Raw genomic sequence first — 72,089 nt, forward strand, 5'->3', positions numbered from 1 at the left:
ATGTGCCTGGGTTGTTTTCCCTCCAGTTTGTCTCATGTATTGGAATAGTAGTGGAAGAGGCCGTGGAGGAAGCAACGGCGTGTTTTGCTGCTTAAGCTCTTAAAAAATGGAACCACAGATCATTTGGATTTAAAAGCCCCTCTGGTTAGTTGAACTGATTATCCGATGTGGTAGGTGGGGAAAGAAGAGGGAAAGGCTCCCTAAATTTTTTTCCCCTAAATTTTCTTAAGTGCAGCCTTGAATGTGGTTAATTCTTACAGAGTAAACCCCCCTGAAATATTTGTTTATATGGACTTTGCAGTGGGGTAGACTGAGTTGAAAAGCCTGAACTGTGATGAAAAAACTTTAATTTTTTTAAGGTTTTTTTCCCAAGGTTTTAGAGTCAATTCTTACAGGTGTAGGGGTGGTATCTTATTGTGGTTTTAATTTTCATTTCCTTAATAAGTGATGACCATCTTTTAATGTGCCCAAATAGCTTCTATTTTGCAGAAGAGCATTTTTTTCTAGACCAGTGTTTCTCAACCTTCTTTCTTCCTGCCCTCTAACCCCCCCCCATCTATCCTAGAGATTAACCCCCTCAAGTCATCTGTACTCCCTGCCCAATTTTTAAAAATTTCACCTTCAGCCCGTTGGAATACCCTACGGCAGGGGTCTCAAACTCGCGGCCCGCAGGCCATTTGCGGCCCTCCATACAACATTTTGTGGCCCGCGGCCGGCCTTCAAATATCGCCGTATTGGCAATTATTCGTTAACCGAATAATCGCAATAAAAATCGCATTAGTAAGAAAAAAATCGCAGTAAACATTCGCATACCCCGAGCAGTTCCGTTCGGGGTATGCAAATGTTTAATGCGATTTTTTATTGCGAATATTCGGTAAGCGAAATCCCTTATGCGGCCCTGCCTCACCCCAACTTTGCCTCCTGCGGCCCCCAGGTAAATTGAGTTTGAGACCCCTGCCCTACGGGCACATGGGTGCTATATAGCCCTGGTTGAGAAACAGTGCTCTGAACAACCATATTTTGGTATGAAGAGTGCTTTTTGCATACATACTGCATCAACACAGGTTATTAAAAGACATACATTCAAGGGTCAGATTTTATTAACAATTTTACCTTTTTCCTCAGGATATTTAAAAGTGAGACCGGCATCTTTTAAAATGCAAAAAAGTACATTAACTACCAGTAGTACATTTGTCAGTGCCTTTATATGTGCCATGATGCTTGATTGATTAGGGCAGTGTTAGCCACCCAAGCTTTTTTTTACTGTCAATACAGAGGTTAATATAGAAAAAAGGCAAATGTCTTAATACTAGTATAAAGACAGAATTTTGTATTTTTATTTCTGCCCTCCTCGAGAACTTGGCTACTGTGGATTGCTTTTATAGGAGGGCTGTGATCTCTGTATGTTGATGAACAGATGATTGTCAAAGAAATCTAAAACACGGTTAAGATGTGAAGGGGAGATAATGCAGAAGTGGTGGGATTGTATCTCACCAAGGCCACTTATTTCAGGTTTTCTGTGCTAGAAAGTAAAGATGTAAATGGGAGGTAAGGCGTTTGCTCTTGCATGCAGAAGGTCGGTAGTTCGAATCCCAGCATCCCATATGGTCCCCCGAGCCTGCCAGGAGCAATTTCTGAGCATAGAAACAGGAGTAACCCCTGAGCGCTGCCTGGTGTGACCCCAAAACAACAACAACAAATTCAACAAATTGCTTTTTGGAAACCCAATTTGTAAGTTTCCAAAATGAAGTAATATTTTCTACAGAATCAGGTTATTTCATTCAAGTCTTAAGACAGTGTATAATTAGGATCATTGACTATCCTGGTTATTAGATTTACTAAAATCTATTTGTAGTAAGAATAGATTTAAAGCTATAATTTTACAACTGTAGTGATTCTGTAGTTCTTCATTATGATCTGTCTGAGGGCAAGGAACTGTCTGATTCATGCTATGCTCTTGTAACTATTTAACCCATAATAAATAATAATACCCTCAACAAGTTTAGGTCACCTCTATTTTTTTTTTTTTTTTTGCTATGACATTCCTTATAGATACAAGATTTTTTTTAGATATAAAGTATTGTATAATAGTTGAAAACTGTAAAAGAGAATACAATACTAAATATATGGTGTTAATAAAAATCACCATTTAGGGGCCAGAGAGATAGCATGGAGGTAGGGCATTTGCCTTGCATGCAGAAGGACTGTGGTTTGAATCCTGGCATCCCATATGGTTCCCCAAGCCTGCCAGGAGTGATTTCTGAGTGTAGAGCCAGGAGTAACCCCTGAGTGCTGCTGGGTGTGTCCCAAAAATAAAAACAAAAAAAGAAAAAATATCATCTTTTATTTTCCAATCCTCTTATAGACCGTATCAACATAAAAACACTTGTGAATATTAAAATATCAATTTCTTTACTCTATCATTTAAATTAGGATTGTGTTTGTTGTGTATATATTCTCCAAATGTGATTTTAATGTACATGGTGGGGTGGAATCAGTTGAACTAGCATTTACTGAATAATAGTTCAGTAACAAATCAAATTTGGAAACAAATCAAATTGGCCCTTTACATTTATTTTATAGCAACTAAAATCTCTAAGAAAAAAAAGAAAACCCCCTTCCACATTTATTCCGATGATATCCTTGCTGTTCATGGGAGGTTGTCACTACAGCAGACAACTATCTTTGCAACTTGATATTGACCTTTCCCCTCTCTCTTAGTCATTGCGTGTGTTGTTGAACCTTTTGAATTATTTGCTTTCTGGAGTGTGAGAATTTTCCCAGGTAGTTTTTTTTTTTTTTTAAGTTTGAATTTATTTTAATGCATATAGTAAGGATTCGGAAAAGTCTCAATAAAACAGCCTGTGTTTTAAAGATGAATAGTCGAAGCCAGACTCCAGTGGTCTGGTAGGGTAATGTAATTAGGCAAATCAGAACATTCAATTACACAAGACAAATTTAGAGTTTCATTATTACAAGCTGTCTCTACGTAATGGCACCAGTCCACATTTTAGGAGGCAGCAGCTAAATTTTTCTGGCCTGGAGTTTCTATGCTTAGGTTGGACTGGTTCATCTGGGTCCCCTAGAAGGGGATTTGTAGTCACTCATGTTGCTCTCAAATTTGGGTCCTTCGCATCTATTCTTAAAGCCAAGCTAATGAGGAGGCCATAGTTTGATCCCCACCCCAAGCCAGTTTCCACCTAGCACCACCAGAAACTCTTCCTCGTACCTTCCCGTTTCCTTTCCGGGTCGCGCCGCCGATTTCCGGTCTTGCGCACTAGACTCAGGGGCGGGCTTTCTGCTCCGTTACCAAGGCACCGGGCACTTCCGGCTGTCAAAATTGGCCTCGTTCCGTTTCGAGGCCGGGCTGTGAGCAACTATGCTGATAGGACTACAATATGGGTTTTAACGTTGGCGACTGCCCGAAGAAGGGCGGCTGGCGGGGGTGGGAGGCGGAAATCTTGGTTTCGAACCCCGAGACTTCACAGGATCCTATGGGGGGGCGGGGGAGTAGGCGGTGCCGAGGCTTTTCGGGGACCTGACTTGGAGGCAGCGGAGGAATGGCGGGAACTTGTGCTGACCGTGACTTTGACAGCGCTCAGTATTAGGACGACCGAGAGCTGTCGGATTCTGAAGTTCTGGGGAGCCTCGCATCCCCGCTAGGACAACTTGCTGGCTGGTCTGGCAGTCTCCAGAACCAAAAAGGGTCTTTGGCAAGGATTCCTAACTTAAAATGTAGGTTTAACAAAATAACAAAATAACTTCTGAACCCAAGAATTTGGTGGTCCTTAAGAGAAATGGTAAAGGGAGAGTGGGGCAATTTGATAACTGTGAATGGCACTAGAATTATTCCTGCCTGATGGTATAGGCACAGCTGTGCTCCCAAATCGTAAGTGTTTGAAAGAGGGCAAATCAATAAAAAAAATTAAAGTATACACTTATTGTGGGAATGCATTATCTAGCATGAATATGCACATGTCTAAATGTTTTAATGTTTTCTTTTTTCATGCCTATGGAGAAATAGAAGACTGCAAATGGAGCTGTATGAAACCCTTGGAAAAGTGGGAGAGGGAAGCTATGGAACAGTCATGAAGTGTAGACACAAGGACACTGGCAAGATAGTAGCCATTAAGATATTTTGTGAGAATCCAGATAAATCTGTCAACAAAATTGCAACAAGAGAAATTAAGTTTCTTAAGGTTAGCTTCTTTTCCTTTAATTGCTCTAAGGTATAAAATATAAGGGATCAAAAAGTGATATAAGAAATGTTTCATATAAATGAAAATACATTTTGTAATATGTATGCCATTAAAAACTTTGAAACTTGTATCAGAGAAATAAGCATGATAACTATTTTATTGTCTCACAATTTTATGGTGATGGAATGTATCACTTATGTATTGTATCATGTAATAAAATTGTGTTAGATACTACAAAATAAGTTAGAAATATTTAGAACACAAAAATGAGAGGCCAGATAGAACAACGGATAGAGTGCTTGCCTGCATTCATGCTTTCCTAGCATCTTATGGACTCCATGTTTACCAGGAATGATCTCTGAGCACTGTAGGGTGTGGCCCCCAAACAATAAAAGAAAGGTTTGCTTTGTGCAAAGCATTAGACTAGATGCTGAGACTAAAAGGAGATGAAAGGGGCCAGAGTGTTAGCATAGCGGTAGGGCTTTTGCTTTGTTTTTTTGTTTTGTTTTGTTTTTGGGCCACACCAGGCGTTGCTCAGGGCTTACTCCTGGCTGTCTGCTCAGAAATAGCTCCTGGCAGGCATGGGGGACCATATGGGACACTGGGATTCGAACCAAAGGGCTTTTGCTTTGTATGCTGCCAACACAGGACAGACCTGGGTTCTGTCCCAGGCAATCCATGTGGTCCCCCAAGCCTGCCAGGAGTAACCCCTGAGGGCTGCCGGTGTGGACCAAAAATAAACAAACAAACAAACAAAATAAATAAATAAATAAATAAGATGAAAGTAAATGCATCCTCTTCAGGACTAGAATTAATCAGAAAAACAAAAATGAAAATAATGAGTAAAAAGTAACTTATAATACATTCCAAATGGCTCACACAAATTTCTATTGGGGAGAGAAGTTTATTAGAGGAAATGGAACAAGAATTTTGCTTTAGGACTGAAGAGAGAGCACAGCATTAGGGCATTTGCCTTGCAAGCAGCTGATCCAGGACCTATGATGATTTGAATCCTGGCATCCCATATGGTCCCCAGAGCCTGCCAGAAGAGATTTCTGAGTGCAGAGCCAGAAGTAACCCCAGAGCACTGCCGGGTGTGACCCAAAACCAAAAAAATAATAATAATTTTGCTTTAGATAATATATAGACTATAGGTAAAGGGAAGACATTTATATCCCATGTCAGGAGAATTGAGTCAACAGTACAGAGATAATGGAGAATTTATAGAATTTCCCATACAGAAATGGAAAAAGGTACAGTTAGAAAAGTGGTTTAGAGGTGAGTTTTTAGGTCTTGTCTTTAGGCTAAGGAGTCAAATCTGTTTTTATACAAGGTGGTAAGTTTTGAATTCAGTGTTTTTTGTTTTTGGTCCACACCTGATGGTGCTCAGGACCTACTCTTGACTTTGTGTTCAGGGATCACTCTTGGTTCTGGGGATTGGCCAGGAGTTTACCACATACAAGACAAGCACCTTATGCCTGTACTGTTTCTTTGTTCTACTCCCATGTCCTAAAACATAATGTTAGGTAATTGATGTATACTATAAGTTAAAATCTGGTTAGAATTCTCCCTAGGCAATAATATTCTTTGATTCTTCCTTCAATTTTATTATCAGTTGATTTTTTTCACTACTTAATTATTTTGTAAAAATAACAATGACAATAATATTTGGGATCCAAGGAGGCAATGAACACATGATTTACTTTCTGGAGTTCCAGAGCCCCAGGCTCTGCATTGACTGATCCCAGAAGCAACAAGCAAGATGTATGAATGAGCACCACCTTGTGTGACCCCAAAACATAATAAAAACAAAAAAGTACATAAAAACAACAGCAATATCCAATACATGGTAACAATACAGAGGTGAGTTGTGAATTTAAAGTTTATGTTATAAGCTAGAGAGACAGTACTTGTCTAAAGTGCAGACCCTGGTTTCTTTGCTGACACCATAATGTCCCCTGAGCACCATCAGTAGTAAGCCCTAATGACATGCAAAAAATGGCTTCTAACACCCCCCAAAAAGTCAAAAGTGTATATTAATAGCTATTAAATTATATAGGGACCTGAGAGATAGTATGAGGTATAGCCATTTTCTTGTATGTGGCCAACCCTAGTTCAATCACTGGCACCATATCTGGTACCCTAAGCACAGAGCCAGGAGTAAGCCCTGATTGAGTTTGGTCCAAATACATACACATCGGGGCTGGAGTGATCGCAGCGGTAGAGCATCTGCCTTGAAAGCAGCTGATCCAGGACGGACCTAGGTTCCATCCCCCAGTGTCCCATATGGTTCCCCCAAGCCAGGAGCGATTTCTGAGTGCAGAGCCAGGAGTAACCTCTGAGCATCACTGGGTGTAGTCCAAAAAACCAAAGATAAACAAAAAAATTAAATACATATGTATGTACTTACAGACATATCATATTTATATATAACCAATATAATTTATTTTGAAACTATCTGCTCTGTCTTTTTATTTTATTTTTTTTTTTTTTTTTTTTTTTTTTTTTCTTTTTTTTTGGTTTTTGGGCCACACCCGGTAACGCTCAGGGGTTACTCCTGGCTATGCGCTCAGAAGTCGCTCCTGGCTTGGGGGACCATATGGGACGCCGGGGGATCGAACCGCGGTCCGTCTCCTTAGGCTAGCGCAGGTAAGGCAGGCACCTTACCTCCAGCGCCACCGCCCGGCCCCTTTATTTTATTTTTATTCTTTCTTCTTGCTCTCCTTCTTTTCTTTCCTTCCCTTTTCCTTTATTTATTAATTTTATTTTATTTTATTTTTTTGGTTTTTGGGCCACACCATGGTGACACTCAAGGGTTACTTCTGGCTATGCACTCAGAAATCGCTCCTGGCTCAGGGAACCACATGGGATGCCTGGGGATCAAACCAAGGTCTGTCTTGGGTCAGCTGCATGCAAGGGAAACACCTTACCGCTGTGCTATCGCTCCAGCCCCTCAGTTTATTTCTTATAGAATTTTCAGTTTGGGACTGGAGAATTAGTATGGGCTTTAGTGGTATCCTGTGCACTTTTTTTTTTTTTTTTGCCATACCCGGGGTCTCTCAGGGCTTACTCCCAGTTCTGTTCTCAGAAATCACTCCTGCCAGGCTCTGTAGACTATATGGGAAGCTAGGTATCGAACCTGGGTCTGTCCCTAGTCATCCATGTGCAAGGCAAATTCTCTACCGTTGTACAACTCTGGCCCCTACCCTGTACACTTTCAAGAATGATCCCTGTGACAGAGCCAGGAATGGTTTCTGAGCACTTCCATATGGAGCTCCCTACCCCTCAGAAATCCACAAAGGAAATAAAACAGAATATTCGGTTTTGGTTTATCTAATTACCCTAAATTAATTCAATTAGATAATACTTCTATTGTAAAAAAAATATCATGTGGCCAACCCAGGCTCAATCCCTGGCACCCCAAACCTCAAGACTCCTCAGGAGGGGCCGGGAAGGTGGCGCTAGAGATAAGGTGTCTGCCTTGTAAGCGCTAGCCAAGGAACGGACCGCGGTTCGATCCCCCGGCGTCCCATATGGTTCCCCCAAGCCAGGGGCAATTTCTGAGCGCTTAGCCAGGAGTATCCCCTGAGCGTCAAACGGGTGTGGCCCAAAAAAACCAAAAAAAAAAAAAAAAAAAAAGGGGCCGGAGAGATAGCATGGAGGTAGGGCGTTTGCCTTTCATGCAGGAGGTCATCGGTTCGAATCCCGGCGCCCCATATGGTCCCCTGTGCCTGCCAGGAGCAATTTCTGAGCCTGGAGCCAGGAATAACCCCTGAGCACTGCCGGGTGTGACCCAAAAACCACAAAAAAAAAAAAAAAAAAAAAAAAAAAAAACAAAGACTCCTCAGGAGTGATTCCTGAGTTCAGAGCCAGGAGTGAGCCCTGAGCACAGCTGTGTGTGAGCAAAAACCAAAAAGAACATAAAAAAGTCTTGTAATGAAAGAAAGCAAAAGCAAATAACTTGGAAAGAATAATTTCAACGTTCTGGACGAGGGGATTATCAGAGTTTACTTGAGATAGTAATTCTGATTATTTGCCCATGGGTGATGTTCCCTTATGTTTATTGACTCACATTAAATACTATTTTTGCCATTAAAAATAAATTTGAGCGGTCGTAGAGATAGCACAGTGGTAGGGCTTTTGCCTTGCAAGCTGCCGACCAGGACCTATGTTGGTTCGAATCCCTGCATCCCATATGATCCCCCGTGCCTGCCAGTAGCAATTTCTGAGCACAGAGCCAGGAGTACCCCCTGAGCACCGCTGGGTGTGGCCCAAAAATGAAAAAATTAAAAAAAAAAAGAAATAAATAAAATTGAGGGAACGGAGCAATAGCACAGCGGTAAGGCATTTGCCTTGCATGCAGCCAATACAGGACAGACTTTGGTTTGAATCCCGGCATCCCTTATGGTCCCCCTGAACCTGCCAGGAGCGATTTCTAAGCAGAGAGCCAGGAGTAACTCATGAGCACTGCCGGGTGTGACCCAGAAACCAAAATAAATAAATAAATAAATAAATAAATAAATAAATAAATAAAATTGAGATAGAAATCCAGTAGTTTTTCCTAGTTGAAGATTAATATGGAAGTATTTCAACAGTCCATTTTTGAAGGCCTTCTTTTGGACTTTTGGGTCACACCTATCAATGTTCTGGGACTACTACCTTGTTGGAGTTTGCAGGGTTCACTCTTGGCAGTGTTTGGGGAATCAGGTACCAGGAATTGAGCCCTGGTCTCTTATATGCAATGCAAAGCATGTACTCTAGCCCATTGAACTGTATCTCAAGCCCCCAAAGCAGTCCATTCTTTTTCCTCCTGCAATCATGTTGCTGTAGCATTATAGATCTAGCCAAACAGGGAAATTGGTAGCAAAACTAGGAATGGATTTAGTCTTCTATTTTGGCAAGTTTTTCTTTGTTTTAAGGATTTTAGTTTCTCTATTTCAGGTAAGTAAAAAATTGATAACTGGGCCATTGGGATAAAGGCAAAGTTTATTCATACAGGCATATGGTTTTCTTTTTCTTTTTTTTTCTTTTTTCTTTTTTTTTTTTTGTTTTTGGGCCACACCCGGCAGTGCTCAGGGGTTACTCCTGGCTGTCTGCTCAGAAATAGCTCCTGGCAGGCACGGGGGATCATATGGGACGCTGGGATTTGAACCAACCACCTTTGGTCCTGGATCGGCTGCTTGCAAGGCAAATGTCGCTGTGCTATCTCTCCGGGCCCAGGCATATGGTTTTCTAATTAATATTGAAAATGTCCCCCCAAGTATTGGGGCATGCAGATAATTTTTTTATAATTTAGAAAAGTTAAATATTTGAAACTTAAGTTATTGTATTAAAATATTCATTTGCATAACTTATTAAGCCTTTTTTATTTTCTAATTAAAGATAGCCATTTTGGACAATTTGAAGTTATTTGAGGAGTGAGGTTATTAGTCATAAAGGGTATTTTATTACCTAATAGAATATTATAGAGTCTAACAAAAGAGTACCAATAATCATATATGTGAATTTTTGTGGATATAAATGAATATTTCTTCTGAAATTTTTCTAGATATTTTTATTTATTTTTTGTTATGATAAATTTGTTAATGCAAATATGAGTCTTGCCTTTTATAATAAGAATTTGGTTCAGTATCTCCTGAGCACTGCTAGATGTGGTTTGAAAAACAGAAAGAAAAGAAGGGCATAGGGGGAAAGAGTCTCAAAATACTTCAAAATTATATGTGTTAAATATGCTAATCATTGCACAAAAATAATTTACTTGAAATTTTGTTTCTTTTGTCAATAGCAATTTCGTCATGAAAACCTGGTCAATCTGATTGAAGTTTTTAAACAGAAAAGGAAAATTCATTTAGTGTTTGAATTTATTGACCATACAGTATTAGATGAGTTACAACATTATTGTCATGGACTAGAGAGTAAACGACTTAGAAAATACCTCTTCCAGATCCTTCGAGCAATTGAATATCTTCACAATAATAATGTAAGTGCTCAGAGTAAGTCAAACTCTAGGATATTGTGAATAATAGGTGCTCTTAAAAATTGTTCTATTTTTATCAGTGTTCTAAAAATTATTTTCTGCATAACATTAATTTATATTCTGAAATGTAGAGGGAGAAGGTCACTAATTTAGTTGCAGAACCAAAAAGCATTTGACATACTTAGCTATTATGCATATAATGCACCTTTCATTAGATTTTTATGGAGATATTTTATTCTCAACATGAACTCCAGGGAAATCAGATTTGAACATAGGAAATTATTCTAAATGCCTCCAAAAAAAGGTTCTGTGTATATAACTAATATAGACACAATATCTGTTTATCTGAGACTTCTTCAGAGATTATGATTTCTAATTTTTTTCTTACTAACCGTGCATCTCATTTTGCAACTTTGAAAAATATGCTAGTGATTGCAACTGAAATTTTTATTATAATTACTTGCCAGTGAGATCCATGGGAAGGAATATAATAGAATAATTACAACATAATCTTTTGAATTGGGTATCAAATTATCTTTTTTAGGGGTGGAGATTGAGTCATACTTGGCTATCTAGGGAGCTTCTTGTAGCTCTGTAGTTCTGTGCTCAGGACTCAAAGTGCTTGGGGGTTCAGTATGTGTCATATCAAGCAGTACTTTGAGGACCTCCTGGGAATCAAAGCAGGATTCGAACATGTAAGCACCTTATCCCCTATACTGTTTCTCTGGCCTGTGGAATCAGATTTCTTGGGTTTTCAACCAACATCTCATTTGCAATTCTCAACTTGCACAAAAGTGCCAACCATATTTCAGCCCAGGAAAGTTATCTAACCTCTTGGAGCCTCATTTTCTTTCTTTCTTTTTTCTTTTTTTTTTTTTTTGTTTTTGGGTCACACCTGGCGGTGCTCAGGGGTTACTCCTAGCTGTCTAGCAAGGCAAACGCCGCTGTGCCCAGGAGCCTCATTTTCATTATCTGTAAAATGATGTGATGGTATTTGGAATGTTATTTTTTTTATAAAGATTAAATTAAGGGTCCAGAGAGATAGCACAGAGGCATTTGCCTTACAAGCAGCCGATCCAGGACCAAAGGTGGTTGGTTCGAATCCCGGTGTCCCATATGGTCCCCCGTGCCTGCCAGGAGCTATTTCTGAGCAGACAGCCAGGAGTAACCCCTGAGCACTGCCGGGTGTGGCCCAAAAACAAAAAAACAAACAAACAAAAAAAAAGATTAAATTAGGTATAAAAGCATTTAGCACTATGATAGGCACATTTTAAGTGTGCATGTAATATGTTCTGGTAGGGAGTCAGGAATAATTATGTTATTTGTATCTCTATTTATTTATTTTTGGTTTTTGGGTCACACCTGGCAGTACTCAGGGGTTACTCCTGGCTCTATGCTCAGAAATAGCTCCTGGCAGGCTCAGGGGACCATATGGGATGCTGGGATTTGAACCACCAACCATCTGCATGCAAGGCATACGCCTTACCTCCAGGCTATCTCTCTGGCCCCTGTATTTCTTATTTATAATAGACTTTTAAAAGTTAATTGTTCCTGGAACAGGAGAGAGTACAGAAGGCAAGGCTCTTGCTTTGCATGAGGGCCCCACAGGTTCAATCCCTGGCATCCAGTTTGAGCACCACTAGGAATGACTCTTGAGTGCAGAGCCTGAAGTAACCTTGAGCATCACCAGGTGTGGCCCCCAAACAAAGAAAATCTGTTGTTCCTTGAATAAAGGAAAATGCCCAGATGAGCTAGATTGAGAGTAGAAGTCTTCAATGAGGAGATAAAAGTAAAGACTTTTGGGAATTAGCTATAATTTCATTATAATAGAAAATTAAATTCAGATAGAGTACCACTATGAGACTAGAGATAGATCTGAGAGAGGATTTTAGAAAGTAATGATTTGTAAGTGTACAGAGATCAGGTAAAGGAAGGTAAGATTACACTGGTAACCTGTAGTTTTTCAGAGCCCTGAAATTCATTGACTTCAGATTCTTCTTGAGGATACTGGGAAACTGAAAGATTTTGAGCATTTCTTCAAAAAGATTGAAAATAAAACACCCTAATATTAGCAAAAGTAGTGTAAGGACAGAGACTCAGAGATCATGTGAAATGCATTTTGACAATCCAGATATGAAGTGAGAAAAGTTTGTGGTAAGAAAAGAAAGAACAGTGGTGGCAGAGGGAGAAAAGACTTTAGCAGGGAACTGTCAGGATTTGGGACCTAATTACTTAATAAAAGAGGAGCCAGATGAATTAATGCAGAAGACTGAGCACATAATTCATATGCACAAGACCTTGAGTTCAGTTTCAGTACAGCATGCCCTACTATGGCACTTCTGGGTGCTCATCTGGTGATCCTTGACTATTATTGAATTGACCTTGGTGTCCCGGCAGCTCTGGCTCTGAGCAGCACTGTCCCATCAGCCTGAGCAGTGCTACATAATCATTCCCAGCTATTTATCAGGTCCTCATAGTCTGGTGAAGATTACTGCAAGTGGTATCCTGATAAATTGTTGGCAGCCCTTCTCCCTACCAATTTGAAAGATAAAACAAATAGAGAAATCAAAGATTATGGGGCCGGAGGGATAGCACTGTGGTAGTGTGTTTGCCTCCTAGGTGGTTGACCTGGGACGGACCTGAGTTTGATCCCCAACATCCCATATGGTCCCCGAGCCTGACAGGAGTGATTTCTGAGAACGGAGCCAGGAGTAACTCCTGAGTGCCACCAGGTGTAGCACAAATACAAAAAAAAAAAAAAAAAAAAAAGTAAAGAGATTATGATAAGATTCACAGTGGCTCCTTTATTTCTTTTTTCTTTTTGGTTTTTGGGTCACACCTGACAACACTCAGAGGTTACTATTGCCTCTATGCTCAGAAATCGCTCCTGGCAGGCTCAGGGGACCATATGGGATGCTGGTATTCAAACTAATGTCCTCCTGCATGCAAAGCAAATGCCTTACCTCTCCTTTCTTTGGAGACTCGTGGACCCCTCCCAGCAAGGTGTCTTCAGGGCTCCATCCAGAGATACTTGAGAGGTCTTTTGATGCTGAGGATCAATCTGGGGTCAGTTACATACAGGAACATGTACCTTAACCCCTATACTCCTATAAGATCTATATGTGTATATATCTATAGGGTAATATAACTTCCCTGTAAGATTTTTTTTTTTTTCTGGTGCCTGTGTGAGGCAGTTTCAGATACGCTCAGCTTTATTCAGGGTTTGCCACATAGAATCCCTAGTAGTCACTCCTGAGCACAGAATTAGGAATAGCACCTGAGCACAACAGTATGAATTCAAAAAAAAGATATTATGAAATAATATACATCTTAGTATCAGAAAAAAATTTTATTGTTTCAGGGTCCAGAGATATATTACAGAATTAAAGCTCTTTTTTTTTTTTTTTTTTTTTTTTTTTGTTTTTGGGCCACACCCTGTGACGCTCAGGGGTTACTCCTGGCTATGCGCTCAGAAGTTGCTCCTGGCTTCTTGGGGGACCATATGGGACGCCGGGGGATCGAACCGCGGTCCGTCCAAGGCTAGCGAAGGCAAGGCAGGCACCTTACCTCCAGCGCCACCGCCCGGCCCCAGAATTAAAGCTCTTACCTTGCACATAGCCAACCCAAATTCAATCACTGACTCCAAACCTCCAAACTCCAGGATCCAATAGTGATTCCTGAGTGCAGAGCCAGTAAACACTGAAAACCATGAAGTGTGACTCCAAAACTGAAAAAAGACTTGTTTGTGTTTTGGGGTATGGGAATTTCTTAGCAGTGCTGAGGCCCTTGGGGCTATACCTGGCTGTACTTGGGGGAGGTCATGTTGACATTGAACTTGGGGCCTTTTATATGCAGGTATGTGTTCTCCAACCCTTTGGACCATCTCCCTGGCCCCAGAAAAACAAAACAAAACGAAACAGAAAAAACTTTTTTTTTAAATCTCCTTTTTAATGTGGCTTCTAGACAATGCAAATAAAAATGTAATGTTCACTTGCAGTAGCTAATTATAGCAGTTCAGTTTATCTTTCTCATTCTGGGTTTTTTAATAATTAAAATTATTTGAACTGGTTGTTATAAGCTTCTTCACAATCATTTTGCAAGCTGTCAGTGTAATGCAAATATTTTATCACTTATGATAAGAAATGGTTATTTTTTTCTTATTGATTCAACAATATCTAGAAAAAGTATAGATTGCATTTCTGCTAAGAATTTAGCCTTGAATAAAAAAAAAAAGTGGGGCCCGGAGAGATAGCACAGCGGCGTTTGCCTTGCAAGCAGCCGATCCAGGACCAAAGGTGGTTGGTTCGAATCCCGGTGTCCCATATGGTCCCCTGTGCCTGCCGGGAGCTATTTCTGAGCAGACTGCCAGGAGTAACTCCTGAGCAATGCCGGGTGTGGCCCAAAAACCAAAAAAAAAAAAAAAAAAAAAAAGTGGTTCCTAACTTTACAGAGCTCACTAAATTATATCCCATCAAAAATTATAATCCCATCAAAAAATGGGGAGAAGAAATGAACAGACACTTTGACAAAGAAGAAATACAAATGGCCAAAAGACACATGAAGAAATGCTCCACATCACTAATCATCAGAGAGATGCAAATCAAAACAACAATGAGATACCACCTCACACCACAGAGAATGGCACACATCACAAAGAATGAGAACAAACAGTGCTGGTGGGGATGTGGATGAGAACAAACAGTGCTGGTGGGGATGTGGAGAGAAAGGAACCCTTATCCACTGCTGGTGGGAATGCCGTCTAGTTCAACCTTTATGGAAAGCAATATGGAGATTCCTCCAAAAACTGGAAATCGAGCTCCCATACGATCCAGCTATACCACTCCTAGGAATATACCCTAAGAACACAAAAATACAATACAAAAATCCCTTTCTTACACCTATATTCATTGCAGCACTATTTACCATAGCAAAACTCTGGAAACAACCAAGATGCCCTTCAACAGACGAATGGCTAAAGAAACTGTGGTACATATACACAATGGAATATTATGCAGCTGTCAGGAGGGATGAAGTCATGAAATTTTCCTATACATGGATGTACACAGAATCTATTATGCTGAGTGAAATAAGTCAGAGAGAGAGAGAAAAACGCAGAATGGTCTCACTCATCTATGGGTTTTAAGAAAAATGAAAGACATTCTTGCAAAAATAAATTTCAGACACAAAAGAGAAAAGAGCTGGAAATTCCAGCTCACCTCAGGAAGCTCACCACAAAGAGTGATGAGTTTAGTTAGAGAAATAACTACATTTTGAACTGTCCTAATATTGAGAATGTATGAGGGAAATGTAGAGCCTGTTTAGGGTACAGGCGGGGGTTGGGTGGGGAGGAGGGAGATTTGGGACTTGGGTGATGGGAATGTTGCACTGGTGATGGGTGGTGTTCCTTTTATGACTGAAACCCAAACACAATCATGTATGTAATCAAGGTGTTTAAATAAAAAAAAAAAGTGGTTCCTAACTTTACAGAGCTCACTAAATTATATCCATATTTGTAAATTTTATTAATTTAAAATTAATTTAATTTTTAAAATTATTTAAAATTAAAATTATTAATTTAAAATTAATTAATTGTGAATATTTTATTAATGCCTAAAGATAATAATTTTTCCTTAGTCTTTCTTCCACCCACTTTCTTATATTTTGTATACTTTATTAAGTTTGCTTTTGGATTTTATTTTATTTTTAGGTTTTCTTTTTCTTTGTTTTGCCACACCTAGTGGTACTCAGGGCTTATTTTTGGCTCTGCACTCAGGGATCACTCCAGTGGGAATCAGGTAATCATATGAGATGCCTGGGACTGAACCTTGGTCAGCCATATGCAAGACAAGTCCACTACTGGCTGTACTATCTCTCCACCCCCTTGGATTTATTTTTGGTTTTGGGCCACACCTTAACTCTATGTTTAGGCATCACTTCTGATAGGCTTGGGTGACTATGGGGCTACTGGGGTTCGAACCCTAGGTTAGCCAGGTGCAGAGCAACCACCTTACTGTACTATCTCTGGCTATATTTTCTTTTATTTTATAATTTTGGCCCTACTTAGTGGTGCTCAGGAGTTTAGGGAACCACAAGGTGTTGGGAATCTAACCAGGGCCTCCTACATAGAAAGCATTTTTGTCTATTTCATTATCTCTCTGATTCTTTCTTTGGAATTTAAACTCAATTTTCCAAATAGGGAAATAAGGGATTATTATTATTAACAGTTGTTAAATGTCTTGCTCTATGTGCTTCTTCTATTTTGTTACTGGCATATTTGAGATTTTAAATTATTGCTGTGTTTTTCATATCAAACAAGTAATGTGCCATATAAAACAAAGTTTTAGGGAGGCATATTTTCTACAATGGTGTGAACATTTGGTCATGAAACTATGATCCATAAAGGATCTGAAATATTTGAATATACCTCAGTATTTTCAATAAATATGTTTATTATATATTTCAAACAAATAGAATATATAGGCAGTCTGATGGTATCTGCGATACTTGACTAAATCACTTTCTAAAAACAGTTTTTGGAGCCAAAGATAGTACATGGAAGGTAAGGTGCTCGTCTCATATGCAGCACATCTTGTATGTCTCCTAGAGCACTGCCAGAAAAAATCTCAGAGCACAGAGCTGGGAATAAGCCCTGAGTATTTCTAGGTCTGGCTCCCAAAACAAACAAAAGCAAAAACTAAATCCAGTCAAGAATTGAAAATAATTTTTTTTGTTTGGTTTTTGGATTTTGGATCACAACTGGCAGTGCTCTGGGGTTACTCCTGGCTCTGTGCTGAGAAATTGCTCCTGGCAGGCATGGAGGACCATATGGGATGCCGGGACTCAAACCACTGTCTGTCCTGGATTGGCTGTGTGCAAGGTAAATGCCCTACCCAGCGCTATGCTCTCTCTGGCTCCTAATTTGAAATTTTTTTCTTTCCTTTTTTTGTTTTTTGTTTTTGGGTCACACCCGACAGCGCTCAGGGGTTATTCCTGGTTCTTCACTCAGAAATTCTCCAACAGGCTCAGGGGACCATATTGGATGCCAGGAATTGAACTGGGATCCATCCTGTATTGGCCACATGCAGGGCAAATACCCTACCACTGTGCCATAGCTCTGGCCCCAGATTAATAGTTTTATTATATTATTATTAAAGAATATATTAACATCTGGGTTCGAACCAGATGTTGGAGAATATTTAGATTTGAACTCTTTTTATTTTATTTTATTTTATTTTTTGGTTTTTCAGACCACACCCGTTTGCTGCTCAGGGGTTACTCCTGGCTAAGTGCTCAGAAATTGCCCCTGGCTTGGGTGGACCATGTGGGACTCGGGGGGATAGAACCGTGGTCCTTCCTTGGCTAGCGCTTGCAAGGCAGACACTTTACCTCTGGCGCCACCTCACCAGCCCCTGAACTCTTTTTAAATGGATCTTAAAATTCAAGCCATAGGATTATATAGAACCAAAGGTATTATAACATTAATTATAATTGTAACTTGGAGATTTATGAAGTTCTGGAGCATTCCATTACAAAGTAAGGAATTGTCATTTATTTTGAATTATAGGTTGCATTATACATAAAAATTAAGTGCATCAAAGACCTTTTGTAGGGGCCGGAGAGATAGCATGGAGGTAGAACGTTTGCCTTGCATTGCAGAAAGGCGGTGGTTTGAATCCTGGCATCCCTTATGGTCCCCCGAGCCTGCCAGGAGCGATTTCTGAGCAGAGAGCCAGGAGTAATTCCTGAGTGCTGCTGGATGTGACCCCCCCAATAAAAAAAGACCTTTTGTAAATAATAAGTCAAAACTATTTTTGTTGTAGATTTTGAGCCACATTTGGCTGTGCTCCTAGCTCTGTGTTCAGGAATTACTGTTTGTGAGCCTGGAGATCACATGGGGTGCCAGGGATCAAACCCAGGTCAGCCACATGCAAGGCAAGTGTCCTACCTGCTGTACAATCGCTCTGGCCCCTCAAAAACTACTTTTTAAAAGGTCTTTTTTTTTTTTTTTTTTGGTTTTTGGGCCACACCCGGTGGTGCTCAGGGATTATTCCTGGCTGTCTGCTCAGAAATAGCTCCTGGCAGGCAACAGGGACCATATGGGACACCAGGATTCGAACCAACCACCTTAGGTCCTGGATCTGCTGCTTGCAAGGCAAACGCCGCTGTGCTATCTCTCCGGGCCCTTTAAAAGGGTTTTAAAGAAAATAGGTGATGGTACAGAGTCATAATATAGTGGGTAGGGCACTTGTCTTGCACTCGACCAACCCAAGTTTGATCCTGAGTATCTCACATGATTCCCTCAGCCCTCCAAGAATGACTCTTGAGTGTAGAACCAAGAGTAACCTGAATACTGTTAGGTGTGGCTCAAACACTCCTCCAAAGAAAGAAAAGCTTATGTGCCCATGAGTTAGGCAATAGTTTTAGATATGACACAAAAAGCAATATAAATCAAAGGAAAAAATAGAAAAATTACCTTTCTTAAATTTTATTGGGTGGTGCTCAGAGATTACTTCTGACTCTGAGCATAGGGATCACTCTTGATGGGCTTTTGGGGCTAATGCAAGGTACTGGGGATCAAACCTGGGTCTTCTGTGTGCCAGGCAAGTACCCTTTCTACTGTACTGTCACCCAGCCCTGAAACATTACATTTATTTTAAATTGAATGTACCATTAACTGTAGGAGAGAGAGAGGCCAGGTCACTTCCAGTGGTACTTGGAGACCACAAAAGCTGTATCTAGTGATGATGAAATGGGAGTGTGGTGACTCAAACTGAACATTTGACTTTATACATTTAATACCACTCAAGCTTCATCTCGTACATCAAAACTAGTGCATTCAGAAGATATCATCAATGCCTAGGGAGATGTCTTAAAGGGATTGGAGTACATGCAGGATTGCTAGCTTGGATCCCAATGCCACTTGGTTCCCTGAGCAACACCAGCATTGTTTCCAAACAAAACAAGCAAAAAAAAATACCATTAGGAAAATAAAAGTACAATTTAGAGTATGGAAAAATACTTGCAAATCATATCTCTGATAAATGTCTGATGAAAGTATCCAAGATAGAAACCAGTATATAAATACAACCCAGTTTCAAATGGGCAAATGACTTGAATAGACATTTCTCTAAGGAAGATATACAGATGGCTGATAGCATAATAATACCCAGCATCATTAGTCATTACGGAAATGCAAATCAAAATCACAAGGAGTACCACTTCACACCCACTAGGCAGGCTGTAATTTAAAACTAGCAATAAGGAATGTTGGCAAGGAAGCAGAGAAAACGGAACTTTCCGTCACTATTGGTGGTAATCTAAAAATGGCATAGCGTCTATAGAAAGTAGTTTGGCAGTCCTCAAAACTAATTCTAAGTTAGCTTAGAATTAAAAAAAAGTTAAACTTAGAATTACCATATGACGGGGCCAGCGAGATGGCGCTAGAGGTAAGGTGTCTGCCTTGCAAGTGCTTGCCAAGGAAGGACCGCAGTTCGATCCCCCGGTGTCCCATATGGTCCCCCCAAGCCAGGGCCAATTTCTGAGCGCTTAGTCAGGAGTAACCCCAAGCATCAAACGGGTGTGGCCTGAAAAACAAAACAAACAAAAAAAAAGAATTACCATATGACTCAGCAGTTTTGCTCCAGATATATATACCCAATAGAATATACTCATACAAGGGCCAGAGAGATAGCATGGAGGTAGGGGATTTGCCCTGCATGCAGAAGGACAGTGATTCAAATCCCAGCACCCTTATGGTCCCCGAGCCTGCCAGGAGCAATTTCTGAGCATAGAGCCAGGAGTGGCCACTGAGCGCTGCGGGTGTGACCCCAACACAAAACATAACAAAAAAAAATATACTCATATAAAACCACAGGTGATGGGGATCTGTCTCAGGCCATGGGTTTGATCTCCAGCACTATAAAAATAAATAAATAAATAAACAGAAACCTTCACAGAATTCTTCTTAGTATTACTAATAATAGTCAAATGGTGGAGGCAGCTTAAAATATAGCAGCTGATGAATTTTTTAAAAATAAATCTATCCAGACAGTTGAATTTATTAGTCTACAAAAAGGAATGAGATATTGATATGTTACAACATAAGCCTCAAAAACATCTCAAATGAAGAGCCAGGGAGATGATTCAGAGGGCTGGAGGATGTACTTTGCGTGTGGGAGCTCCAGCTTTTATCCCTTGTACTCCATGGATCTCAGAGCACTTCAAGTGGCTTCCAGCATCAAGGGAATTAGACCAGAAAAATAAGTTACATGAAAGATAACAGAGTCAAAGTGATAGTACAGCATGAGGGTGTTTGCCGTGCTTGTGACCAACTAAAGTCAATCCCCAGCATCCCATATGGTCAGAGATATTAATACAGTAAGCCAGGGAGCTTGCAATGTATTTGATCAACCTGGGTTATTTCCCTGGTAATCCATATGGTACCCCACTCACGTTCCAGGAGTGATCTCTGAGCTTAGAGCCTAGAACAGTCCCTGAGCACTGCCAGGTAAGGCCCAGGAACTAAAAAAAAAAAAAAAAAAAAAAAGACAGAAAACCTTATAATGTATTATTTTATGTAAATGAAATAAATTCATATTTATATCTTTGGAGAAATATATATTCAAACAAAATTTTCTTTGCCATTCTTTTGGCCACACCTAGTGTTGCTCAGAGCTTACACCTGTTTATATGTCTGTCTAGGAGCTCAGGGATTACTCCTGGCAGGATTGGGAAACCATACGGGTTGCCAAAAATTAAACCCAGGACAAACACAAGCAAGGTAAATACCCTACTCACTATATTATTTCTCCTGCCCCTCTTTGCCCAATTGGATTGCCTTGTGTCAGAGACATAGTATGGCAGGAAAGGTACTTTGTCTTGCTGTGGCTGACCTGTGTTTGATCCCTAGCATTCCCTTGGTCCCCAGTTCCTGCCAGGAATGTTTCTTGATGACAAAGCCAGGAGTAAGCCCTGAGCACAGCTGTGTGTGGCCCCCAAATAAAATTGAATTGAATTATTTTAGAGCAGTAGCACAGTGGGTAGAGCATTTACCTTGCATGCTGCCAACCTGGGATCTACCTGGGTTTGATCGCCAGCATATCATAAGGTCTCCTGAGCCTGCCAGGAGCGACTCTTGAACAATACTGAGCGCTGTTGAATGTGACCCCCAAACCAAAAACAAACAAAAAAGAATTGGATTCTCTTTTTTTTTTAGTTGAAGTATTCTCAAGAAATTAATTCTCGGGGCCGGCACGGTGGCGCTAGAGGTAAGGTGTCTGCCTTGCCAGCGCTAGCCTAGGACGGACAGCAGTTCGATCCCCGGCGTCCCATATGGTCCCCCAAGCCAGGAGCGACTTCTGAGCACATAGCCAGGAGTAACCCCTGAGCATCACCGGGTGTAGCCCAAAAAAACAAACAAACAAAAAAAACCCAAAAAATTAATTCTCAAGAAATATTAATTCTCAAGAAATATTTTCTCCTATCCTGTGAATTTTTTTGCTTTTTATTGATTGATTTAGGCTTTTAGACCACAGCCAGCAATGCTCAGGACTTCTTACACTCAGGAATCACTCCTGGAGAGCAAATTCGGGTCAGCTGGGTGTAAGGCAACAGAACTATCTGGTTCCCCCCTTTCTTTTTTGCTTTTTAAAGTACAGTGCTGTACAATGCTTCGGCAGCGATGAGGCAGAGGCACTGGTGCTCAGAGACTATCTGCAGTTCTGTTCTTTGGAGTTGCTGCTGACGGTGTTATGGGTACTATATGCAGTGCAGGAGAATGAACCCAGCCTCTTGTATGCAAAGTATGTTCTCAACCTACTAAATTCACTCTGGTCATATAATTTGTGTGTTTGTTGTATGTGTTGTTGAGTCTAATGCATATCCTCACACACACAAGGCAAATACTCTACACTGAGCTGCCTGGATTACTCTTTTTTTGTTTATTTGTTTTTTGTTTTTGGGCCACACCTGGTGACAGTCAGGGGTTACTCCTGGCTACATGCTCAGAAATCGCTCCTGTCTTGGGGGACCATATGGGATGCCGGGGTTCGATCCCAGGTTCGGTCCTGGGTCAGATGCATGCAAGGCAAATGCCCTACTGCTGCGCCATCGCTCCGGCCCACTGGCTTTCTTTTTGTTGTTTGTTGAATCAGAAATGAAAACAGGCAGATTACTATAGATACTACAGAAATTCAAAGGGTAATCAGAGACTACTTTGAGAAATTCTATGCCACAAAACATGAGAAGCTGGAAGAAATAGATATATTCTTGGACTCATAACCTTCCAGGTTGAACCAGGATGACCTAGCATATCTGAACAACCCATAACTATTGAGGAAATTAAAATGATAATAAAAAGTCTTCCCAAAAACAAAAGCCCAGCTCAGTTGGATTCACTGATGAATTCTTTCAAACCTTCCAAGAGGACCTACTACCTATACTTTTCAGACTCTTCCAAGAAATCGAAAAAACAGAAACATTCCCAACTAGTTTTTATGAAGCTAACATCACCCTGCTACCAAAAGTAGACAGAGATGTCATAAAAAAAAAACACAGACCAAAATTCCTGATGAACACAGATGCAAAGATCCTCAACAAAAAAATTCTAGTAAATAGGATCAAACACCTCATCAAGGAAGTCATACATGGGGCCTGAGCAATAGCACAGTGGTAGGGCTTTTATCTTGCATGTGACTGATCCAGGACAGACCTGGGTTCAATTCCCAGATTTCTGAGTGCATAGCCAGGAGTAACCCCTGAGCATCACCGGGTGTGTCCCAACCCCCAAAACAAAAGAGGTCATATACCATGACCAAGTAGGATTCATTCTGGAGATGCAAGGATGTTCAACATATGCAAGTCCATCAATGTAATACACCACGTCAACAAAAAGAAAATTAAAAACCACATGATCATATCATTAGATGCAGAGCAAGTATTTGATAAGGTCCAACACTCATTCATGATTAAAAAAAAACTCTCAAGAAGGGGCCCGGAGAGATAGCATGGAGGTAGGGTGTTTGCCTTGCATGCAGAAGGACGGTGGTTCAATTCCTGGCATCCCATATGGTCCCCTGAGCCTGCCAGGAGCGATTTCTGAGCATAGAGCCAGGAGTAACCCCTGAGCACTGCCAGGTGTGACCCAAAAACCAAAAACAAACAAACAAAAACAAAAAAAATAAACAAAACCTCTCAACAAGATGACATTTAAGGAACTTTTCTCAGTATAGCCATTTACAATAATGCCATGGCAAATATTATAATCAATGGAGAAAAACTGAAAGTCTTTCCCCTAAGATCTTGTACAAGGAAAGGCTACCCCCTCTCGCCACGCTTTTCAGATAGTACTGGAAGTACTTGCCATAGTAAAGAGGCAGGAAGTAGATATCAAGGGCATCCAAATAGGAGATAAAGAAGTCAAGCTCTTCCTGTTTGCAGATGATATGATACTTAATTAGAAAACCCTAAAAATTATCAAAAAGCTCCTAGAAACAATAGATTCATATAGTAAAGTTACAGGCTACAAAATTCCACCGAAAAATTAATAGCATTCTTATAAACAAATAATGATAGAGAAGAAATAGATGTCAATAAAAAGAATCTCTTTCACAATTGCACCACAGAAATCCAAATACCTTGGAGTCAATTTAAGTAAAGAGGTGAAGGACCTATACAAAGAAAAGTATAACACAATACTTCAATATTTCACTAAATGAAAGAGGACACAAGAAAAATGGAGACACCCTGTTCATGGATTGGAAGGATAAACATCATTAAAATGGCAATACTCCCCAAAGCATTGTACAGACTTAATGCAATTCCTCTATGGATACTCATGATATTCTTCAAATATTTGAAGCAATAAATGCCCATGAATAGCTAAAGCAACCCTTAGGAAAAAGAAGATGGGAGACATCACTTTCCCCAACTTTAAGTTGCACTACAAAGCAATATTCATTTAAACAGCATGGTATTGAAATAAAGACAGACTGTCAGATCAATGGAATAGACTTGAGTATTCAGAGAATGTTTCCCAAATACATAATCAATCATTGCTAAGGAGGCAAAAACGTAATATGGAGCAAGGAAAGCCTCTTCACCAAATGGTGTTGGAACAACTGGACAGCCAATGAAAAAGAGCAAACTCAGACCTCCATCTAACACCATGCACAAAGGTCCAAACAAAATGGATTACAGATTTTTATATAAGACTTGAAATAATAAGGTATATAAAAGAAAATGTTGGCAAAACACTCCATTACATTGAGACTAAAGGCATCTTTAAGGAGGAAACACCACTGTCCAAACAAATGGAAACAGAGATAAACAAATGGGAGACAAACAATAGGATAATAATGGGAGATAAATAATGGGAGATAAACAATGGGAGTCAAACAAAAACTAAGCTGAAAAGCTTCTGCACCTCAAAGGAAATAGTGACTAGGATACAAAGGTCACTCGCAGAATGGGAGAAACTATTCACCCAATCCCCATCAGCTAAGGGGCTAATATCCAAGATATACAAGGTACTGACCAAACTTAACAAGAAAAATACATCTAACTCCATCAAAAAATGGGGTGAAGTAATGAACAGACACTTTGTCAAAGAAGAAATACAAATGGCCAAAGGCACATGAAAAAAATGCTCCACATCACTAATCGTCAGGGAGATGAAAATCAAAACAACGAGGTTCCATCTCACACCACAGAGACTGGCACACATCACAAAAAAACAAGAACAATCAGGATTGGGGCCAGATGTGGGGAGAAAGAAACTCTCCTTCACTGCTGATGGGAATGCTGTCTAGTCCAGCCTTTCTGGAAAACAATATAGATATTCCTTATAAAACTGGACACTGAGCTCCCATATGATCTAGTAATACCACTTCTAGGGACATATGCTATGACCACAAAAATACAATACATTAATGGCCTCTGCACTCCCATGTTTATAGCAGTGTTTTTATACAATTTACAAAATCTGGAAACAACCCAGATGCCCACTAATACTTGAGTGTCTGAAGAAAGTGGTACATCTACACAATGGAATACTATGCAGCTGTTAGAAAAAATAAAGTCATAAAATTTGCCTTTACCTAGTTGGATATAGAGACTATTATGCTGAGTGAAATAAGTCAGAACAAGAGAGATAAACAGCATAATTTTACTCATTTGTGGGATTTAAGAAAAATAAAAAGTATAGTAATAATACCCAGAGATAATAGAAATGAAGGCTGGAAGGACCAGCCCATGATATGAAGCTTACCGTGTAGAGTGGTAACTGCAATTAAAAAAATAACTACACTAACAACTTCTATGACAATGATATGGAGAGAAATACAATGCCTGTCTTGAAGATAGGCAGGGGATGGAGAGAAGGGAATTGGGGATATTATGGCGGGAAAGTTGCACTAGTGAAGTGAAAGTTGCACTAGTGAAGAGGTGTGTACATTTTATGGCTACAACCCAACTGCAAACATATTTGAAACTATGGTCCTTAAATAAAGAAATTATTATTTAAAATAAAAAGGTGTGTATATAACCGATGTCTACAATATGTAGATAATTGGCCAGGCAAAGTGCTGTAGGCCAGTGAAATAGCATCAGCATTAGCATTAAAAGACAAAATGTGGGCGCTGGAGAGATAACATGGAGGTAGTGTGTTTGCCTTGCATGCAGGACAGTGGTTCGAATGCTGGCATCCCATATGGTCCCCTGAGCCTGCCAGGAGCGATTTCTGAGTGTAGAGCCAGGGTTTTAACCCCTGAGCGCTGCTGGGTGTGACCCAAAGAAAAACAAACAAACAAACAAACAAAAAAAAACAAACAAAATAAAAAAAGACAAAATGTGCCTTGGTAAATTTGGAAACTAATTTTTCTCTCCAGGTGCTTAATTTTGGCAGGTAAGGCATACTCAGTTGTGTTTGGGGAACATTATAGTGTAAGGAATTGAACCAGGGTTGGGCATAAGAGAGGCAGATAAAGCTTCTGTACTATCTCTCTAGTGCAGAAACTAATATTCTGTAGGAGAGATGAGGTGGTTGAGAAGGTAAGTTTGAGCTATATTCTCTAAGGTCTTTTTCTTCCTTCCTTCCTTCCTTCCTTCCTTCCTTCCTTCCTTCCTTCCTTCCTTCCTTCCTTCCTTCCTTCCTTCCTTCCTTCCTTCCTTCCTTCCTTCCTTCCTTCCTTCCTTCCTTCCTTCCTTCCTTCCTTCGAAAATAAAAAAATATTTAAAAAACCATGGTTACAAGTTGTTCAGAATTGAATTACAGTCATACAATATATAAACACTTTCACCAGTGTGCATTGCCCACCAACCACATCAACAGTTTAGTTTTGCTCTCACCCTCCCTGATGAACTTTCCTCACTCCTACCCACTCCCACCTGCTTCTGGGACAGGCATTTTACTTCTCTCTCTCTCTCTCTCTCTCTCTCTCTCTCTCTCTCTCTCTCTCTCTCTCTCTCTCTCTCTCTCTCTCTCTCTTTCTCTCTCTCTCTCTCTCTCTCTCTCTCTCTCTCTCTCCCCCCTCCCTATTTCCCTCTCTCTCAATATTGTGGTTCGCACTACTGGGTTTTTGTTTTGTTTTGTTTTTGGGTTTTTTTGGGGATTTTTTTGTTTTGTTTTGTTTTGTTTTGTTTTTGGTTTTGGTTTTGGTTTTTGGGCCACACCTGGCGGTGCTCAGGGGTTACTCCTGGCTGTCTGCTCAGAAATAGCTCCTGGCAGGCACGGGGGACCATATGGGACACCGGGATTCGAACCAACCACCTTTGGTCCTGGATCGGCTGCTTGCAAGGCAAACGCTGCTGTGCTATCTCTCCGGGCCTATTTTTGGTTTTTTTGGGCCGCACCTGACAGTGCTCAGGGGTTACTCTTGGTTTTGGGGCTCAGGAAGTACTCCTGGCAGTACTCGGGACATATGGCTGTCATAGACTGAACCCACGTCAGCAGTATGCAAGGCAAATGCCCTATCCACTGTACTATTGCTCTGGCCCCTTATTTACTTTTTTGTTTGTTTGATTTTGGGTCACATCTAGCGGCGCTCAGGGGTTAATCCTGGCTCTGCGCTCAGAAACCGCTCCTGGCAGGCATAGGGGACCATATGGGAGGCCGGGATTTTAACCACCATTCACCCTGAATGGGCTGCGTGCAAAAGCTTTACTGCTGTGCTATCTCTCTGACCCCTACTTATTTTTTAAATAAATAAATTATTTAATTGAGTTACCATAAGATACATAACTACAAAGTTGTTCATGATTGAGTTATAGTCATATGTTCAAACACCCATTCCTTCCCCAGTGTACATTTCCCAGCCACGAATGTCCCCAGTTTCCCTCTCACCCTTCTCTCTCTCTCTTTTTTAAGACACTGTGGTTTGCTGTTACTGTATATTGTTACTGAAGACAACCTCATGTTAACGTACTGTTTCTTCTGTTTGTTTTGTAGGTTATTCATCGAGATATAAAGCCCGAGAATATTTTAGTATCTCAATCAGGAATTACTAAGCTCTGTGATTTTGGTTTTGCACGAACACTAGCAGCTCCTGGGGACATTTATACAGACTATGTGGCCACACGATGGTACAGAGCTCCAGAATTAGTATTAAAAGATACCTCTTATGGAAAGTATGTATATTTGGACATGCTAGCTGGCTTTTCCTGGTCAGTTCTTTATTTTCTCTCTGCCCTCATCCTTGTTATTGATAACCTCTACCTCTTTATCTGGGTTTGGACTAAGAAAGCATCCCTTTGTTTGTTAATTCATGGTTAGGAGCCACAACCAGCAATGTTCAGGGGTGACTCCTGGCTCTGCACTCAGGAGCACTACTGGGGGTCTTTGGGGAACCAGTTGGAACACTGAGGATCAAATCTAGCTTAGGCACATGCAAAGCAAGCACTTTACCTGCTGTACTATCTCTCCAACTTCAGAAAGGTCATCTTTAAAAAAAGAAAAGGCGTTTATTTGCCTTACTACTAAAGCTGCTCTGCTTGATTTTAGGAACCCAGAGGTCAGTCAGTAGATACCTGCAAATATCCATGCTCACTTTCATCAGTGCCCAACCCTTAATAAAGGGGCCTCCGTCTTACTTTAAGGTCTGCAAATAATTTTTGGTGGTTTTTTTTTGTTTGTATTTTTTGTTTTTGTTTTTTTGTTTTTCCTTTTTCATCTCAGGTCAAAATATAATTTTCATAAGATCTTTTTGCCACCATTTATTTTTTATTTTACGAGCCACAATCTGTGTGTGTTTTTTTTTAAATAAATGGTTTATGAGTGCTCGCTTCGGCAGCACATATACTAAAATTGGAACGATACAGAGAAGATTAGCATGGCCCCTGCGTAAGGATGACACGCAAATTCATGAAGCGTTCCATATTTAAAAAAAATAAATGGTTTATTTAAGCAATATGGTTACAGACATAAAATGCACACCCTCTTCAACAGTGCAACTTTCCTACCACCATTGTCACCCCATTTCCCTCCTCCCCCTTCCCCTGCCTGTCTTTGAAAAAGTCATATTTTTCTATCATTGTCATGTCATCTTTTCTCTAACTGCACTTACCACACAATCTGTGGTTTTCAAAGACTGCTTTTGGTGCATTTTTTTGAGGCTCATACTCATTAGTGATGCTCAGGGGACCATATGGTTCTAAGGAACAAACCAGGACTCCTACACATTCCATTCCTTTGAGCCTTCTCCTTAGCCGTATCATGCCTTTTTTATTTTTATTTTAGGTCACAGTTGGTGATGCAAAGGGGCAACTCCTGGCTTAGTGCTTGGGATTGCTCTTGGAGGCACTTGGGATAATAAGGTATTAGGGAATGAACCCCACCCCATCCCCTGCCCGGTCACATGCGGAATTGGGGCCCTGCTCTTCTCTAGCTAGCTCGCTCTGTACACAGGTAGTTTTGTAACCCGATATGCCTTACTGCTGAGCAGGATTAGCCGCCTCCCTGTGCCAGGCAGGGTTGTGCACAGTAAAGAGAAGACATGAAGAAAAAAAAAGTCCTTTGAGTTATCTCTTCAACACACCCCCACCTCCATGCCACTTTCATTTTTGGCTATACCAGGAAGAGTTAAACACTTCTGTCAGTGCTTGAAGGACCATATGTGGTGCCAAAGATCAAGCCAAAGTCAGTGGGTTGCAAGGCAATCACCATAATTGCTGTGTTTCCTGGTTACATGTTACTCTTTTGTTTGTTTTGGGCCACGATCAATGGTGCTCCAGGGTTATTACTGGCTCTGTACTCAGGAACTACTCCTGGTGGTGCTTGGGGGATATGGGATGCAGGGAATAGAACCTGGATCAGTAGTATGAAAGGCAAGCGCCCCACTTACCATCTTGCAGCCCACCCAGTCCCAGTGTCACTTATGATTCCTACTTTTATACCTGCATATTAGATACAAATTGGTTATTCTTCAGATAATGGGGAAACCCCCAAAAATGCTGCAACAAAAATAAAATAATGGGCCCGGAGAGATAGCACAGTGCCGTTTGCCTTGCAAGCAGCCGATCCAGGACCAAAGGTGATTGGTTCGAATCCCGGTGTCCCATATGGTCCCCCGTGCCTGCCAGGAGCTATTTCTGAGCAGACAGCCAGGAGTAACCCCTGAGCATTGCAGGGTGTGGCCCAAAAACCAAAAACCAAAAACAAACAAACAAAAATAAAATAAAATAAATTTGTTCTCTTTCTTCCTAGCTAATTTTTGTTGTTGTTTTTTTTGGGGGGGGCCACACCCATTTGATGCTCAGGGCTTACTCCTGGCTATGTGCTCAGAAATTGCGTGGCTTGGGGGGACGTATGGGACACCAGAGGATCGAACCGAGGTCCGTCCTAGGATAGCGCTTGCAAGGCAGATGCCTTACCTCTAGCTCCAGCTCCCCTAGCTAATTTTTTACATTTTTATAATGTTTTTATAAGGTTTTTATAATCCTATTCTGGGTAAAGTTAACTGGGTTGTATAGGAATATTTTAAATGTCTTTGTGGGCAGATATGAGTAAGAGTTTCATACTGTATGAAGTATGCATAACAGGAATATACTTAGGGTGGGATAGTACAGTCGGTAAGGATAGTACAGTTGCATGCAGCTTACCCTAGTTCTATCCCTGGTACCACATATGGTTCCCAAGCACTTCCGAACATTACATGTGAAGCATGCATTCTAATGCTTTGAACTATCTCCCTGGTTTCTACAGTTTACATTTTATATTTTTGTATGGGCATTAGGAATTGAACCCAGGGACATTTGTACAAGACATTCTATAACTACAGAGACATATTCCCAGCCCTAGTGTTCACTCTTTGTATGTATATATTATAGGTTTTGGCAAGTGTGTAATGTCATGTATTCACCATTACAGTATGGTACAGATAGTTTCTTTATTCTAAAATCATCTGTGCTCTATCATTTTATCTTTCCTTCTCGAACTTCTGGCAATCAACGATCATTTCATCCTTCATACTGTCTTTTTCATGTCATGTATTTGGATGTATATAGTGTGTGATTTTTCAAACTCTTTCACTTACCAGTAGGTGCTCAGGTTTCCTTCATGTTCATTAATTTTTCATTATAGTTTCTGTATTATGGTTATGATAACATGTTTTTTAATGACTGAATAACTCATTTTTCTTTTTCACTGTGATATTCCATTGTCAGTATGACAGTTTATTCATCAATTTACTTAATGAAGGATATTATTGTTTGCTTCTAAAAGGAGTGTAATCATTGCTAGACTGTATGGTAAAACTATATTTAACTTTAAAAGAAGCTGACAAGCTGTCTTTCAAAGTTGCTTGCCATTGTGCATTCTAATTAGCTGTGAGTGAGAAATCCTGTTGCTGCATTTGGTCTTATTAGTGTTTTGGATTTTAGCCAATGGAATAGGTGTGTGGTAGTATTTGTCTTAATATTATTTTGATCTGCAATTCCTGTATCCCCAATGAGGATGAGCATTTTTCTTTTCTTTTCTTTTAAATAATTTTTTATTGTGACCAAAGTGAATCACGAATCTTTCATAGTAGTATTTAAGGTATATAGTGACAATGAATCAGGGCCATTCCTGCCACCAGGGTTGTCTTTCCTCCACCCCTGTTCCCAGTATGCATCCCAAATCTTGCCTCATTTGCCCCCCGGACTACTAGTGTAACTTCTCCCCTCTGTGTATAGTATTTTACTAATAAGCTTATTTGTAGTCCATAGATGCTGAAAGAAGTATCCTTTTTTTTTATTTTAAAAAAGGTATTCTTTGCTATGCTCTAAAGTTACTTACTTTGCTCATTTTGAAATTTGATTGTTTTCTTGCTTCCTATTAATGCCTTGCATATTTTAGATGTAAGTAATTTATCAGGTAGCATATTTTTGCAATTATTTTTCCAAGTCTATGATGTTCTCCTGTCCCTTCTCCCCCCCAATTTTTGTCTCATCGTAATGTTCAGGGACTATTCCTGGCTTAGTGCTTAAGGCACCATATGAGATGGGTGGGGAAGCATTGAAACAGAATTGATTTTTTTTTTTGGGTCACACCCAGCAGCGCTCAGGGGTTACTCCTGGCTCTACTCTCAGAAATCGCTCCTGGCAGGCTCGGGGGACCATATGGGATGCCGGGATTTGAACCACCATCCTTCTGCATGCAAGGAAAACGCCTTACCTCCATGCTATCTCTCCGGCCCCCAAAAACAGAATTGATATAATGCAAGTCCTTCTATTCTATCTCTCTGGCTCATCTTCTTAATTTTCTTTTGTTTTGTTTGGGGGGGGGTGTCAAACCTGGCAGCACTCAGGGGTTCCTCCTGGCTCTATGCTCAGAAATCGTTCCTGGCAGGCACAGGGAACCATATGGGATGTCAGGATTTGAACCACCACTCTTCTGCATGCAAAGCAAATGCCCTACCCCCATGCTATATCTCCAGCCCCTATCTTCTTAATTTTTAAAATATTTTGAAAGGGAGGAGTTTTGAGCCACACTTGGTTCTCAGTGTTGACTGATGGCTCTGGGTTCAGGGCAGAGATCACTTCTGCTATGCCAGGCGACCACATGTGATACAGGCATCCAACTAGTGTAAACTGCTTGCAAGGTGAACAACTTTACTAGTTTTGCTATCTCTCTGGCCCCAGTCCACCTTCTTTTAACAAGGTCTTTCACAGAGCATCAGCTTTCTTTTCTTTAATTTCCTCCACCATGCCTCTTCCCTTTATTATTGTTGATAATTTCTGGTTCTGTGATGACTAGGGCTGACAAAGTTGGCTTTCTTATACATGAGGGAGGGACAGTCAACTGTGCTCAGGGTATATTCCTTGATCTATGCTCAGGAAACACTTGATGGGACTTGTGGTATTTAAGATTGAATCTGGTTGCCTGCATACAAGATAAGCAATCTCTCTTCATGTACTGTCTTTTTAGCCTCTCATACTTTTTTTTAGCTGTGGTGCTCACTGACTTTTGTACTCCTAAAAGGACTTGTGATGCTTGCTGTGTGCTTTCCAGGGAACTACATGTGGTTCTGGGGATCAAACCAAGGTTGGCTGCATGCAAGGCAAGAGCTTTACCTGGCATATTATTTCTCCAGCCCCTATGATCCATTTTGAGTTAATTTTTGTAAAATATATACAGCCTATAGTTTTATTGGCTTTCCCCATGGATGTCCATTTATGTTGCGTATTCTACTATCATCAGTTGGAAACATATCCCTTTGTCTACTGAATTGTCTTTGATACTTTGCCAAAGAGAATTTGAGTATATTTATATATTTGTAGACTCTATTTTCCTAATATGTTTGTTTTATATTCCTCTAGTACCATACTATCTTAATTTTTTTGGGTGCCACACCCGGCGGTGCTCAGGGGTTATTTCTGGCTGTCTGCTCAGAAATAGCTCCTGGCAGGCACAGGGGACCATATGGGACACCGGGATTCGAACCAACCACCTTTTTTGGTCCTGGATTGGCTGCTTGCAAGGCAAACGCCGCTGTGCTATCTCTCTGGGCCCACTATCTTGATTTTTATAGTTTTATTATATGTATTTATTTTGGGGTGGAAGAGGGACTCACACCTGGTTATTCCCACTTCAGTGCTTAGGGATATCTGATGGTGCTTAGGTACCAATGCTATGCCAGAGTTCAAAATTGGGGTTATCACATGCAAAACTTGCACATTAGCCCTTTGAATTATTTCTGGCTTCTTTAGTATGTCTTGAAGTCAAGTATTCTATTTTCTCAGAATTTGTTTTACTTGAACATTGTATTAGCTTTTGTGGGTTTATTGCCTTTCAGTATAAACATTTGACTTCATTGTTGATATCCAAATTGGATTTTGACAATGATTGCACTGAATCTATTAATTAAGTTGGGAAGAACTGATATCCTGGCAATACTGAGTCTTCCCACACATGATCATGAGTTATCTCCCATTTATTTATATCCTCTTTGATTTCTTTAATGAATCTTTTTTTACTTGAGAATTTATCTTTGAGATCACTTTATGTACCTATATACTTGAGTATAAGCCGAGTTTTTCCAGCACAAAATTTGTGCCCAAAACCCCAAACTCGAGGCCGGAGAGATAGAACAGCGGTAAGGCGTTTGCTTTGCATGCGGAAGGACAGTTGTTCGAATCCCGGCATCCCATATGGTCCCTCCTGCCTGCCAGGGGCGATTTCTGAGCGTAGAGCCAGGAGTAACCCCTGAGTGGTGCCGGGTGTGACCCAAAAACCAAAAAAATAAATAAGTAAATAAATAAAAAATAAAAAAAACCCAAACTCAGCTTATACTCGGGTCATAGTTATTTGATTTGGTGTGCGCGCACCAAATCAAATGCACATAGTCTCCAGTTGTCTTCTGCTGTCTGCTGTAGAGAATGGTGCTTCAGCTCAGTCCACAAGTCGCGGCTGAACTAAAGAGGTAGGCGGCTGAACTAAACTGTGTGCCACTGAACTATTTAGCCCACAATATTCAATCGTACATTTAATTAAGTGAAAAACCCATTTAATGTAGTAAAGTCGTGTAAATAAATGTTTATAAATCCTGAATCCTTATAATCAGGGATTTTGAAGTATAAGGATTCAAGATTTTTATTTTATATTATTTGCTTTTTGGGCCACACCCTCTGACACTCAGGGGTTACTCCTGGCTATGCACTCAGAAATCGCTCCTGGCTTGGGGGACCATATGGGTCACCGGGGATCAAACCAAGGTCAGTCCTAGGTTAGCGTGTGCAAGGCAAACACCCTACTGTTTGCGCCACCAATCCAACCCCAGGATTCAGGATTTTTTTGTTAGTTTGTTTTTTGGGGCCATGGGGTTACTCCTGGCTATGCACTCAGAAATCGCTCTTGGCTTGGGGGGGCGGTACCATATGGAACACTGGGGAATTAAACTTCGGTCCATCCTAGGCTAGTGGTTACAAGGTAAACACCTTACCTCTAGCTCTACTGCTCCAGCCCCAGGATTCAGGATTTTTAAGCATTTATTTACAATGCTTTATTTACTATCTTAAATGGTTTATTCACTCATTTTATTAAAGTTGCCATTGAATACTATGAGTTAATGTGGTATGTTAATGGTATACAGTATATCAAACAATCATGTATTGTAAATGTAATCATATATTTATTTACTTATTGATCTACTGATTCCTCAATTATTGTAATTGTTTTGGGTATATATTTTTATTTTTGAAATTTACCAGTGGCTGCTGCATTTTCCACCTCAGTTTATTCTAGAGTCACTAAGTTTCCCAGTTTTTAGGATAAAATTAGGGGGGTTGGCTTATACTCGCATGTATAGGTAGGTAAATGTAGGTAGACTTAGTTCATCTTTTGATATTGTTTCTTTGGGTAGAGGGCCTTCCAAGTAGTGCTCAGGAGGAACAGTGAAACCTCCTGGTGATTCTTGTCCAACCAAGATGATGGTTCATTATGAAGATCCAAGGTTATGATACTGCTTGTGTCCTGTAGTTCTGAGAATCACTTGGGCTACCTGTGAGGTAATCTGGTTCCTCAGGGGCATATCTGGTGATACTCATGTGGCCTCCAGTTTGGTGCTGATTGAAGGAGCATGTGGTATCAGGGATGGAACAAGAGTTAATTGTATGTTCCTTGACTCATGTACTATTTCTTGGACTTTCCTTCACCCTTTTAAGCAGCTGATTAATTTCATTATGTGCCGGTACAAAAATTTATTTATCTATTTTTATATTGACAAATGTTTAGGTTGATTTTAGTCTTTTTCTACCACAACAGTGCTATGGTAATATTCTGGTATAACGAATTTTATATTGTCTCCAATATTATTTTACACAAACAGTGCAGTTGTCTGATACTTAGATAATTTTTTTATTATATTTTTTGGTCCCACCCGGCAGCGCTCAGGGGTTACTCCTGGCTTTGTGCTCAGAAATTGCTCCTGGCAGGCCCTGGGGACCATATGGGATACTGGGATTTGAACCACCATCTGTCCTTGGTCGGCTACTTACAAGGCAAACGCCCTGCTGCTGTGCTATCTCTCTGGCCCTGATTCTTAGATAATTTATGTTTGTGTACAACTGTGAGTTGTAGATCTTTGAATAAATTTTTAGACATAAAAGTGACTACTCAAAATTATGTACATTTAAGTTTTTTGTTTGCATATATCAGTTTTTCTTCATATATATATTGCTGATGAGATAGTACAGCTAGGGATCACCCCTGAGTATCACCAGGCCTGGCCTTCCAAAAATGAAATAATAGCATAAATGTACACTCAGAGCAGAAAATAAAAGTGTTCAGAGGATCTTTATCAGTTGGGTCAATGAGAAACTTCATTTCTTCTGAATGTGAAGTTGAGCATCTTTTTACCTATTTAAAAGCTCCAGTTAGGACCAGGGCTTACATGCACTGCAGTCTCAGACCTAGTTCACATCTCAGGTACCACATATGGTCCTCAAATTGAGGACCCTAAATTCAAAATATAAATAAATAAATAAATAAATAAATAAATAAATAAATAAATAAGCAAGCAAATAAATAAAGCCCCAGTTAGTGCTGGGGAGATAGTTCAATAGTCTGGAGCATTGGAGCCTTGCATCTTGGAGGGGACTTTGATCCCGTATCACCTAATCTCCCTAGCACTGCCAGGAGTGATCCACACTCGCTGAGTTGAGAGCCAGTCCTGAGCTACTGCTGAGTGAGGCAAAAAGAACAACACAAAAATCAACACAAAAATTAAATTCCAGTTACATAAACTATCCTTTAAAAAGCTGGTTATGTGGGGAGAAAGTTTTAATTATGGGTGACTTATAACAGGTTATGATAATATATAAAAACTGAAGTGGTAAAACTTTTAAGATTTTTAGAATTTTACTTTTAAGTCAAATAACAAAATTTTAATATTCTAATTAGTAAACCAGTTTTGATAATATATATAAATATGAATCATTTTAGCATTATAATTTATTTTTATTTTAACTACTACATGACTTCTTAACTTATTAACTTAAATGTATTTTATTAATAAGAGGTAATACTTAATATTATAAGGTTGGTATATGATATAATAGATAATGCCACTTATGCATTCATTTTCCTTTGCCCTTAACTTGGTTTACTTATTTTGGTTTGGGAGCTATACCCAGTAGTGTTAAAGGACTAGTCTATCTATATGCTCAGAGATTACTTACTCCTGGTGGTTCACTGTAGTGTTGAAGACTGAATCTTGGCTTCCCACACACAAAGATGTGTGTAGTTTTATGTTGATTTACCTCTTCAACCTCTTATCTTTATTAAAACATTCTTATCAGGAGTCAAAGAGCAGGACCACATGCCTAGCACCTAAAGACCCTCAGTAAGATCTCTAGCATAGTCTTCTGAGCACCATTGGGTATGTCTGTGGGAATCTGCACCTTATTACTCAAGTATGAGAGAACTCCCAGGACAGTTTGTTTAGAAAATATAGATTAGGGCCCGGAGAGATAGCACAGCGGTGTTTGCCTTGCAAGCAGCCAATCCAGGACCAATTCGAACCAAAGTTGGTTCGAATCCCGGTGTCCCATATGGTCCCCCGTGCCTGCCAGGAGCTATTTCTGAGCAGACAGCCAGGAGTAACCCCTGAGCAACGCTAGGTGTGGCCCAAAAACAAATATATATATATATAATAAATTTCTTCATTAAAAGATTATTTTTTTTCTTGTTTATGTCAGACCTGTAGATATCTGGGCTTTGGGCTGTATGATTATCGAGATGGCCACTGGAAATCCCTATCTTCCTTGTAGCTCTGATTTGGATTTACTTCATAAAATTGTTTTAAAAGTAGGTAAGTATTACTTAAATCTATGCTCAAATGCCTAAAACATCACCTGATTAAATATGCCTAATTTTTTTTAAATATGCCTAATTTTAAAATTTGTTTTGGTAGATGAAAGCAGATAGAAGGGCCTGGAGAGATAGCACAGCGGTGTTTGCCTTGCAAGCAGCCGATCCAGGACCAAAGGTGGTTAGTTCGAATCCCGGTGTCCCATATGGTCCCCCGTGCCTGCCAGGAGCTATTTCTGAGCAGACAGCCAGGAGTAACCTCTGAGTACCGCCGGGTGTGGTCCAAAAACCAAAAACCAAAAACCAAAAAAAAAGAAAAAAGAAAGAAAAGAAAAGCAGATAGAAGCCTTGGGCTGATAAAGAAGGTAGAAAATTCTCTTCTGTTTTTACAAATAATGTTTTTTTTTTCTGGATCATATAAGGAAAATACCGCGGGCTCACGGAGGGGCTGCAGAAGGGGGCCGGGGGTTCCCTGGCCTGTCACATCCGCCCCAACCGCCACCCGATGGGTCCTACATCCCCAACTGGTCCCTCCCGCCTGCCTTGAGGCCCAGGCGTCAGCCCTCAAATAATATTTTCATTGTCAGGATGCATATAGCTAAGCCATATGTTGATGGTTAATGCTAAAAATTGTATAATAGGAAACTGCTTCAATTTGTCTGAAAGTTTCTTTTAAATTGTGGCTTTTACAAAATCTTGTATCTCTAAAAGAGAATTTCTAATAATGTCCATATTTTTAATTATTAAAATAGGAAATTATTAACTGAGAAAACATCACCATAGATAATAAGCATGATACCAAAATAATTTATTAAAATACATTTGGAAAGTTATGAAATATTTGGTGATTGCTTTGTATTTGTTTGTTTGCTCTGTGCTCAGGATCACTCCTGGCAGGCTCAAGAGACTATATGGGATGCCGGAGATGAAACTCCAGTAGGTCATATGTAAGACAAATGCCCTACCTGCTGTACTATATCCCTGGCCCTAAATACACATTTTGAAGTTATACTTAATGCTTTTGATGACTAGGATGTCGAATATGTGCTAGATGTGGTGCTCAGATATTTGATTGAGGATACATGTCTGGGATGCACATTTCAGTATTCACACACTGAACCACAGTGCTCCTCAGAGGTCACACTCTTAGTTTCAGTGCTTCCACAGGTTCTTAGTAGGGGTTGCACTCTAGTTGTAATACTTAAGTACATTCTGGTTGCAGTGCCCTTACATATCTTTTAGTTACATCATCACCAGACATCATACTTTTATTTGAGGGGTGGGCTTAACTAGTGGTGCTTAAAGCTTACGCCTAGCCTCTGCTCGGGTTTCTCCTGGAATGGTGCATAGGTAAACCATATGTGAATTGAAGTAGGGTCAGCTGCATGCAAGACCTGTGTCTTAACTCTGGTACAATTCCTATGGCCCGGTTTATTTATTTAATCTCTTTTTTGGGAGGGCACATAAACAGTGCTGAGGTGCTACTCTAAGCTCTGTCCTCAGGGATCACTTCTGAGAGTGCTCAGGGGACCACGCAGAACCAAGATTCAAAATATGCATATCGTGCCCATTGAGGTATCTCTCCTTTAGTTATGGTGTTCTCATACACCTACCTGACTGCAGTGTGACCTGAAATTGCGTGTATTTCTGGGGATCTCAGACAGCAGAGCTGCCAGTATTGTGTGTTTTTTTTATTTTTTTTTTATTTTGGGTCACACCCAGCAGCGCTCAGGGGTTACTCCTGACTCCATGCTCAGAAATTGCTCCTGGCAGGCTCGGGGGACCATATGGGATGCCGGGATTTGAACCACCATCCTTCTGCATGAAAGACAAATGCCTTACCTCCATGCTATCTCTCCGCCCCGAGCTGCTGGTATTGTATTCCGTGGAAGTGGTTAGTCTCAGGGTTACAATTCATGACATATGGTTGCAGGGCAAGTATATTAGCCACTAAGCCACCTACCAGACCGTCAGTGGTTAGAATTCTTTTTAATATACAATTCTAAATGAGGAGCTTAAGGAACACTTTTCATAATGAGAAAGTGATTTATAAATACTGTAGTTATAGAATCATAATTATGCAATAAATAAATTAAAAACCGTGAAATGTGGATGAGAGAAGTAGTTTAGGTTAAGGTGTTTGCATTACAGATGGTCAAACCCAGTTCAAATCACACTTAGGTCTTGAGCACCACCAGGAGTAATCCTGATCAGAGAGCCAGCAGTAAGCCCTAAATACTACCTGAATATAGGCCTCCCCTCACCCCTGCCAAAATAAACAAACAACAAACAAAAACCCTGTGAAATATGGATATATATCAACTAAAGGTCCAACTCAAAGTTTAAAGTATCACCTTTCAGTATCATCTTTAAAGGTTTTGTCTTGTTTTGCTTTTGGGCTACATCCAACAGTTTTCAGGAGTCACTCCTAGCTCTGTTCTCAGAAATCATTCCTGGCAGGCTTGGAGACCAAATGGGATGCCCAAGATCGAACCCAAGTTCGGCCTGGGTTGACAGCATGCAAGGCAAATGCCCTACTGCTGTGCTATCACTCTGGCACATCTTTAAAGTTCTGATTATAAAATGATTATTAGTGGGATCACTGATATAGTTCAGTGGCAGAACATTGCATGTATAAAGACCCTGAGTTGATCCCTGGCACCGCAAAAAACAATAATGTTTGAAGTAACTTTAGAGATGATACAATCAATGCCATCAATTTACAGAGGAAACTCTAAAAGGGAAGAGGCTTGTCCAAAGAAATTTAACAAGTTGTAACTAAACTGGTACTTACTCTCTACATTCCTATTTAAATTTGTTTGTTTGTTTTGGGCCACGCCCAGATGTGCTTAGGCTTACTCCTGACTTTATGCTCACGAATCACTTCTATGGTACTCAGAGAGACATTTGGCGTGTCAGGTATTGAGCATGGGTCAGCCATATGCAAGTGCCCTACCTGCTGTATTTATCTCTCTGGCCCCACTATTTAATTTTTTTTTAATTTAGTTTGTCTTGGGGCCACAACCATCGGTGCTCAGGAATTACTCTTGGGTCTGTAATTACTGCTGGCGGTGATTGGGACCATATGGGATGCCAGGGATTGAACCCTGATTGGCTGCATGTAAGGCAAGTGCCCCCACACTATTCCCTTTCTCCGGCACTGATCTTAATTTTTTATTTTGATATTATTTCCTAATTTTGTTTCTCTTTACAATATTTCTATTTCTAAATGACTTTAATGTCTTAACTGTTTTGAGTAAGCTGTTTTGCTGGTGAACATCTGCTAGCTAAAACATTTAAGTACCCATATGGATATAGATATACATATAATTTTGAATGTATTTTACCTGATAGCATTATATATTATATTTTAGGAATAAGAAATGATTCTTGTGATTTATGTCTCTCTTTTTTGTGAGGGAGATGTGGTATTGGACCATATTCAGCAAATCCAGCAATGCTCAGAAGCTACTCTTTGTTTTGTGCTCAGGGGACCATATGGGTTACTGGGATGGAACTAGGTCAGCCACACATGCAAGGCAAGCGCCTTCCTTCTTCTTTTTTTTTTTTTTTTGGGGGGGGGCCACACCCGTTTGATGCTCAGGGGTTACTCCCGGCTAAGTGCTCAGAAATTGCCCCTGGCTTGGGGGGACCATATGGGATGCCAGAGGATCAAACCGCCATCCTTCCTTGGCTAGCGCTTGCTTGCAAGGCAGACACCTCTAGCGCCACCTCACTGGCCCAGAGCCTTCCTTCTATAGAATCTCTCCAGTCACATCTGGTGTTTCTGTTTTACTTTATTTTTTTATTGAATTATCAGATTGAGTTTTAGGCATAGTGTTCCTACATCAATCCGGTGTCCACTACCTTCCACCAATGTCAACAATTTCTTTGCCCCAGCCCCACCCCACCCCATCTGCCTCCGTGGCACACACATTTTCCCTCTGTGATGGTCCTGTGTTCCCCATTCTAATTTATACTCCCTTCACTGAGCCCGTTAATTTGGTAGGTTTACATTTCTATACTGCCTATGTACTATCAATAGATCTTGGGAAAACTTCAATATTTTTATGATATAGTTTCTCAACTTAAAACAAATCCTAAGAACATAATTGCTATTCTTTTTTTTTTTTTTTTTTTTGGTTTTTGGGCCACACCCGGTGACGCTCAGGGGTTACTCCTGGCTATGCGCTCAGAAGTCGCTCCTGGCTTGGGGGACCATATGGGACGCCGGGGGATCGAACCGCGGTCCGTCTCCTAGGCTAGCGCAGGTAAGGCAGGCACCTTACCTCGAGCGCCACCGCCCGGCCCCCCATAATTGCTATTCTACCTTTTTAGTAATTCAATGTAGATCACGGAAGTAGATCACTCAAGTGAATGCTTGGTACACTCTGAGATGCTTGGCTAAGAGGGAGGCAGTAGTAGCCTCTGGTGTAATTCTGAAGTGCTTTCTGTTTGTTGGCTTAAAGAAGATAGATTTTTAGGAAGAAATTGAATAATTTTTTTTTTTCGAAAAGGGGGCAATTAGCCAAAAAATTTGACAACCGGGCCCGGAGAGATAGCACAGTGGCATTTGCCTTGCAAGCAGCCGATCCAGGACCAAAGGTGGTTGGTTCGAATCCCGGTGTCCCACATGGTCCCCCGTGCCTGCCAGGAGCTATTTCTGAGCAGACAGCCAGGAGTAACCCCTGAGCAACGCTGGGTGTGGCCCAAAAACCAAAAACAAAACAAACAAAAAAAAATTGGCAACCTCCACCATAGAGCAATTTTGTTTTTTGTTTTGTTTTGTTTCTTTGGTTTTATTTATTTTTTTCTTTTTTTTGTTTTTGGACCACCCCTGGTGACACTCAAGGGTTACTTCTGGCTATTCACTCAGAAATCGCTCCTGGCTTGGGGGACCATATGGGACTCTGGGGGATTGAACTGTGGTCTGTCCTAGGTTGGCGGTTGCAAGGCGCTACCGTTTGCTTTGGCTCCATTTGGTTATTTTTGTTGTAGATAATTACTCTATTATATATACTTTATTTTCTTCTCTTTTCAGGCAATTTGACACTTCACCTGCAAAATATCTTTTCCAAGAGTCCTTTTTTTGCTGGAGTGGTCCTTCCTCAAGTTCAACACCACAAAAATGCCAGGAAAAAGTACCCAAAGCTAAATGGATTGTTAGCAGATATAGTTCACGTATGTTAAGAGATTACAGATTTGGGGAAGAGGGATTTACATAAATTATTAATAATTTTAGAGTATTAATTTAATAAAATCCCAAAATAGTCTTCTATCATTAATTCAGATAAATTCAAATTCATAGACAATTAGGTCTGAAACCTCTTGGATAATCCTATTATTTTCAACAGATCTTAAATTTAATAAGGATAAACTAGAAACATTCCAAGGACTTAATATGTTTATTATCACCTCCTAATATCTAAATTAGGGGTCTATTGTTTTTGGAGTGTTTTGTTTGTTTGTTTGTTTTTGCCTCCACAGCAGTGTTCAGAGATTCCAGTGGGCCACTCAATGCAATATTCAGCCTTAGTATTCAAGTCTAATGAGTTGTGCTGTGACTCTGAGGTATTAGGAACCAGCAAGGCCATTATTGGTAGTACTTTTGTACTGTGTTGGTAGTCCAATTCAAGGACTTGAGCATCTAAGCCATGAGCTTTAATTCTTTGAGCAGTTCTCCTGACACCAGGGATCTATTTCATTTTTTTTTTTGGGGGGGGGGATCATTTCTATATAGTGGTTTCCTAGGACAAATGCAAGACTTTATTTTAGTTCCAAAATCAAAATATAATTTAATTCCAGTACTTAAATTCACCTGGAGTTGGAAGAAAACAATGATAATGCTTTTAATGATTATGTTTTATTTTTTCCATTTTTATTAAGATACCATGATTTGTGGGGCCAGAAAGGTATTATGGAGATAAAGTGTTTGCCTTGTATGGAGAAGGACGGTGGTTCAAATCCCAGCATCCCACATGGTCCCCCGAACCTGCCAGGAGCGATTTCTGAGCGTAGAGCCAGGAGTAACCCCTGAGCGCTGCCGGAAAAAAGATACCATGATTTACAATACTGTTAATAAATGTTTCATGTGGGGCCAGAAAGACAGTGGATAGATAGCTTGCCTTGCATGCAGCCTGGATACAAGCATGAATCCTGGTTTGATCCCCAGCACTCCATATGGTTTCCTGGGCACCACCAGGAGTGATTCCTGAGTGCCTGAGTAACTTGGAGTATCCTAATTCCTGGGGTAATCCCTGAGCATTGCCAGTGTGGTCCCAAAAAGCCTCAACAAAATACAGTTTTATGCATGTATTTTTCCAACCCCACATTTACCACCAGAGTTTCTGCTCCCTCCACCACTGTTGCAATGTATTCCTTCTATCCACATTCTCACCATTGTTAAGCTCTATTCTGTAGACCAACTATCCAATTCAGTTCTCTGAGCATTTTTTGCTCCCTTAATATGTACCTTTATATCCCACAGATGAGATAGATCACTTCAATTTCTTTTAAAAATAGGCAATAAATATGGTAATAGGTAATATAAAATTCCAAAGGCAAAAGAATTTATAATGCTGAATAAATTTTATTTGTATTATCCTTATATAATTAATTTTCTTTCCAAGGGTTATTTAAGGAATTCATTTTGGTGGGTGAAGGGCACCATCCAGAAATTCTACACTGAGTTCTGTGCTGAGAATCACTCTCAGCAGTGTTGAGAACCACAGTGTCAGGGATATTAACCCAAGTCTTCTCCATGCAAAGATTGTGTTAAGCTCTTGGAGTTATGTCCCAGACCCTCTCATTTGAAAAATTTGCCACGTTGGGGCTGGAGAGATAGCACAGCAGTAGGGTGTTTGCCTTGCATGCAGGAAGGTCAGTGGTTGAAATCCCAGCATCCCATATGGTCCCCCGAGCCAGCCAGGAGCAATTTCTGAGCACAGAGCCAGGAGTAACCCCTGAGTGCTTCTGGGTGTGACCCAAAAACCAAAAAAAAAAAATCTTAATCTGGATCAGAAAGATAGCTCAGAAGGCTGACTGCATAATTTTATGCTGGAAGTTGATCCCCCAGCACCAAAAATGGACCCTGAGCTCTGCTAGGAGCAATTTCAAAATAAAGTCAGGATTAGCCCTGAGCTCTGCTAGATGTGGTCCCAAAACTAAATTTGTTTAAAAAAATGTCACCCAGTTTTTGGGCAATGCTCAGGGGTTACCACTGGTGCTACACTTAGAAATGATTTCTGTCAGGCTCAGGGGACTATATGGGAAGCTAGGGATCTAACCCAGGTTGGCTGCATACAAGACAAATGCCCTACCCATCGCTCCAGCCCTACATTGACTTTCTATTCTATTCTATTCTATTCTATTCTATTCTATTCTAATTTTATTGGTTATTATAACATAAATATTTATTAATATCTGGGGTAAAATGTATTTTCCTGGTTTAAATTTTCCAAAAAAACTTTAATATGGTAGAGTTTATACACAGTAAGCTACACAAAATTTTATTTTATTTTTATTTAAAAAACCGTGATGTGGGCCGGAGAGATAGCATGGAGGTAAGGCGTTTGCCTTTCATGCAGGAGGTCTTCGGTTCGAATCCCGGCGTCCCATATGGTCCCCCGTGCCTGCCAGGAGCAATTTCTGAGCCTGGAGCAGGAATAACCCCTGAGCACTGCCGGGTGTGACCCAAAAACCACAAAAAAAAAAAAAAAAAAAAAAAAAAACCGTGATGTTTAAAACTGAGTTTTAGGCATATGATTTCCTAGGACTAATCCCACCACCAGTGTCAACTTCTCTCCACCAGTGTTCCCATGTTCCCTCCAGTTCCCTTGACAGGCATATTATAAAGTTTGGTGGTTGTGGTTTGGATCTCCTTGTTTTCAGTGTTATTGAGTCTATGGTTTGTATATCTACCATATTTGCTGGCGTATAAGATGACCCTTCGACCCATGAAAAACTTCCTAAAAGTCTTAAAAGTAAGTTACTTCTTAAAAGTAAGAGGGATGCGGATCACTCGTCCCTGAAGCTGGAACAAATTTGAGCATGCCATATAATAGCATATAATATGACTCCCGACTTTTAGGAAGTTTTTCCTGGGTTGAAGGGTCGTCTTATATGCCGGCAAATACGGTAGATATACCACTCCCTTGCATTACTAGTATATCTGAGACCCCTGACCTCTGATTTTCCATTACTTTCTATCTCATATTCCTTTTTTCCTCCTATCTCATATTCTTTCTTCATGCCTCATTTCTTTCCTTCTCTGACCTCCTTTGACTTGGATCTATGCATTTATCTTTAAAACATTACATTCAAGGGGCCGGAGCGAAAGCACAGTAGTAGGGTGTTTGCCTTGCACACAGCTGACCCAGGATGGACCTCGGTTCGATTCCCAGCTTCACATATGGTACCTACCCCAAGCCTGGAGCGATTTCTGAGCACATAGCCAGGAGTAACACCTGAGCTTCACCAGGTGTGGCTCCCCCTAAAAAAGTAAACAAAAAAAACCCAACAACACCAAAACAAAACATAAAAATAAAACACATTACATTCCAGGAACTGAAGCAACAGTGAAATAGGTGGGGTGCTTGCCTTAAATGCAGTCAACCCAACCTAGATTCCTGGCATCCCATATGCCCCCACAAAGAACTTCCAGAAGTAATTCCTGAACAACAGGAGAAGACATTTTTCGGGTCACATCAGAATACCTTGAACAAGGAGGACTTATTTGGAAAAATTGCACAAGTGTCTGCCCTGATGGAGCTGCAGCCATGGTGGGCACACGAAAGGCTTTGTAAGCAGATTGAAGGAAAGAAATCCAGATGTGATTATTATGCATCGTTTTTTACACCGCGAGGCCCTCATAGCCAAGACTTTACCGGCAGACCTAGTTCCCCTGTTGGATGATGATCGTGCGCATGGTAAACTTTGTAAAGTCACGACCCGTGAAAAGTGCACGTTTGCAGGTTTGTGTGAGGATGTGGGAGCAAAGCATAAAACTTGGCTATTTCATATGGAGATCCAGTGGTTGTTGCGTGGCAAGGTTTTGGTTCGTGTGTATGAGCTGTTGTGGGAGGAACTTAAAGTGTTTCTGACAAATGAGACATCAGATTATGCAAAGCTGCTTGCAAGTGATGAGTGATGTGCGAGGCTGGCATACCTGGCAGATATTTTCATCATCTGAATGAACTGAACACATGAATGCAAGGTAGAAATGAAAACCTGCTTACAAGTACAGCTAGAATAAGTGGATTCTGTTCAAAGGTGCAACTTTGGCATCAACATGTGGAAAGTGGCCATCTTGAAATATTCACACTCATCAAGCAATGGCAAGGTGTTCACACTCTGCTGCACTGTGTGAGATAATAGTTAAACATTTAAAAACTCTGGAAGAGAAGTTGTCATTTTATTTCTCTTCAGTCTCCACTGAATGCCTTGACTGGGCTTGGGACCCTTATAGCTCAGCGTAAGTTGATGGAAAGGACATAACTTTACAGGAGCAGGAGGAACTAACTGAACTGAGACAAAATCGTGGTTTTAGGCTAAGATTTGATGACCTACCTTTGGACAGTCTGGCAAACGAAGGTATTTTGACATTGCTCCCATTTTCCACTACATATCTGTGTGAGATAAGCTTTTCAAGCCTGATTGCTATAAAAACTAAAGACAGAGAAAGACTGAGCGTTATTGATGAAAAGCTACGTGTATGTCTTTCTTTTATTCCTGCCAGAATATCAGCTTTGTGTTCAGCCAAACGGGCCCAGGTTTTGCGTTGAGTTAAGTGAACAGAAATGTGAAAAATTATTATTTCATAGTAAAGTAATTATAAAGTAATTTCTTTGTGTTTATTTGATTCCTATTCAAGAGAATTACTTTGTATGTATAGTCAATATAGGCACAGAGTTAAATTTTTTTTTAACAGTTTCTAATGGTGGTGTGCGTCCTGAATTTTTTCATTAAAAAAGTGTGCCATGGGGCCGGTGAGGTGGCACTAGAAGTAAGGTGTCTGCCTTGCAAGCGCTAGCCAAGGAAGGACCGTGGTTTGATCCCCCAGTGTCCCATATGGTCCCCCCAAGCCAGGGGCAATTTCTGAGCACTTAGCCAGGAGTAACCCCTGAGCATCAAATGGGTATGGCCCGCCCCCCGAAAAAAAAGGTGTGCCTTTGCACAAAAAAGCTTTTAAAACACTGGCATAGTCAAACTCTCAGACAAGGATTTTAGAGTAGTAATATGGAGAATGCTCATAGAACTCAAAGAAAGAATAGATCAAGCTGAAGAGAGCACAATCAAAAAACTCCAAACTGAAATAACAGGACTGAAAAACTCAGTAAATAAAATTAAAAGTTCAATGGAAAGCCTCTCAAACAGAGTAACAGCAGCTGAGAACAGAATCAGCGAGCTGGAAAATGAGATGCAGAACAACTCCATACAGCAGAAGAGACTGGAAAAGAACCTTAATGCAAACAGACAATGGAAAAAACACTCAAAAAATGTGAACAGATGAGGGGGCCGGAGAGGTAAGGCATTTGCCTTGCATGCAGAAGGACCTGGTTTGAATCCCGGCATCCCATATGGTCCCCCGAGCCTTCCAGGAGCAATTTCTGAGCATGGAGCCAAGAGTAACCCTGGAGCCCTGCCGGGTGTGACCCAAAAACCAAAAAAAAAAAAAAAAAAAAAAAGAATGTGAACAGATGAAAATAGAAGTCCTTGACAAATTCAACAGAAATGAATCAATGAGACCCAGAGTCCCAGGAAGAAAATCCCCAGGAAGAATCAATAGTCAAGGACATCATTACAGAGAAACTCCCAGAGCTAAAGACAACATGCAACCAAATCCTGCATGCCCAAAGAGTACCAGCTAAAAGAGACCCAAAGAAAAGCACTCCAAGACACCCCTAGTCACGATGACAAATCCCACAGATAGGGATAGAATACTGAAAGCAGCAAGATAAAAAAGGGAAATTGCATTCAAAGGAGCATCCTTAAGATTTACAGCAGACCTGTCACAAGAAACCCTCAAGGCCCGAAGGCAGTGATGGGATATAGTGACATAACTCAACTAAATGAATGCTTCGCCTAGAATACTGCACCCAGCCAGACTCACTTTCAGGTCTGAAGAAGGTATACATAGCTTCATGGACAAACAGCAGCTCAGAAACTTTACCAAGTCAAAACCAGCCTTAAAAGAAAAACTGAAAGACAAGACAGACCAACAGACATAACAAACTTCTACACAAAGATGGCACTAAATCCCATGACAATTATCTCTCTCAATGTCAATGGACTAAATGCACCAGTTATTATTGCATTTTGCCTTCTTTCAGTGGAAGAATGAAAATTATTATGCGCATGTTTTTTAAAATTCTGTCTATATATTTTAATTACAGAAACCTGTTCTATATAATTATAGTTATCTATATGCAGAGACTTTAAGTGCAAATTGATATCCGAAATTCTGTTTCTGTTGTTCCCTCATGTGAATTTATTTTTGATGTTCATAAAGTTGAAGTACTTCCAAGATAGGGTGACTGAAAAAGAGCTGTTCTAATATGAATTATTTAAATATTTGTACAATTAAATTAAGACATAGAAAAGGGCTCTAGATTAGGAATTGGAAAATATGCGTTAAAATTCTAGTTTGGCAAAAAGGTAATCGTATTTCTGAATATATATATATATAAATATAATATACTGAAATAACGTAGATAATCATCCATGAAATTTCCACATAACAGAACTGATAGAATAAAAATGAGCTAATTAATGTCTGCTAATTTCAGTAGAAACAGATCATTTCTGTTTAGCTAGGATCAAAACATTTAATTAAAACTTGTAATAGTGTACAAGTTTCTTGGGGCGGGGAGGGGGGAAGGTGAGAACACAAAAATTCCTTAGATCTAATTATATATTTTCAAGCTCATTATTTTTTTTTACCTCTGAGCAATTAATTTTTTTTTTTTGTGGTTTTTAGGTCACACCCGGCAGTGATCAGGGGATACTCCTGGCTCCATGCTCAGAAATTGCTCCTGCATGCACGGGCGACCATATGGGACACTGGGATTTGAACTGATGACCTTCTGCATGAAAGGCAAATGCCTTACCTCCATGCTATCTCTCCGGCCCCCAATTAATTATTTCTATATTCATCAAATAAATTTAATTTTAACCTACTAGAGTCCTATAAAGAGTTTAACATTGGGGCCGGAGATATAGCATGGAGGTAAGGCATTTGAATTGCATGTGAAGGACAGTGGTTCAAATCCCGGCATCCCATATGGTCCCCTGAGCCTGCCAGGAGCGATTTCTGAGGTTAGAGCCAGGAGGAACCTCTGAGCACTGCCGGGTGTGATGCAAAAACAAAAACAAAAAACAAAAAAGAGTTTAACATTAAAATCTTTTTTCAAATTAACCTAGGCTTGTTTACAAATTGATCCAGCTGAGAGAATTTCATCTACTGATCTTTTGCATCATGAGTATTTTACTAGAGATGGATTTGTCGAAAAGTAAGCATTTTCCTTGACTATGGATTTTTAAAATGTTTTGTATTGGAAATGTTACTGGCATCAATATTGCTATATAGGCTAATGGAACATAACCGAAAAATCAGTTCACAAAAACTCAGTATCTGTAAAAGGGCTTTGATTGTTTAGCTAGCCAATTTACCAATGTCATTACATAAATTCTAAAAAAACAATTGTAACTAATAAAATAATTATTATAAAGTTATTATTTCCTAATCAGTGTGATAAGTTCTTTTCACATTTTCAATGACTAAACAGGTCATAGATAAGAATAAGTAATCAGGGGCCAGAGGATGGTACAGTGGGTAAAGGGGCTTACCTTGCATACAGCAGACCTGGGTTCAATCCCTGGCAGGCCCATATAGTTCTCAGTATCTGTCAGAAGTAAGGTCTAAGCACAGGCAAATGTAACCCCAAAATAAAAATAAAATAACAGTAATTTTAACTTTATTCCATTTATGATCTCTGAATTACAATGGTCTAATTTTTCCTCTTTGGATAACATCTTTCATCTATATATTTTAGTTAGCATTCATTTACTGATTTTTTTTCTCGGCCCTATTCTGTTTTTATGCCTATTGTCTTATTTTCCTTAATCAAATTTTAAGTTTCCTGAAAAGATAATAATTTTTTGGAAGGGAGTGTGGTTTTCGGATCACACCCAGCAATGCTCAGGAATTACTCATGGCTGTACACTCAGGAATCACTTGTGGTACTTGTGGGGGACTGTAAGTAATGCCAGGGATCAATCCCAGGTTCACTGCTTGCATGCCAAGCATCCTACCTTATGTATTATTGTTCCAGCCCAGGGTCATGCTTTTAATAGCACTTTTGTGTTTCTCATTTAGTATATAGATTAACACATATTTAATCTATAATGTAGATTTAAATATATAATACAAAAGTAAAAATAAGTCATATTTTTAAAAAATATCATTTTTTATTTGGGCTTTCAAAGAAACAAGAGGTTTCTTAGTAATTGCAAAATTAACCACACCTTTGGGTGTGAGGCCATAAAAATGGATATCAGTTGAAAATGTAATCTGATGTGGGGCCAGAGGGATAGTGCAGTGTTAAGACATTTGCCTTGCACGCCCTAACCTAGAGTAATTAAAATTTTAGCATTTCAAAAGAAATTTTATCCTAAAACAAAAGAAAAGGGAAATAAATAGAAAATACCATTACTTCAGGGTGACTTTTCAATAACCAATGATGTTTTCTATTAAAGATAACTATTCTATAAACAAAAATACTTTTGTTGCTATGTTTATTCTATCAGATTCATCCCAGAACTGAAAGCTAAGATAGTACAAGAAGCAAAAGTCAATTCATTTGTAAAGCCAAAGGAGAATTCTAAAGAAAATGAATTTATAAAAGATGAAAGAAAATCCTTTTATACCCATACACTGCTGACGACTTCAGATATGGGAAAGGTAAACATTTACTTTTTAAGCAGTATAATTATGTTATATATACCATCTTAATAACAAAAATAACTGTTCTCGGGCCCAGAGAGATAGCACAGCAGCGGTTGCCTTGCAAGCAGCCGATCCAGGACCAAAGGTGGTTGGTTCGAATCCCGGTGTCCCATATGGTCCCCCGTGCCTGCCAGGAGCTATTTCTGAGCAGATAGCCAGGAGTAACCCCTGAGCACCGCTGGGTGCGGCCCAAAAACAAAAACAAAAACAAAACAAAAAAAATAACTGTTCTCCTATGGTCAGAGTAATAGTATAGTGAGTAGGGCTCTTGCCTTGTACTTGACCAACATGCCATCCCATATGGTCTCCTGAGATCTGCCAGGAGTGATCCCTGAGCATAGTCAGGAGTAAGCCCTGAGTACTGGTCAGTGTGCCCCCCTCAAACAAGCAAACAAACAAAAACTGTTTTATTGATTCAGAGTTTGGATGCTCTCTATTTCAGGAAATGGAGAAAGAAAAAAGGTCCAAGGATGTGAAAGTCAGAGTTTTTAAAGTCAAAGGAGTTAAAGGAGATACTTTAGGACCAAAAAAGGTAGAGTGTGAAGGTGGACATAGTCAACAGAATGCAATGGAAGGCGTTCATACTATGTCTCAAGATACAAAACCTGTAATTAATGCACCACCAAAACGTGTCAATCCCATCAATAACTCAACTGGCATAAAATATGATCTGCGTGCTGGAGCTAGCATGGTGATGCCTCCTATCAAAAAAGCTGGGAGTCATTTAACAACTTCAAATACCAATGTAAATGTCTCCCACTCTAACTTAAGGTGAGTTATTAAAAAAAGAAAAGTGGATCCAAGTAATGAATGTTTCTATAGTTTAGTGATATTTAAAATAATTAAGTTTATACTCCTGGAAATATACTAAATTTGAAGATACATTCCAATTATAATCTTATAATGAAACATTACTGAGTACTTCTAATAAATGTTATAGAAGTTAACTTATTTTGGTTTTGTAGATGTTTGGTTAATTCACATTGTTTAGTAACTCAGATTGATTCTGTCTGTCTGACCTGGCTGTAAATTATGCTTGATTAAATTAGTGATTGACGGTGGAAGCCAGGTAAATAGACATTTATGTTTTAGTTCAAAGATACAGCAAGCTCCAGACTGAAAGAATTCTGTTGTTCTTGATGTGTCCTCCCCAAAAATGACTGCAATAACCATGGTTATAAATCAGTCTTTCATAATTGGCATAGTTAAATATTTAAGAACTCCAGTCCATAACACAGAAGGTAAAAGATAAATTCAGCTTATCTTTTATCATAATAGTCACCATTTATGTTAGTTATGAGTCAGTAGTTCTCGGCTTCATTTCCACTCCTCTGCTTAGAACCATTTAAGGACTGACATTCATTTAGACACTTTAGTGTTCAAATAATAAGACTTACACAGTACAGTATTTGTTATTTGAACTTAGAAGGTCTCTTTTGAAAGATGGGGATGAGGTGCCAGAGGCACATATCTTAAGGTTCAGGTGTCGATTCTGGCAGAGTTTGGGGGACCATGTGTAATCCTGGGAACTGAACCCAGGTCAGTCCCTGTGCAAGGCAAGCACCTTAGTTGTACTATCTCTAAGGTACCTAGAATCACTTCTTGAGAGTTAGTATGACTTTTTTTTTCTTTCCAAATAATAGATTAACTGAAAGAACAAAAAAGAGATGTACCTCTTCACAGCCTATTGTAGAAGTTACATCCAATAGCCAGCAAGAGGATACAATTCTCACACAAGTAAGACAAGAAGCTAGTCATGAAAATATGGTTCCTTACAATATCCTTCCCTCCCAGTTTTCTTTTTCTTAGGGACTTCTTTTCTTAGGGACTTTCTTTTACCTTCGGGACTTAACATCTTTCAAAATGTACTTTCAGTTTCCCTTTTCCCCTCCCTGAGATGAATGTAACTATTTTTTAGTGCTTTCCCAATTTGAGCCAACTTCTTATCATTTAATTCACATAGTTAATGTGTTACTTATAACACATTAGCTTAATAAATTAAAAGTTTTCACCTTTAGAAACAAGACCTTTTGATTTTACAATTCAACAATATCTTTTTAACATCCTTATAGACTAAAAATAATTGCCATAATGTATCTTACTTTTGTGGGGAAGGGGCATGGAATTCCACCCAACTGTGCTCAGTGCTTACTTCTGGCTCTGCACTCAGAGATCACTCCTGGTGCTGCACAGGGGACCATGTAGGATGCTGGGAATTGAATCCAGGTCAACTGCATGCAAGGCAAGTGCCCTACCTGCTGACTATCTCTCCAGTCCATATATCTTACTTTTCACTAGGGAAAAAAATAGTATGATTCTTCCACTCATTTTTATAGGAAAATATCTTATTAAAAATTGAAGCAAAGTGTTAATGATAGTAATAAAAACTGAAAACAGCACACATCCATTCAAGAGTAAATAACTGATTAAGCACAATTGAGCATATCCACACAGTCAGATACTATACATAACATTGTAAGAAGAGTAGTTATTTGTTGCATTAATTAAATGGAGGCCTTTATTCTCCATGGCCACGTGGCTTCATCCCCCATCAACAGTCGGGCCTGGGGTCCAGGAAAGCTACGGGTATTGAACTCACTTATAGGCAGGCTTCAGGAAGCATCAACTTTATTCATGCCCTATCCACCACATGTGTGGCCTATATCATAACCTTTTAAGCATTCAGCCATTCTTAGCTAGCCCTGCATCTCAACTCCTGTCAGCCATCTTCCCTTTGACCTCCATGCTGGCAAAAGACCAAAAAGGGCAAAAAGGGCCCTCATCCCCTCTGGTCACAACCTTATCTACCCTTTCCAAGACCCCTCCCAGGAAATGGGCGGGGTCTTGTAGGTAAGGTCAAGTTACCTAGGAAGAATGGATGGATGAGGCTTCAGTTATTAACCAATGGAAGTTTTTATAAACATCTGTAGTCAAGTGAGCAAAATAGATAACGAGAAGATTTTTCAGAATTTGAGTTCACAAATTATTTTTGGGGTGATTTTATATCATACAAAGCATAAAATTTTGTGAATAGAGAAGTTAATTTTTCTTAGAATGAGTCAAAGTCAGCATAACAAACAGGATTAAAAATTAAAGGTTGATGTTATGGTTCTCTTGATCAGAACTGTCCTCAGAACAGTCAGTATGAGATTTCTTCTTTTTTTTTTATTAGTAATTACATTTGTGAAACTTCTTGTATCAGTTATAAAATCATTAATGAAATAGCCAAAGATTCAGTATGCTCCCATTTTTTTTCTCCAGAGATGGGAAATACATTTAAAAATGTGTGTGTGTCAATTGTCGTTTGGATAGGCACAGCAAAATATGGAAGAAATCGGAAATAAACACCTTTGACCTAAAAAAAAAACCAGGGAGCTCTTACCCCTGAAGCACCTTGGCACAACAAATACTAGTATCCTCCAGTATACTAGTAAACAAATTTCTATTCAGAGTTCATGTAAACAGTGTGAGAAGATTTCTTTATAAAACTTTTAGTGGAATTTTATCTGTTATATATTTGATGATATTCTATTATATTCTTAATTATTAAAATAATCTTATAAGATAAGCTCTGTGTAATAGGCAAGCTTAATGTTATCCTAGACTTGTCATTTAATAGTTACATATTTTTTAAAATTACCTCACTTATTTGTTTAGAGCCAAGTGGAAAAGGGTGTATTTAATGAGAGAACAGGTCAAAGTGACCAAATGGCAAGTGGGAGCAAAAGAAACCCAAATTTCTTCAGGTCTGAACAAAAAGAATTCCATTTCCCAGAATTGCCTTTCATAATACAGTCAAAGGAGACTAAAGAAATGGAAGGTATGTATTTGTTGCATGACCTTACAGATCTCCCTGTTTAATATTTTATGAGACTTCCTGTGTGTTTTGCCACATAACTTATGTCTTATGTTATTTAGAGAATAGCAAGTTTCTATGTATAGCCATCTCAGCTTATATTAATTATCCCCTCCTCACCATAGTTTAATGTAGGGTGAATTTTAAAATTTATATCAATATTGTTTGAACAGTTGAACAGAATTTGAGAAAGTATCTCAAACAATACCTAGAAAATATAGTATTGGATGGCTAAACCAGAAAACATAAACAATGATATAAAATATTATTTTGGCCACAAAGGCATATGTATTTATCTTTATCCTCTACCTTTCTGTGTTCTCTCTAATTTATTCCCCTACTTCTGACGTCTGTTACCTTATCTTCACAAAGATTTGCTGTCAGCTAGCTCCTGTAATCTTGTTGAAATGTCCCATTTGGTTTCATTTGGCCCATTTTGGTTCAGCATATGCCCTGCAATAAATCAGTTACCTATATTTCTCCATTATTATTTACCCATGTGACATATGAGCAGGAATGATATATATGCATCAGTGACTCAAGATTTTATTTTTAAAAATTTGGTGGTGTTTGGGGCCACACCCAGCAAGCAGTATTCAGGGCTTATTTCTAGCATTTTGCACAGCATCACTCCTGGAGGGCTTGAAGGGGGGACTATATGAGGTACTGGGGATCGAACCTGACTCTAACTTGTGCAAAGCTAGTACCCTACCCCAGTCCCCCAAACTTTAATAGACTGAGATTTATAACATGTTAAGTTGGTACAAATATTTTTTACACTGAATGTTTTAATTTTTGAAGAACAGTGACACCTTGTGAAAAGTTAATATAATAACAAGAATATAATGAGCTTGCTAGGTCAAGAGAAATTATCTGATCCACTTAACAGAATTTACAAATATATAAATCTATATTTTTTTTTGTTTTTGAATCACACCCAGCGGCGCTCAGGGGTTACTCCTGGCTCTACGCTCAGAAATCGCTCCTGGCAGGCTTGGGAGACCATATGGGATGCCGGGATTCGAACCACTGTCCTTCTGCATGCAAGGCAAATTCCTTGTCTCCATGCTATCTCTCTGGCCCCAAATTTATAAATATTTAAATATGTAAATAATATATAAAATTCATATATTTGAGGCCGGAGAGGTGGCGCTACAGGTAAGGTGTCTTGGAAGCGCTAGCCAAGGAAGGACTGCAGTTCGATCCCCCGGCATCCCATATGGTCCCCCCAAGCCAGGGGCAATTTCTGAGCGCTTAGCCAGGAGTAACCCCTGAACATCAAACAGGTGTGGCCCAAAAAACAAAAAAATTTTATATATTTATAAATATATAAATTTACAGAATTTACATTCAATAGAAAATGAATGTCCTTTATAAATATCTAGTAGATATTTATAATGAACTTGGGTCCATACTGGGTTGGCCATGTGCAAGGCAGACACACTACCTTTGTGCTATTGCCTCGGACCAGTTTCTTATTTTTATGTAAAAGTCATAGCATGGGACCCGGAGAGATAGCACAGCAGCGTTTGCCTTGCAAGCAGCTGATCCAGAACCAAAGGTGGTTGGTTCGAATCCTGGTGTCCCATATGGTCCCCCGTGCCTGCCAGGAGCTATTTCTGAACAGACAGCCAGGAGTAACCCCTGAGCACCGCCGGGTGTGGCCCAAAAAACAAACAAAAAAACCCAACAACAAAAAAAAGTCATAGCATAGAGGTAAAGCATTTGCCTTGCATGCAGAAGGACAATGGTTCGAATCCCAGCATCCCATATGGTCCCCCATGCCTTCCCAGGGCGATTTCTGAGCATAGAGTCAGAAGTAACCCTTGAGAACTGCTGGGTGTGTCCCAAAAACAAAACAAAACAAAAAGTCATTGCTTTTTGTTTTGTTTTTTTTGGGTCACACCCAGCAGCACTCAGGGTTTACTTCTGGCTCTATGCTCAGAAATCACTCCTGACAGGCTCGGGGGACCATATGGGATGCTGGGATTCAAACCACTGTCCTTCTGCATGCAAGGCAAATGCCTTGTCTCCATGCTATCTCTCTGGTCTCAAAGTCATTGCATTTTAATACACAATAAAATTAGCAAAAACTTAAAAAAATCGAAGAATTAGAAAAATAGAGAAGCGTGGTGAAAGCAGTTAGGAAAAAACTACACTTGCCAGAGAGATAGCATGGAGGTAGGGCATTTGCCTTTCATGTAGAAGGACAGTGGTTCAAAAATCCTGGCATCCCATAGGTCGCCTGAGCCTGCCAGGAATGATTTCTGAGCGAAGAGCCAGGAGTAATCCCTGGTTACTGGGTGTGACCCAAAAAAAACAAAATAAATAAATAAATAAATAAATAAATAAATAAATAGAAAGAAAGAAAAGAAAAAAACTACACTAACAACTACCATGACAATATTAACGAGTAGAAGTAGAATGCCTGTCTTGAATACAGGCAGGGGGTGGGGAGGAGTGATATAGGGGGCTTTGGTGGTGGGAAGGTTGCACTAGTGAAGAGGGGTGTTCTTTGTATGACTGAAACCAAACTACAAGGCAAACCTACCTGCTGTGCTATCATTCCAGCCCCTTCCTTTTTTTTTTTTTTCTTTCAAGCAAAACCAGGGTCTTTGTTGTTGTTGAAGTGAAATTAGGTTTTCTTCAGAAATTTTGAGTGAAGAGGGGAGAAAGAGAATAATCCTCAAAAGAACATGAGCATTCTTTTGCAAAGACAGAGAGCATCCCAGTACACATCCCAGTATGGAAATAGGAAAATACACATCTCAAGAGGGGAGAAGTGGGAGATGCAGGCACATGTATGCATAGGCTGGTGAAACACAGATGCATAATGACATAAGGGTCTAGAGACCAAATGTTAAAAAAATATATATGTGTATATATATATATATATATATATATATATATATATATTATTTGGTAAGTAATATTGAGGTCGGGCCGGAGAGATAGCATAGTGATAGGGCGTTTGCCTTGCATGTGGCCACCTGGACAGACCCGTTTAACTCCGGGTATCTCGTATGGTCCCTGGAGCCTGACAGGGGCAATTTCTGAGTGCAGAGCCAGGAGTAACTCCTGAGTGCTTCCGGGTGTGGCAAAAAAAAAAAAAAAAAAAAAGAAAAGAAAAGAAAAGGAAAGGAAAGGAAAGGAAAGGAAAGGAAAGGAAAGGAAAGGAAAGGAAAGGAAAGGAAAGGAAAGGAAAGGAAAGGAAAGGAAAGGAAAGAAATTCTGAGGAAGGGGAAGGAAAGAAAGACAGAGTACAGGCTGATACACATCTCAGTGTTAAAGTAGGAAGTGCACAGATCCAGAGCTAAGATGCTGGTGAAATGTTCTCAGGCACCTTGTATCAAGGCAACAGGTGCACCTGTATTTACTTTTAGAACACAGGAACTTCACAAAATGAAAGGAACAAGAAGCTGCCAGATATTGGCTGGAAATGTAGAAGCTAAAAAGCCAGAGAATCTCAATCTTTTTTAAACCACCTTTTTATTGGGGCTGGAGCAGAGGTGCAGCGGTAGGGCATTTGCCTTGCACATGGCTGATCCAGCACAGACCTCGGTTCGATCCCTGGTGTTCCATATGGTCCCCTCTCCAAGCCAGGAGTGATTTCTGAACGCATCTCCAGGAGTAACCTCTGAGCATCACTGGGTGTGGCCCAAAAACCAAGGAAAAAAAACCCCAACAACTTTTTATTAACACATATGCAATAAAAATGAATGAGAAAATTCTATAGACATATATTGTAAAACGGTGTAGGTATTCTCAAATTTATTTAAACATTAATCGTTAAATTATTTATATTTTCTTAATTTGAGCATCATTATAAAAAACTACCCAGTTGTCATTCTAATAAAACTCCAGCTTACATGAACTCATAATTTTATCTGATGACCTGTTATCTCAATCGTGGTTGATTGGGGCCGTAGAGATAGCATGGAGGTAAGGCGTTTGCCTTTCATGCAGGAGGATGCTGGATTTCCGTCATCCCATATGGTCCCGGAGCCTGCCTGGAGCGATTTCTGAGCATAGAGCCAGGAGTAGCCCCTGAATGCTGCTGGGTGTGACCCAAAAGCCAAAAAAAAAAAAAAATCATGCTTGATTAGTGTAATTATTAGCTTTGCTTCAAACTAGCTAATTATATTTTTTGAGCTTAGTTGAATTTTTTTAATACAAAAGTTGGGGCCGGAGAGATCGCATGTAGGTAGGGCATTTGCTTTGGATGCAGAAGGATGGTGGTGCGAATCCCGGCATCCCATTTGGTCCCCTGAGCCTGCCAGGGGCGATTTCTGAGCGTAAAGCCAGGAGTAACCCCTAAGCACTGCCAGGTGTGACCCAAAAACAACAACAAAAGTTTCCTTTTTTTTTTTTTGGTTTTTGGGTCACACCTAGCAGCGCTCAGGGATTACTTCTGGCTCTATGCTTAGAAATCGTCCCCGGCAAGCACAGGGGACCATATGGGATGCTGGGATTCGGACCACCGTCCTTCTGCATGCCAGGCAAATGCCCTACTGCTGTGCTATTGCTCGGGCCCCATCTTTAAATAATCTTTATTTAAGCACCATGATTACAAACCTATAATCATAAAAAGAATACCGCCCTTCACCAATGCAACATTCCCACCACCAATGGTCCCCATCTCTCCTCCACCCCCCAGCCCCCCCCCCCCCCGCTTGTATTTGAGACAGGCATTCTACTTCTCTCACTCATTACCATTGTCATGACAGTTGCTAGTGTAGTTATTTCTCTAACTGCACTTACCACTTTCTGTGGTAACGTTCATATCAGGGCTGATCCTTACAGCCCTCATCTCTATCATCTCTGGATGTTACTACAATAATGTCTTTTTTATTTTCTTAAAAGCTAGCTAATTATAGAAGGAAAAGCTTCTAAATGTGTAGCAAAGTGAGACCCTATTGTCTAGGAACACCAAACATTTCTGAGCAAACAAATACTTGATAAACATGTAACAGATTTGGTTCCACACTGAACATTTTAAAACATTTCAATATATTGTGACATGAGCAGGAAAGATAGGAGAGTAGATAGAGCATTTGCCTTGCAATTCAGGTTTGATCCCCAGCATCTCATATGGTCCCCTGCGCGAACCAGGAGTAGGCCCTGAACAAAGCCAGTTGTGTCCCAAAAACCTACATAAATAAATGGGATTGCAATTAGGAGGATGAAAATTGAGCAAAGCATTAACTTTTAAAACAATGTTTTAATCTCATGTGTAGCCTTTAATATTTAAATATCTGCTCTCCTTTGTGACAAGAAAGCATGCTTTGTATTTTGTATTTGACCTCAAATTAGGGGAGCCTCAAATTCATTTGACTGTTTAATTTAATAAAAATAAATTAAACTGACAATGCTCAGAGCATACTCCTAGCTTTACAGTCACTGGAATCACTCCTGGTGGCACTCAAGGGGTGTTGAGGATCAAACCCAGGTCAGTTACATGCAAGACAACCAACCACCTTACCCATTGTACTTCCCTTTTAAATTTATATCTCTCGGACCACATCTGGGAGCCTCTCAAGCCTAAAAATAAATCATTTGTATTGAAAATTTATAAGATTTTGGGACTGGGGAGATAGTACAGCATGTAAAATTCTTGCTTTGCATGCAGCCAAAATGGGTTCAATCCCTGGCCCCCTATATGGTCCTCTGAGCCCACCCCAAGAATGATTCCTGCATACAGAGCTGGGAGTAAGCCCTGAGAATTCCAGGTGTAGCCCTGAAACAAAAAAAATGCAAGAACAGAAACCTGATGAATTTGCCCCCAAACATTAACATTAAATATTTCATTAATATTTTTATTATGGTACCATAATTTATAATTTAATATTTATGATTTAGACATATTACTGTATCATACCCACTACCAATGTGTCAATATAAATATATTTTTGCTTTGACCAGTATGCTTACCACATAGTAGAAAATAGACTGTATTATTACATGTTATTTAATATTAATATAGTCAAGGTTTAGTAATATATATTTATATTTTTATCCTTGGTTCTTATTGAGTTGTTTTTTAATTTTAGGAAAAAGATGGCCATTGTGAGGAGAAGATTTTGAAGAGGAACAGATTTATTTTCTGGTAATATCATTTTAGTCTTAAAAATACAACTGGGGGGCCGGAGAGATAGCATGGAGGTAAGGCATTTGCCTTTCATGCAGAAGGATGGTGGTTCGAATCCCGGCATCCTATATGGTCCCCTGTGCCTGCCAGGGGCGATTTCTGAGCATAGAGCCAGGAATAATCCCTGAGCACTGCCAGGTGTGACCCAAAAACAAAAAACAAAAATACAACTAGGAAAACCTTCCCTTTTAAATTTATAACAGCATGAGTTTTAAAGACCCACTCACTGTATTAACATAATTCTATTTTGGTGGTTTTTTTTTTTTTTTTTTTTTTTTTTTTTTTAGCAAAACATTCAGTGTTGTTGTTTTTCCTAAGAATTCTGTTAATGTGATGACTAAAATTATAAAGTCATCTCTGCCTGCCTCTTTGTCCGAATACTGAGTAGGAAATATACTTGTCAGATGATACATACTGTGCCCTCTACTAGTCACATAGCATCAAGTATCAATTATTTTCTTCTTCTTCTTTTTTTTTTTTTTTTTTTTGGGTCATACCCGGCGGTGCTCAGGGGTTACTCCTGGCTGTCTGCTCAGAAATAGCTCCTGGCAGGCACGGGGGACCATATGGGACACCGGGATTCGAACCAACCACCTTTGGTCCTGGATCGGCTGCTTGCAAGGCAAACGCCGCTGTGCTATCTCTCCGGGCCCAATTATTTTCTATAATGCCAGACTTCTGGAGTAAATTATAACCTTTCGGCCGGAGAGATAGCATGGAGGTAAGGCGTTTGCCTCTCATGCGGAAGAACGGTGGTTCTCGGCATCCCATATGGTCCCCTGAGCCTGCCAGGAGCAATTTCTGAGCATAAAGCCAGGAGTAACCCCTGAGCGCTGCCGGGTGTGACCCAAAAAACAAAAAAACAAACAAAAAATTATAACCTTTCATAACATACCTGACCCATTGTTTCAATTGATTTATTGGGGGTTTGAGCTATTCGTGATGATGCTTAGCCTAACCACATCTGGTAATCCTCAGGGGACAAAATGGTTCCAGGGATCTAATGAGGTAGGCTGCATGCAAGGTAAGTACCTTAGTTCCCGTACTATTTCTCTGGCCCCTGAACAAAGACATATTATTTTAAAAGCTGTTCATTACCATTGTATCATTAAAATATTAAAATTTATATTTAATACTAAAATATTATAGAATTAAAATACATTGCTGGTCATCTATAAGAACATTCATAATACTCATGAAATATTTGACTGTTACGTAGAATTCAAATGTAAAATTTGTTTTTGTTTCTGTTTTCTGGTTTTTGGACTGCCCCCTACTATGCTCAGGATTTACTTTTGGCTCTGCATTCAGGAATCACTCTTAGTGGACTCAGGACACTATATTGGGGTATCAGGGATTGAACAAGAGACTGCATTCAAAGCAAGCACCCTACCCACTGTACTATTTCACCAGCCCCCACAAACTAAAAATTCTTCGATTCTCTTAAATAATTAGCACCCTTCAAGTGTTCTAATTTCATCTGATAGTTTCTTTTACATAGTACAGATATTTTCTCTATTTTATAAAATAAATTACAAACAGCCCAGAAACTATGACCCACCAAGATTATTGATTGAGCATATTCTTCAAAATGCAATAAAATGAGATTATGTTTTACTCTACTTGATTTTTATTGTGTTTTAAGGACAATAATGACTGTCACTTAATTATAGTCTTTTCATCTCATAAAAGCTTGAATTTTAGAACTAATAGTTGAGATTATTACACATAATGTCCCTTTCTAAAAGATTTCCTATTAACTCAAGCAAATAATCTTCAGGGAAATTGAACTATCCCTGTGGTAGATTCAGCAGACTAAATTTACCTGTTATACACACACACACACACACACACACACACACACACACACACACACACACACACATATATTTGATCCTTATATCAGTATAAAAGGATTGTAATTTTTTCTATAAAATCCCATTTTGGGGGGACCACACCCGGTGACGCTCAGGGGTTACTCCTAGCTATGCGCTCAGAATTCGTTCCTGGCTTGGGGGACCACATAGGATGCCGGGATCGAACCGAGGTCCGTCCTGGATCAATCGTGTGCAAGGCAAATGCTCTTCCGCTGTGCCATCGCTCCGGCCCCTAAAATCCTAGTTTTAATCAGGATTGTGTTAATTCTAAATATCAACACGAGAAGAATTGATATTTGAATGATATTGCACCTTCTTATTCATGAGCTTGATATAAACTTCACTTTTTTGATTTTTAAAAACATTTGGGCTAGGGGCCGGAGAGATAGCATGGAGGTAAGGCATTTGCCTTGCATGCAGAAGGGTCTGGTTCAAATCCTGGCATCCCATATGGTCCCCTGAGCCTGCCAGGAGCGATTTCTGAGCACAGAGTCAGGAGTAACCCCTGAGCGCTGCCAGGTGTGACCCCCCCCCCAAAAAAAAACATTTGGGCTACACTTGGTGGTGATCAGTGCTTACTCCTTACTACATGCAGACATCACTCCTAGCTGTGTTGGGAAACCATATGAGGGACTGCGGATCAAACCCTGGTTGTCCTTGTGCAAGGCAAATGCCTTGCCCACTGTATTATTACTCTGGCCTCTACTTATATATCTTTTTATTTTTCTGCAATGTTTTGTATCCAGATCATAGATTATTTGTTAAATTTATTACTCTATGTTTTTGATGCTATTATGATTTATAATTTTTTATATCTTTTAGCTGTTGCTAGTATAAAGAGGTTCAATTTGGGGTCAGGGAGATGACTTAAAGGGGTGGATACATGTTTTACATGTAGGAGACTTAGGTTATTCCTCAGCATCTCATGGTCTCTTGGTTACTATCCCCAAATATATTCAGGAATAACCTCTACCTTCCCCACCCTGCTGAGTCAGGTCCCAAAACAACAACAAAAACAAAAGTATGATTTGGGGGTTTGGAGCAATAATAGTACAGTGCATAGGGTGTTTGTCTTGCATTCGGTCAATCTGGTTTTGATTCTTGGCATCCAGTATGGTCCCCCTACACTACCAGGAGTAATTCCTAAGTACAGAGTGAGGAGTAACCCCTGAACATCACCAGGTGTGGTCAGAAAAACTAACAAAAAAGTAAGATTTGAGGGTCAGAGAGATAGCACAGCAATTAGGGCATTTGCCTTGTATGCAGCTGATCAGGGCTTGATCCCTAACACCCCATCTGGTCCCCCAAGCCTACAAGGAGTGATTTCTGGGTTTAGAGCCAGGAGCATCCTGAGTACCACCAGGTGTAGCCCAAAAATTAAACAAAAAAAAGGGGGGCGGAGAGATAGCATGGAGGTAGTGCGTTTGCTTTTCATGCAGGATAGTGGTTCAAATCCCAGCATCCCATATGGTCCCCTAAGCCTGCCAGGAGCGATTCCTGAATACGGAGCCAGGAGTAACCCTTGAGTGCTGCCAGGTGTGACCCAAAAACCAAAATAAATAAAATAAACAAAAAAGTAAGATTTTATGTTAATCTTTTGTTTGTTGTTACATCTTGTTTTCTGAGATCTTGCTGATTTTAATTATTATCTCTATTAGATTTTATTTCTTTGTTCCTTTATTTATTTTTTAAAATATGGACCGCCTTACTGCTGTGGTATCACTCCAGCCCCTACTAGTCCCCTTTTAAATTTATGCTGCTTGAGATCAAATCCAAGGCCTCCCATATGTGAGCTGTGCATTCCACCATTGAGTAGCTTCCCCAACTCAGTAAGGTTTGCTTTTTGTTTTGTTTTTTTACACCACTTCCCCCATAGTGAGGTTGTTTTTGTTTGTTTGTTTGTTTTGAGTCATAGCCGGCAGTGCTCAGGGGACCATATGGGACGCCACGGATTAAACCCAAGTAGATTTCAGCAAGGCAGATGACCTTCCACTAAACAATAGCTTTGTTCCCTCAGAGTACTTTTGTTTCATTTACATTTTCTTTCTCTGCTTCGGTATTAGTATTTTGTTGCATCATAAAATGATTAGGAGGGGCCGGGCAGTGGCGCTAAAGGTAAGGTGTCTGCCTTGCCTGCGTTAGCCTTGGATGGACCGCGGTTCGATCCCCCGGTGTCCCATATGGTCCCCCAAGCCAGGAGCGACTTCTGAGCGCTTAGCCAGGAGTAACCCCTGAGCATCACCGGGCATGGCCCAAAAACCAAAAAAAAAAAAAAAAAAAAAAAGATTAGGAAAGGGTTTATTCTCCTGTTCTCTAAAATAATTCATGTAATATTGACTTTATTTCCTTCTTGAATGCTTGTTAATAAAACACTTGTGGGGGCGGAGAGAAGATAGCACAGTGGTGAGGCATTTGCCTTGAACATGGTCAACACAGATCAAACCCCAGTTTGATTCCCAGATCCCCATATGTTCCCCCAAGCCTCCCAAGAGCAATTTCTGAGCACAGAGCAGGAGTAACTCCTGAGCACCGCCAGGTGTGACCCAAAAACAAAACAAAACAAGCAAACAAACAAAAAAGAAAATCACCAGTGGGGCAAACAGGGGCTTAGAATTTTCTTTGTGGAATATTTTAATAAACAGTGGCTCAATGGTAGAGTATATACCTTGCATATATGATATATATAGCCCTGGGGTTTATTACCACCATTCAAATGTTAAAAATTTTATTTTGTTGGGGCCAGAGAGATAGCATGGAGGTAGGGCATTTGCCTTGCATGCAGAAGGACGGTGTTCGAATCCCAGCATTTTATATGGTCTCCCAAGCCTGCCAAGAGCAATTTTCTCAGCATTGAGCCAGGAGTAACTCCTTAGCGCTGCCAGTGTGACCCAAAATCTAAAACAATTTTTAAATTTTGCTTTATTTTTATAACCTGAATATTTTCATGTTATTATTATTTTAATAACAACTTTAATATTTTAATAAAATTATTATTATTTTAATAATAATTTCTTTGTTTTTGTTTTTTGTTTGTTTTGGTTTTTGGGGTCACACCTGGTGGCGCTCAGGGGTTACTCCTGGCTCTGTCCTCAGAAATCATACCTGGCAGGCTCGGGGGACCATATGGAATGCCAGAAATCGAATCTGGGTCTGTCCTGGGTCAGCCATGTGCAAGACAAATGCTCTACTGCTGTGCTATCTTTTCAGCCCATATTTTAATAATAATTTATTTAAGCACTGTGGTTACGAACATTTGTGGTTGGGTTTCAGCCATAAAATGCACATAAATTCATAAAATGGGTTTCATACAAGAAGACTGGTGGATGGGATGCAAATAGGGGAGACATTATTGGAGGAAAGTGGGCACCAGTGAAGAAAACTATATTGAAATATTGTATGCTTGAAACCCAGTTATGAATAACTTTGTAATTTCAAAAGGATTAAATAAAAAAGAAGGAAGGAAAGAAAGAAAGAGGAAGGGAGGGATGGAAAGAGGAAGTAAAGTAGGAAAGTAAGGGAAGGAGGAGGAAAAGCCTTCTTTTTTTTTGTTTTGTTTTGTTTTTCGGCCACACCCGATGATGCTCAGGGGTTACTCTTGGCTATACACTCAGAAATCGCTCCTGGCTTGGGAGACCATATGGAACGTCGGGGGATCGAATCACGGTCCATCCTAGGTTAGAGCATGCAAGGCAGACACTCTACCACTTGCACCAATGCTCCGGCCCCAGAAAAGCCTTCTTAAGAAAATACACTGCAGGAGCCGAAGCGTTAGCATAGTGGTAGGGCGTTTGACTTGCACTCAACTGACCAGGACAGAACCGAGGATCAATCCCCTGGCGTCCATATGGTCCCCTCAAGCCAGGAGTGATTTCTGAGCGCATCGGCCATGAGTAACCCTTGAGCGTCACTGGGAGTGGGTGAAATAAAAGGATGAGAGAGAGAGAGAGAGAGAGAGAGAGAGAGAGAAGAGAGAGAGAGAGAAGAAAGAATGAAAGGGAAGGGAGGGAGGGAGGGTAGGGAGGGAGGAGGGAGGGACGAAGAAGAAAGAAAGAAAGAAAAGAAAGAAAGAAAGAAAGAAAGAAGAAGAAAGAAAGAAAGAAAGAAAAGAAAGAAAGAAAAAGATAAGAAAGAAAGAAAGAAAGAAAAGAAGAAAGAAGAAAGAAAGAAGAAGAAGAAAGAAAGAAAGAAAGAGGAAGGAAGGAAGGGGAGAGAGAGGAAAGGAAGAAAGGAAGAAAGGAAGGGGGAGAGAGAGAAAGAAAAAGAAGAAGAAAGAAAGGAAGGAAGGAAGGAGGAAGGAAGGAAGGAAGGAAGGAAGGAAGGAAGGAAGGAAGGAAGGAAGGAAGGAAGGAAAGGAAGGAAGGAAGGAAGGAAGGAAGGAAGGAAGGAAAGAAGAAGGAAAGAAAGAAAGAAAGAAAGAAAGAAAGAAAGAAAAAGAAAGAAGAAAGAAAGAAAGAAAGAAAGAAAGAAAGAAAGAAAGAAAGAAAGAAAGAACGAAATAAGAAAGAAAGAAAGAAAGAAAAGAAAGAAAGAAAGAAAGAAAGCAAAGAAAGAAAAGAAAGAAAGGAGAGAAGAAAAGAAAAAACTGTAGCCAGAGTAATAACAGTGGGTGGAGTACTTACTTGCCTTGCATGCAGCAGACCTGGGTTCGATTCCCAGAACTCCCCTGAGCCTACCAGAAATAACCCCTTGAGTACAGTTGGGTCTGAATCAAAAAACAAACCAAAAATTTGCAAGGCTTAGTCTTTTATTGTACATTAAGAAATTAATTGTAAGGTTCTAAAAAAAAGCACAAACATATAAACACCAATCATCAAAGCCAGCCTCTGCCCTCTTTTCCACCCTGTTGCCCATTCTCTTTCAGTTCTAACTCATGCTTCTGCTTTTATTCCTTTTTTTTTTTTTTTTGGTTTTTGGGCCACACCCCGTTTGACGCTCAGGGGTTACTCCCTATGCACTCAGAAATCGCCCCCGGCTTGGAGGGACCATATGGGACACCGGGGGATCGAACGCCGGTCCGTCCTACGCTAGCGCTTGCAAGGTAGACACCTTACCTCTTAGCGCCACCTTCCCGGCCCCTGCTTTTATTCCTAACTAGGCTTCTTGTGCTTACTATTTCCTCTGCTTAATAATATCTTACCCCTGAATAATCTGCTGATTCCCTTTTAACAATCCTAATACCCCAAGGCTGGAGCGATAGACAGCGTAAGGCGTTAGCCTTACACTAGGCCAACAGAGGATGGACCTTGACTCAATCCCGGCATCCAATATGGTCCCCCTAGCCTGCAGGAGCAACTTCTGAGCACAGAGCCAGGAGTAACCCCTGAACACTGCTTGGGTGTGACCCCAACCCCTCCCAATCTAATGCTTACTTTATTGTAAGTATCTTATTGGTTTTTATTCATAATTCTGCTACCATGTTAATTTTCTTTTTTTTTTTTTTTTTTTTTGGTTTTTTTGATGGCCAACACGGGTAATGCTCCGGGTGTACTCCAGGCTTATGAGCTCAGAAATCGCTCCTGGCTTGAGGGGACACTATGGATGCCGGGGGATTGAAACGTGGTTCGTCCTTACATTAGCACGTGCAACGCCCCCTATACCTGCTTGTAACACTTCTCCAGCCCCTACTTGTTTCCTTTTAAGGTTTATATTTTATATATCAGTTCCCTTTTTGATAAATTACATTATGTATCGTGCTTATTAATTAACTCCTTCCACTAAAATATGAGCTACATGAGAACAAGAATTCAGTGTCTTTGTTCATTGCTGTTACCCATACCCAAAACAGTACCTACCATACATTAATGCTCACTATTAACATTTGCTTTTATTGAGTGAATGAATGAATTTATTTATTTATTTATTTATTTATTTATTTATTTATTTATTTATTTATTTATTTTTGGTTTTTGGGCCACACCCGGTAACGCTCAGGGGTTACTCCTGGCTATGTGCTCAGAAGTTGCTCCTGGCTTGGGGGACCATATGGGACACCAGGGGATCGAACCGTGGTCTGTACAAGGCTAGCGCAGGCAAGGCAGGCACCTTACCTTTAGCGCCACCGCCCGGCCCCAAATGAATGAATTTATTAAGCGTGTTATACATTGTCCGTCATTTTAAAGAACCAACGAAGAAGAAATTGAGTCATAATTTTATTGACAGGGTAGAATTTCTCATCATAGAAATGACTCCAAGTCTTATGACTTTCCAAATTCTAGTTTAGTAACTGTTCACAATTATGTGGCTGAATAAGGAGTAAGTAGCACTGATTCAGCATTGAGCTAGAGGTGAAGGTGATAAGGTGAATTTGCCACTTGTTCCTTCTTTTGCTTGTGGTTTGGGGATTGAACCCAGATCCTCCACAAGTAAGGCATGCACGTACCACTGAGCCACTGTCCCAGACCCTAGTCTGTTAGTATTTGGCAGGTGGAGTGGTGGGGCCACTGCCACCGGTGCTCAGGCGCTATTCCTGGCCCTGTTCACAGGAGTGACCCCTAGCAGTGCTCTATAAACCATAAGTTCTGTCGAAGATACAACTGGAATCAACTGTGTGCAAGGTAGCAAGTGCCTTACTTTCTATATTTCTCTGAACCTGATTTGTTAGTATTTTAATGAAGAAATTGGAGTTTAACTACATTTTCAAATTACACATAAGGATGCATGTTAGAAACAGAATTTGGTGGGGGGGAACAGAATTTAGAGGAATCTCAAAGAAGTTAAAAAATTATTCTTCAAAAACTGAAAGGGGTAACCCCTGAGCGTGGGCTGGGTGTGACCCCCAAAAAAAAACTGAAAAGGAGGACAGAGAATGAATAGTACGGTGAAATAGAGTACCTACCCTTGCACGCAATCAATTTGTGTCTGATCTCCAATATTCTATATGGTCTCCCAAGCATCGTCAGGAGTAATTCCTGAGTGCAGAGCAAGAAGTAAACCCTGAGCATCACTAGGTCTGGCAGAAATAAATAAATAAATAAATAATAAATAAAATCAAAAATAAATTTAAAAGAACATAAATAAATAAGGTATAGTGATGGGCAAAAAATAATGCTTTTAGTGAGCTATAATATGGCTCAGATTTAAGTTCTCTAATAAGTTACACATTTGTTTCTTTACAAATCCTAAATTAGTACACTCACTTATTAAATAGAGAAATTATGTAAATACAATCTCAATATATACAGGTTTCTTGATTTCTGTGGCTTTAATAAGCAAAATTACCTCTGCTTCATTGGATGATACATATTATATTTCAGAATAAAAGTCCTGTGATATATGCAAACTCAAACAAGATAAAGTTAAATTAGTATCTTACTTTTAAACTGATTTTAGATCAAAGTTTCTGAATTTTTTTTTGTTTTTTTTTTGTTTCTTTTTTTTAGACACACTTGGTGGTGCTCAGGGGTTACTCTTCGCTACAGAAATCGTTCCTCTGGAGGCTCAGGGGACTCATATGGTGATGCCGGGATTCGAACCACTGACCTTCTGCATGCAAGGCAAAATGCCTTACCTCCATGCTATCTCTCTGGCCCCAAAGTTCCTGATTTTTACAGTTATCTTTTTGTTTGTTTGTTAGTTTGTTTGTTTTTGGACCACACCCAGCGGTGCTCAGGGGTTACTCCTGGCTGTCCTGCTCAGAAATAGCTCATGGCAGGCACGGGGGACCAATATGGGACACCGGGATTCGAACCAACCACCTTTGGTCCTGGATTGGCTGCTTGCAAGGCAAACGCCACTGTGCTATCTCTCCAGGCCCTACAGTTATCTTTATATTGCTGGATAAAAATATACAGATTTTTAAGCACCTAGGGTCTCGAGCACAGTAGTCTTTGAGATAGGGTTAGGGGGTCACCCTACCATACTCAAGGATCTCTTCTGGCGCTGCACTTGGGAATTATTCCTGGTTGTGCCATGGGGACCATCTGAGATGCAGGGAATTGCATCTCATGCAAGGCAAATGTCCTACGCACTGTCCTATAGCTCTGGCCCTCTTGCCTACCACTCTTGCCCAAGAGTAAATATAATTCTGAGTTCTCTTTGAAATCATATAGGCCTAACTGCCTCAAGGGGGAGCCCAGGGTCCAGCATTTTCAGGACGGATCAAGCCATTTAATCTTGGTTTGGTAGTGTATGAAGGCGAGGTACTAATAAAACATTTTGCTCAGAGTGATGCAATTTAAAAAAATAAATAAAAACTAGAACTTGGATTTCCTCAGATGAATGACTCCAAAAGTTGTAGTTCATTTCAAAAACTAGCCCTAGATAATTTGTCTAATTCTTCAGGGCAAGCATACCTTGGGTGTCTCTGAGTCATTCTTTTGTGGTCTACCATCTACATTGAATATTATCTATTATAATGTTAAAAACATCTTTGCCTCATGAAAAACTCCTGCCATTTTTCATGAAAAGCTTTGAAAACAAACCTTATTATAGAATTATTCTTTTTTTCCAATACATCTTTCTAGGATTTTTTTTATGGACTTGAACTTAGAAAATTAGTTCCTTTATTTCTTTGAATTTTCATAATATTTTGTAATATTAGTGGGCCGGAGACAAATAGCATGGAGGTAAGGCATTTGCCTTTCATGCAGAAGGTCATTGGTTCGAATCCCTGGCATCCCATATGGTAGCCTAGCCTGCAGGAGCAATTTCTGAGTGTGGAGCCAGGAGTAACCCCTGAGCGCTGCCGGTGTGTGACCCAAAATTTTTTTTGTAATATTAATTGAAATTATATTAATATATTTTTGTTT

General features: G+C 39.9%; 1 protein-coding gene and 1 non-coding gene across 2 annotated transcripts; both read left to right on the forward strand.

The window, feature by feature from the left end:
• Positions 1 to 3,759: 3,759 nt before the first annotated feature.
• On the forward strand, positions 3,760 to 55,447 carry CDKL3 (cyclin dependent kinase like 3). The gene is made up of 11 exons (XM_049787369.1): positions 3,760 to 4,199; positions 9,985 to 10,179; positions 27,620 to 27,798; positions 37,345 to 37,457; positions 42,498 to 42,637; positions 49,877 to 49,965; positions 51,263 to 51,416; positions 51,904 to 52,232; positions 53,105 to 53,198; positions 55,119 to 55,281; positions 55,443 to 55,447. Exons 1-11 carry the CDS (start codon positions 4,035 to 4,037, stop codon positions 55,445 to 55,447), a joined length of 1,626 nt encoding a protein of 541 aa, XP_049643326.1. The 5' UTR covers positions 3,760 to 4,034.
• LOC126029006 (U6 spliceosomal RNA) lies at positions 28,445 to 28,551 on the forward strand. Its single transcript, XR_007502667.1, has one exon. It is a non-coding gene; the product is annotated as a U6 spliceosomal RNA (small nuclear RNA).
• Positions 55,448 to 72,089: the final 16,642 nt, after the last annotated feature.

The sequence above is a fragment of the Suncus etruscus genome, chromosome 14, assembly GCF_024139225.1.
Source record: "Suncus etruscus isolate mSunEtr1 chromosome 14, mSunEtr1.pri.cur, whole genome shotgun sequence".
Lineage (NCBI taxonomy): Eukaryota > Metazoa > Chordata > Mammalia > Eulipotyphla > Soricidae > Suncus > Suncus etruscus.

Coding starts and splice junctions, on each gene's coding strand:
- CDKL3 (XM_049787369.1), top strand. CDS start 4,035: ATGGAGCTGTATGAAACCCTTGGAAAAGTGGGAGAGGGAAGCTATGGA. Junction 27,799..37,344: donor AAAGATACCTCTTATGGAAA/GTATGTATATTT, acceptor TGTTTATGTCAG/ACCTGTAGATATCTGGGCTT. Junction 52,233..53,104: donor GTCTCCCACTCTAACTTAAG/GTGAGTTATTAA, acceptor TCCAAATAATAG/ATTAACTGAAAGAACAAAAA.